A 72,089-nucleotide genomic window follows, 5' to 3' on the forward strand; every position below is an offset into this window, starting at 1 on the left:
GGGGTCACAAAGAGGGTAAGACAGTAGGGAAACAAGCTTGGGATTTGCAGGAGGGATGTAGGTAAGGCGCATAGCTGCCCATTTCTTCATCAGCAACAGCTGTGCATATGTATGTAATTTGGTGTGACATTTGAAACCTTCCACCCCTGAGAGAGGTGTCAGGACAACAATAATACTTGTTGTACAGCCAATTGTAATTAAGAGATTCCATGTCCAGCAGACATGTGTGCGGAATGGGCAGCTATGTATGGAGCGCAATTTTTTTGTGGGTACAGAGTGCCCTTTTTTTTTTTTTTTTTTTTTTCAGGTGAGAGTGTTATGTCAGGTGAAGGAAGTCGGTACAGCTGGGGAGGAAGGTTGGGTAGGTAAACAGACAAGACAAACAAGATGCATACAGGGGCAGTGTATGACATGTGTGGGGGGTTACATAATTGACGGGGATGGAGGTTTGGATATCCAGAGCCCATGAGCCCACAGATGGCAACAGTGGAACTGATATCCCCACCCATAGGCAGTTGCTACTGTTCCTTCACTGCCCAGGATGGGGCTGTGCTGGGGGCTGTGTAGGCCGGGCAACAGGCATGCCCGTTAGTTGCACCACCAGTGCCTCGAGCTGGTGTAGGGGCTCGAGAACAGAGTCCCGAATCTCCCTACGCACCACAGTCCGGACGCTACGGAGGGTGAGTGGTGGTTCTCTTCCGGCCACACTTGCAGAGGGGGGGTGAGCCCCATCCCCTGCAGCGCTTCCACCCGCAGGTGGCACAGGGCCACCGGAGAAGGGTCCGGACTCGGCACTAGTGCCAGGTGCACTCGCCAGCTGAGGTGGGAGAGGTGGGTCCGCTGGAACCCGACTTCCCTGTCATCCTATGTTTTGCATTATGTCATGACAGTTTGGGTTAGTGACATATAATACCATTCACAATTAGTTGTAACAGCATGCATTAGTATTCCCATTAACCAAACACCCAGATATTCACACGATTGAACAGCGTGCATAACACATGCAAAATTTGAACAGACATACACAGTCCAACAACATGCAGGGTTAATTGATGGCAACAGGCCATCAGGTGTGGATGTATGAACAGGGCAGATGCATCAACAGACATGCAAATATATATGACCCAACAGGACAAACGTCCAGGGGTGTTAATTGTGATTGCACATACCATTTTCACGTGGAATGGGTTATATGTGGTTATAGGGTGGGGTAAAGAAAATAATATTAACACCTTCAAATAACAATACATATGCTGTACATTTCTAATAGCTACAGTTATATACACACTACTGTTCTAACTACAGTTTCCTATATGATAACTATTTCAACTTGGTGATAGGACTGTTACTGCAACATCAATATACATTTTATTGTTCTTCATACACATTCATATCTAGATTTGTTCAGCTACATCATCCTGCTACATTTGCTTTATATAGCTGTAGACAAGTGTGGATGTTTGGTATATCAGACAATCATCATATCTGCATATTGCAGACTGAGAGCAACATATCCAGATTTTGGGATACACATTCCAGATGCAGTAACACTTTGAACAGATTTTGCTGTTTGGTTTTGAATCTCACATGCATTTCATTCGGTCTTGACTGCAGTATACTTTATTCAGGGGTTATTACTACTGTATTGCTGGATTCATGACACTTTCTCACACTCTCTCACTTGCTTTCATTTTACTATTCAGGATGGTACTTACTTCTAGGCTTTATTGACATGTTTTACCTGTAGTTATTACAATCCTTTCCAGCAGTCTCACTTATGTCATGTTTCAGTATTTCAACAGGGATATATTTCACACATGTGATTTCATCATCTTCTGCAGCTATACTTTTCAGCCTGCTGCAGGTTGTGTACTATTTTCTTACAGGTAGGGCATTTTTATTTCAGAATATATGTCAGACAGTTTCATTTTTCGGTTTAACTTTCAGGCTGAAACACACTTTTGTAATCAAGCAATACTTGCAGACACTTTCACACTGTTACTTGCACATTTTATTCCTTACTGACTACACTGCACTCTTTTGCTGACTGTCATACTTTTATATTTCTTTACAGTTACTGGTAGTGGATTACTGACCTGCCTGGTGGCGCAACCGCACCAGCCTATCGCCATAGGGTCTGCGGTTCGCAGAACGGACACCTGCAGCTGTAATATAAATGAAGTAATATTGGAATACACATCTCCATAATATCAGCTAGTTTAATTTCTTACATACATAATTAAATGTAACTTACTCAGTAGTGGGCGTTGGGTGTTTGCCGGGCCCCCTGGATCCAAAGGTTCAGTTGGACCTGCTTGTCTCTTCAGGTCCGCATGGTGGTGACGGACCTGCTCACCAGTCCTTGGAATCCCTGTGGCACTGGTGAGATCATGAGCCAACCGGTCCCACGCCTCAGCCCTGTATGCTCCCCAGAGGACCTGGCCCTGCATGAGTTGGGCCTCATGATTATGGACTAGGAGCCAGACCATGTACCTGGACTCCTCAACACCCCACCTCTGTGCTCGAAAGCAACTACCCTCTCCTACTCCTGTCATTCTGCCTGCAGGTCAGTTCTACAATCGTTTATGCTGTGTATTCCTGCCTATGGGGCTTATATAGTCCGTTTTTCCTGCACATATCTGTGATTGGCCATTTTGGAATTGTATCAACTTCAGTAAACCTGCATTGTCATGCTCCAGTTTGTATTCATTCCTATATATTAGCTATTATTGCATTTAAAGGTACTGCTGTCATGGCTTAGTGGTTCTCTACCTTGACTATGGTGTATAGTATCCTGGGTTCAAACCTTGCCACTGCTTTTTATTTTTCATTACTGTCTAGACATGCTGAGGGGTGTGTCTGTGTAAAGGCAGTTTTGATATGGCTTGCTCAACGTTGCCCGTCGGTTAGCTTGTTTGTGTGGTGCGCAGTTCCACGCAAACAGGGTACGCTGGTTTAAGCCTCATTTGGCTATCAGCATGCATATTACGCTCAGCTCAGTTAGGGGCACATAGATTTAGCGTGTTAAACCACTGCTCAGCTACGGGCACTCATTTTGCACCAGTTAAACCACTGTTCATCTACGGGCAGATGCACTCACCCTGTTAAACTGTAGCTCAGCTATGGGCACATCTGGCATTTTTTATTCTTTTGTTACCTCACATTTCTTCAATATAAATGGGCTATTTCATTACACTTTACATAAATTGTGGTTTTATTTGTACATATTTGTCAGGGACTTGTTTCCTGCTTATTTTGCTAAAAAAAAAAATTGGTGTTGTGGGGGCTCGAACCATGAATGCCTGCTCTTCAGCCAACATCTCTACTGCTACGCTATTGTTTCCTGGTTTATTTTGCATATTTAGTTCTTATATGCTTTCCCACTGACTGCTAACTGTAGCTGCGCTTATGGCACGCCAAGCAAACGAAGCACTCACGGTTAAACATTTTTACAATTTAAAAAAATATATAACATGTTTATTTATATGTTTTCTGTTCATAGTCTGTGGGGGCATGTGTTGTGTTCTGTTTATTCACATTTCCGTGGACTCTGTCGTGGGTGTTTACTTTGGGAACTTTTCCTCTTCTGGGGCGTGTCCGCTTACAGGGCTCGGCCTACAGACACGCCCCCTACTGTCTTACACGGACCGTGTTGGCCTTAAGTGTGATTCAGCATGCTCTCATGAATATGCAGAGCATGCTGACATCACTCCGTTTAACTGCAGCCTCCGTGTATGAGTTATAACTCTTACACGGAGGCTTCGTGAATCCTGCCCTTTATCTTTGTTCTGATATACGAATTTAATACTGGCGGGCCATGCACTACATATATTCCCTTGCCAACTATTCATATGGTACAATTTTTTGTTTTTTCCACATTCTGTACTCCCAGTTTCCATTTTGTAACCTACATATGCTTTTGTGATCACTTTGTTACAAGTTAAGAGTTAGAGAGATGTTTTCATTATGTGCAGAATGAGTAGAACATATGCATGCAGTTTAGAGATACATTTTGCAGTCTGCAGTGTCCATACTGTTACAGTGTAACAAAGCAGTACTGGCCTGCAGTATAATATTCAGATGAGATGCAAAATCTGAAAATGTGAAGGTGCATAATTCAGATACCACTTTGAAGTGTACAAAGCACTTCTTGGACCCTGCATTACTTATCAGGAGATCAGGGCTATATTTCATTGAAGTAGCCCTGATCTAAGTCTCTGTTACCCATTCTATGCTGAAAAGAGCATAAGGTATTTTTTTTTATTTTTACAAAATAAAAAAGGCCCACAGTATTCAATATGAGATTTCAGTAAATAGGGGTTCAAATGTGTGTATTCATCTGTGCGTATATATGTGCAAAGACATATGTACATAGTTACACTTCCTCACTAAGAACTGTACTTTATAAGTATATTTTAAAAAGTCACAAAACTAAATGGTAATGTAGTTGATGTGTTATATGACTGCAGGGTACACTGGAATGATCTCATATAATAATATGGGAAGTTACAGGTTAAATGTAGCAAACAGCTGACACCAGTTCATGCAACAGAAGAAATTAATGAGATGTTAATCAGAGTGGTAAATTAACGTAGTAAGTAAGGTATAGAAAAGCATTTATGATGAAGTGCATCTTGTAATACCACAAAACATTTAGTTTTCCATTTCTGGCTACACAGATTTGAACAAGAAAGCTAACAGAACTATTTCATCACAAACTTGCAAAACTGCATCTATATAAAATGCAGTAATAAACAAAAGAGTATGACATAAAAAGTATACAAAAGCAATATTATACAGCCACTTTCTATGAAAAGCATCATACTGTAGGTATTTTTAAGAATATGTGTGCCAGTTGCATACCAGACGTATATAATAATTCTCTAGGATTTTATTATAAATTGATATTTGTGTTTGGTATTTAGACCATTGTCACCATATTCAGACATAAGCCCTACAACAGGACCAAAAGGGATCACATTCAATATTCAGTCATATACTGTAGGTAATACATCAAGACCAAAGCACATGTGTAAGTTGAAACTAAACATAACACCTCAACTCATTAATGACAGGATGGTCTGCAACAACCTCAGTTAATGCAGCAGGGAACTTCTCCCAAACAGAAGTATCTTAACAGATGGTGTACACCAGACACCATGCAAGGGTCTCAAAGTTGTAGAACAAAGACAAAAGTGCTTGCATTCCAAATTCTGCTATTTACCAGTAACTTTGAAAATACATACATACATATAAATATTTCAGACATGGGCATTAATGCCCTTCTAATCTGCAAATATACCAAAACACTTATTCCAATAATTAGTAAGTATCCAGGGTGTTCTTAAAAATATCTAAACTAATGTAATTTGGTAATCTGTTACATGTATCACTTACTCTCTCAGAGAAATAATTAGTATGCTACCCATCCTCTAAAAACTTATTTTAATTTCTCCAAGTCTTTTGGGTTTCTAACACCATGACAGGAATGCACCCCTTTCCTAAATCAAAGTATGATTAAAGTTCATGAAATTAGTATTGTTTCAGTCTTTGATTTTAGCCAAAAATGTTCTTTTTAGCACCCACAATGTGCCCAGTAATGACTCTTTATGCAATTTGTATGGAATTACATGTATCGGTAACATATCTAAGTATGACTAAATTCTTTTTTATAAGACCCATTGCTCATACTACTATTGTAACTGTCTGGATATCCTTCTTCCACATTGCCTGCATTTCTGCCTGCAAATCCGGGTATTCTATGACTTTGTGTCTCTCTGTATGTAAGACTCTAATCACTGGGTGTATCAGTTTCAGTGATCAATGCTACTTTTGTCTTCTTTACATGGACTACTATATCTGGCTTTCTTGCATCTATTTTTTTGAACTGTTGGTAATGGTTGACCCCATGTGATATAAACTTCATCATTTTCTACAATGCTTTGTGGATCATGATTCCAGTGTTTTTCACCTACTTCAAAATTATGTTTGGACAATCCCAGTGCAACAGTCTTGCCACATTATGTCTTTCAGCATTCAGTCCTTCTTTCATTAGCATATCATAACCAGCAACAAGATGTGCGACTGTTTCCAATTCTGTTTTACAAAACCTACATTTATCTATCTCTTCCACATGCTAAATGACCTTTGTAAACCAATATGCAAGTAGTCCAGTGTCTTAGGGTGCCAATATTAGCTTTTCATCTTTTGGTTTAAATTCACCTCTTCATAACCATTCCTGCATTTGATCCTGATCAACATGAGGTTGTTCCAAGAATTTTCTATACTTGCAACGATATTTATGCATTTCCACACTTCTTGCCTTCTCATATGATCCTTCACTTTATATTCTTTCTTTTGTTTTGTTTTTTTTGGCACATTCAGTTGCTGTCTGATTTTTACCTGATTTCTATTCCTGCTTGATGCCAATATGCTGCTGCCAAAGTAATCAGGGAAGTCATTTTAGACTTATTCTCATAATGTTTCAACATTTTCACTACATTTGGGTCTTAAGAGGTCAGCAGATATGTATGCAGTCCTATGATTGCAGACCTATACATGTAATCAATTTACAGGACTCCCATCCCTCCTTCAGAATGAGGAATATATAGGCATGGCATACAATGATTTTTATAAATCATTTGATGAGCATGAAACATCCTTCTTGTTTTAGTGTCTAACCTATCCAACACCTTTTGGGGCCAGTCAATCACTCCAAAACTGTAAGTAGTGACAGGAAGAGGAAATTGATTTATAGCTTGGACTTTGTTCCTAGATGGCAAGGCTGTTTTCAGTATGAATTTTAGTCTTTGAAAATATTCCTTACTAAGTTTTATTTGCATCTGTTCATGTTTCATTGTTCATCATTCATCAATTCCCAAATATTTATACACTTCCTCTTGCTCGAGTTCTTTTATATCACATTCCTTTTCCAAAATGATATTTTCTTGGTGCTACAGCTTTACTGCTTTACAGGTTGATTTTGCACATTTATCAAAACCGATTGACATTCTTATAATATCTGAAAAAGATTTGATCACTTGTAGTTGTGTTTTCTGTTCCTCATCCAATGAACTATAAAGTTTTAAATCATCTACAAAAAGAAGATGAAAAGTCTTTATACTTTAATGTTTTCTCTGAGCCAACTTATTGCCATGACCTAATCTGTTAAGTAGACAGCTTAATGGGTTAAGGGCAAGACAAAAGAGCAGTGGTGACAAAGTCACCCTGGAATATCCCTCTTTGAATTTTTATCCCTAGAATAGTAATTTCGTCCTTTGTCATGGCTTAACTGCAAAGTGGTTTGCCACTGTTTTATGGTCGCTAAAATATAATCAATCACTGTAGGGTGTATCTTGTACATTTTTAAACACTCTTTAATCCATGAATGTGGGATACTGTCAAATGTGTTTTTGTAGCCTATCCATGCCATACTTAGATTTTATCCCTTTTTACTGTCCTCCATTATCACTTTATTTAACAACAAATGATCATTTGTTCCATATGACTTTTTATTACCCTTTTGTTCTATTGCCATGATCGAGTTTTCTTCTAAGTGACTATTAACTCAGTCGGCATAATTTCCAATGTATAGTTTATATGTCATCTGAAGGCAAGTTATTGTTCTATAGTTTTTAGGATAGCTTGCACGTTCACTCTTAACTAGGAGCATTGTTTCTCCTGTTGTCAATCAGTTTGGTGTCTGTTTGGGGTGTGCATACAAATATTTCTTATTCATGGTTAAATCTTCATGTAAAGATGTTAATACTTGAGCCAGAAGTTAGATATTGCATCTGGGCCTGAGTTTTTTCCAGTTAGGAGTTTTTAGCTTTTTTTCAATCTCTCTGGCCATTACTTGATCCCATTTCATATCCTGTACATTTGAATTTCTTATTCTTTATTTTACTTTTATCCATTTAACATGGTTTGTTCCACAGGATGTTCATAGATATTACTCCAAAATGCATCTATTTCTTCTTTTCTTGGTGGTGTTTCAATTCCTTTTGCCTTTTTTCCCAATTCTAAATAACTCTTTTTTGGGTCTTCAATAAATTGCTTATTCTGCATATCTTCTCAGTTTATCTGCCTATGCTGACATTTTAACTTTATTATTTGTGATAGTACACGATAAATCCTAATCTGTTCTGATACTGTAAATTGTTTTTATCATGTATATCTTTCCTGAGTATTTTTGTTTATCTGTTCACTCTTCCCTACTCTTCTGCAGTGACACCTCTTGTCTTAATTGCTTCATAGTTTTCACTATTTGATACTTCCATGATGGCATTTGATTTCATCTCTTTCCCTTACTGCTCTTTGTTTTTGTAGTAAGACTTTATCTGTTATTAATTTAGCTGCACAGTAATATATCTTATTTACTTCTGTTATATTCCCTGAATCTTTACGAAAAGTCCTAATTACTGGGTTCATTTGTTTTATCAAGCATCTAACTTTTTTGGGTTTTAGTGACTTTCTGTAGTCCATTTCTTTTCTCAGTCTTAATATGTCTGTCCATCTCTATTAAATCAAGCAACTCTTTTCTTAGATCATTCCCCTCTAAACTGAGGGCACATTCTTTGTTCTCCATTTCCTGTGGACATTCAATCAAATGTTCCACAGCATCTTCCTGTGCCACATTCTCTTCAGTTTCATCCTGTATTACCCATTGCTGTTTCATATGGGAACTCACTGGTCTATCACTCCACAACAATGACTGCATTAGAGTTGTCACAGTTTCCTGTTTCTTCCCTTGCTGTGCAACTCCAGCTGAACTTTTGTACTGGTTTCCTATGGTAGGCTCCAAAGTATCTTCATATGGAAACTGATCAGATGTTTCCGACTCCACTGGTTTTCCTTAATTTGGGGACTCATTTCTCTATCCTGTCATGATATTATCAAAGTTAGATTTTTCTACACTAAATGCTTCACTTTGCAGGTAATCCATAACCTCAGGTTCTATTTCCTTAACTTCTGCATTGCTAATTCTCTTTTCTACTTTTCCTCTTTATTTCTTCTTTTTTGTGTTATAAAATTGTCCATATCTGGATGCCAATATCTTTGGTGCTGCTCTTTTTTATTAATTAGTTTTGCATTCTCATTTGCATAAATATAATGCACTGTATTAAATCTCTTTCTGTTTCCCATGTCCATAGTTCTTCAGATGTGTCCTGCTCCTCCTTTTTCTCCTTACCTGGGGGGCTCATTGTTCCATCATGTTGTGATATAACATATGTTAGACTTTCTACACTAAAATCCTTCACTTTGCAGGCATTCCATAACTTCAACTTCTATGTGTTTTTAACTTCTACTTTGCTAATCTTCTGTTCTACATTCCCTCTTTGTGAGCTCATTTTTGTATTGTGAAATTTTCCATATCTGAATGCCTTTGCCTGTATTTTTTTTCAAATATCTTATGGATGCTTTTTTTATATTGATTAATTTAGCTTTCTTCTTTGCATAAATATTGATCCATATCAGACCTCTCTTTCTTTCCCATGTCCATATTTCTTTTTTATTCAAAAATCTAGATTTTGTTCTTTATATTTTTGTACTTCCTCAGACACTTCTTTTTCTAAATGGCCCAAGGATTATTGGTCTATATTACGTTTTTCATAAATCTATTGCATTAATGAACACAAATTTTACTTGAAGTTTCTGACAGTTTTTCTTGTGCGAGTATTTTTCTTTCCTCTAATTTCCCTCCTAATCTTTTTGTATATCTTCTGTCTGGAAACTCTGAGCTCCTTACATAACAGTAACAATACATAATTTCTTTCCTATCCTCAGTAGTCAACTCTATCATTGTTATGGCTCATTTTTGGATTGTCAGTTTTTGAGACATGCTATATAAAACACAGTCTATATCAGTGTTATCTTGGTGAGATTTTGTGAAAAACAAGGCCTGCATCTCGAAGGCAGTCACCAAGACGTGAGGATGTATTCAATTTCAGCAATACTACTCTCATTTGCTTGCTGATTTATTATGTCTCCATTTGGATTATCTTCTACATAAGTTGTCTGATTATTCTGTACTACTTTTTGATAACCCCAAACATTCCCAGAGGTAGTTCTCTCTAAATTCTTTATATACGTGAATAAGATTTCCTTTTAGATATCTATGAGTCACTGTACAAATTCACATATTTTATTCTTTCATAATAACTTAAATTTTCACATCCATGAATGTCCTATGTATATTTTCACTGTAGTCTTTCTGGTTTACTCATGCTTTTTTTGTTATAAGGGTTCTATATTGTTATTCCATATTTCATTTGGGTCTAATGTTACTAACAAACAGTGACTTCATCATTTCTGATTTCCTAGAGTTTACAAATCATTTTATACAACCTATAGTTCTATAAGTATTATTAACTAATTGGTTGATATGATTTGAAAAACTCAAAGTTGGATGTACTCATATTCCCGGGTCCTTAAATGAATCTACATTTTCAATCACTTGTGCTGTATTAAATAGTCACCTTTCAATTTATGTCTCCCAAATTTCATAAGCTTAGTTTTTGATGTATTTATCAGCATATTATTCTCCTGTGCCTAAATGGTCAATTTAGTCAAGTTCTTTTACAGACTTATTGTCAGAAGATTTCTCTATAACACTTGCAATCAGTTTACCCAGTTTCAGGTCATCTAGTATAGACTGTAGAACACCTCGGGTGAAAACATTAGGTCTGAAAGATACAACCTAAACAAGTTAGGGCCTAGGAAAGAGCTCTATGGGACACTCTGACTGTAATCAAGAATTTCACTTGTCCACTTGTCATATGATATCTGTCATGTCCTGTTTGTAAGCCATGCAGCTATCTATTTTATTAAGAGTACATCAATACCTAATACCTAGTTGTTCTAATTTATTGATCAGTGTTTTGTGTATGACCCTGTCAAATGCTGAAGTCAAATCTAAATAAATTGCATCACAGCACAATTTGACATTCATAGCTGTTATTATATTGTTATAGAACATCAAGTACAGGTGGAAACAGATCTGTTTTCAACATATGCATGCTGATATATGTTTTCAAGTCCCTGACTATCTAGTTCTGATAATAACTCATCCAATATTACCTTCTCCACTATTTTTCCACAGTATGAAAATAGACTTGAAGCTTTATATGACTCTGGGTTTGTACTACTTCCCTTCCCCTTAAAGACAGGTTTAATAAATGCACGTTTCCTATCTTAATGAATCTTCCCATATTTAAATTACTTAGTAAATAACAGATAAAATGGTACTGTAAGTTCTTGTTGAAGTGTTCTCAGCTCATTATTTACTAATTCCTTCTCCTTTCTGTGCTTTGTTTGGATTCAGTTTGTGCAGATCTTTTTCAACATAATCTAATTTGATTCCAGTATCTGAGGTTAGCTGGATGGGCAGCTACTGTGATGCAGCAGTTAGTGTTCTTGTCTCACAGCAAGAGGTTCTCCGATTCAATCCTCGGCTGGGATGCCTTCTGTGCGGATTCTACATGTTCTCCCTGTGGTCGCGTGGTTTCCTCCAGATGCTCCGGTTTCCTCTCAAAGACATGCTGTAGGTGGATTGGACACTCTAAATTGGCCCTAGGCATGAGTGTGCATATGTGTGCCTTCCATAGAAGGTTGTGCTCCAATCATGAGTGGACAGGTGATCTGCTGTGGTGATCTCTAACTGGGAAATGGGCACCAATCATGAGCGGATAGGTGATCTGCTGTGGCGACACCTAACCGGGAAAAGCCGAAAGATGAAGAATCTGAGGTTAGCTGGATGTAATTAGGATGACTTATCATTCACTTTGTGGAGCCATACTGTTTTGTATAAGATTTTGTAAATATATCTATAATCCTGTTGTGTCTGAGAATAAATTTTAGAATTTACACACAGTTTATCAATTTGTATGTCTTTACTCCATCCACTTCTTACTCATCTTTAAAATGTTTCCTATTATGTTTAATATCTTTATATAAATTGTCTTCACATTTTTCTTGATCTTGTCTCACACTATGATTAATTTCTTTGTCCAGCTTGTTTATTTCAGTTTTCAAAGTTGTAGCTCAACCTCTCTTCCATTTCTTATATTTTTTGTCTCTTGCCTTAATTGGGTATCTTGTTCTTATGGAAATATAGCCCCCTCACATTGTATGCCTAGCTGCTGATGTTAAACATTTTTTTTTTATTTTTTGTACTCAAACGGTTTCTTTTTCAAAACTTTCTACATTCCATCTACACTTTTCGCACTGAACACATCACTTCAGTTAGTTTTACATAGTATCTGTTTTGCTTCCATATAATCTGTAACTAATCTTCTGTGCATTGGTTTAGATTTCAGTTTGGCAGAAATATCTAGCAACCAATTAACCTTTATAACCCCATGAACACTGCACATCAATGGCGGTAAAACTTGACTTGAAGTAACAGCAGTTTCTTTAGGAACACAAACAATGTCTAGTATGTTCTGTTCCATAGTAGTTTTTTTTTTTTTACAATCTGATTATTGTACTAAACATATGTTGTGAATAATGTTCTTACTAATGTTGCTGAATCAATATAATTTCAGTCTGTTTGTGGTAAATTTAAGTCCCCAGTTAATATTATTCTGCTCCCCTATGTTTCATGCAAGAACTGTTTGAATTCCTCTAGGTCATCGGCACTTGACTTTGGTGGTCTACACAATTTAACAATTGTTATGTTTTCCAGGGTTGTCTTTATTGTCACAATTGCAGAGTCTATAGTATTGGTGTTATCAGTGAACGTTATAACCACAGCTCTCATAACTATCTTTAATCCTTTTTGTAACACCTCCATCTGCTTTTTGTTAGAATATCTCTTACAGTAAAAAGATTTATACCCTGACAGAACTGGTTTCTAATCATTGTCCTTTAACCACGTTTCACAAACAATAACATCAGTCTTGTGGAAATGTAGCGAATTTAGTAGTCATCAGGGTGGCATATGGATGGAAAGTATTATGGCTAAAATGCAGAGTCAATGAATTGATCCCATATTAGACGGTGCATCTGTGAATATTGGTGATGGCAAGGATATAACCTACATTGGACATTTGCTGTATGATCATGATAGCATGACTAAGCAAGATAAAATACGTTTTGCTCGAGGCCCAGGGACAATAGCTCCAGATAATGAGAAAAAATTAATGCAGTAATGCTTGCAATACACAAAGTTGTAAGGAAAGCACTGCAATGAAAGTAGAGACAACATAAAATAGTGGTCTAATACATGAAGTTCTAATGAAACACTTCATTAATAGAAACAACATGGAGTAAATAGTCTAAAGCACAGAGTAATTAGGAATCATGCTATAACTATAAAGATCTTTGGCAATGGTGTTCAATTTTTCTAGCATTAAACTAGTATAGCTTGATTTTTCAGCTGGAAGAAAAAGAGGTAGGGCAGGGCAAACAGGAGGAAATAGAAAGTTGGAAGAGGTGATGGAGACAGATAAGGATTAACAGAATTTAGAAATAATGGAAGAAACAGGAGAACTTTGTGGAAACTAGAAGTGATAGTATAGCTGTACAAGTGTCTTGTGATTAGAGCTTAAGGTGTCTACAAGCCAGGTGTCCTATAGACATGGGAATGGCTTGAAAGTTCTACATTATCCTGGTGAGGTACATTAGCACAGCCAAGAGACAGCCATTTTTTATTTATTTATTTGTATGTGATTCTGAAGCCTGTTGGCTTGTCTGTTATAGTGGAGGTGATAATTTGTTCCAAAGTTGGTGACATAGCTGGAATAGAGAGCATCTCATGTAGCATTTTGTTGTGGCCAGATGAAGTTTTTCTTTTTTTTTTTTTTTTTTTTTTTTGAAGGATGGCAATTATAGTTGCAGATACAATTATAGCTTGGTGTAGATTAGGTGCTGGGGTAGTTCTACCATTCTAGTTTTAAAGCAAGACATCTATGTCCTATATAAGACGTTTTATCAAATTTTGTAACTTTGTTGTAACATACCTCTAACTTTATTTGTTGTGTGGTTTGCAAGTTTGGAAATATAGCTGATGCATATAGGAGTGTGGAAAGGAACTAAAAGTAATAAAAGGACAACAGCCCAAAATCAAGGACATAATTTAACTAGTGCTTTTATAAACATAGAAAGTTGGTAAAATAACAGGGTCTGCATTAGTATGCCTTACCTGAGGGACATGAAGTCTGAAACTCAAATATCTGTCATTATTTAATGACTGCAGTCCTCAACGATTCAAATTGTACATGGAATAGGCAAAATATATGAAGCAAAATCAGAGATATTCTTAAAATTCAGGATCAGTTGAAAGCTATAGTCAATAGTGTTCAGAACAAAGAAATGAACAGGGTCCACTTTGTATCCACCAATAAATTCAGTGTTAGGTACATATATTCTTTATATTCAAAAGGATAGAACTATGACACTCAGTGGTACATTGCAAAATAATATTCCATGCCTCAGCACTCTGACTGCTGTGTGCAGAGTGCAACTTATATGATTCACTCCCCACATATCTGATGTACTATGATGGTCTACCATGGCAAGGAATTTGGTATGCTGCATTCCTTCCTGACACTTTCCTATCATTTTCTTTCCCAGTTTCCCTATTTCATATTATGTCCTTATATTTATTTTGCAATAGCACTCCTACTATACCACTTCCTCTTTTTATTTTATCAAAAAGTTATGTCCAGAACACAAATTCACATTTATTTAAAATATTAAAATACACCATTAAGTGCTTTCGTCATCCAATCATGACTTCATCAGAATAAAAAAAACACTGCAAAGCCAAACTTAAATAGTTATTGATTAATCCATTCAAGTAACACCCCCCAACACACACACAGATTCTACTTACATTTTTAAAAAGTTTAAAAAGACAGGAGTATTTCACTCACATAGAACTTACATACAATAGAAACAATATATTAACCATTTCTGAAAAAAACATACAAGCTAATAAATGTTGTACATCACCTACCCTCCTTATAACACCAACAATAATAGCTATTATATAACTATTATATAACAAAGCAACGTCTTGTTCATATAAAATAAAATAAGGGAAAAAAGCACAGTTCTAACTAACTGGAACAGGCAACCGTCAAATATTGCATTTCATATGTTTCATATTTTTTTCATATTTTATTATTTTTACTATTTTATTTATTATTATTATTATTTTAGTTATCTAATAGTTATTATTGTTGGTGTTATTAGGAGGGTAGATGATGTACAACATTTATTAGCTTGTATGTTTTTTCAAAAATGGTTACTCTATTGTTCCTATTGTATATAAGGAAACTGGTAGTTCTATGTGAGTGAAATACTCCTGTCTTTTTAAAAATGTAAGTGGAATCTGTGTGTGTGTGTGTGTGTGTGTGGGGGGGGGGGGGTACTTGAATGGTTTAAGCCATAAATATTTAAGTTTGGCTTTGCCGTGTTTTTTTTTATTCTGATGAAGTCATGATTGGACGACAAAAGCTCTTAATGGTGTGTTTTAATACTTAAATGTGGCTTTGTGTTCTAGAGAGCCTGTCTCCCTTTATGTTTTTGGAGCTTTAGTTTGTGTTTGTTTCCTGACTTTATCAAAATGTTATAATGAGTGCATGTCAACATATAAAACATCTAAATCAAAGTGTAATGATACATACATGACTATATATAAACAACTAAATATAATATCTATAATCTCTCTTTTTTTTTAATTTTTGGTACTTACGTATTATCGCAACCAGATTTATAAAGTGTGATAATTTGTCTATTTTCAGCAGAAACACATTGCCTAACCTAAAAAGGGGTCTGTAAAGATGTCGCTGGTGGGAATGAGGCAGGCAGAGCAGAAATGTTGTAAGTTTGTACTTCTGGTTGATGCGGCTCATTTCTTCCGCAACTCTGCAGTGGTCCACATCCTTGCAATTCCTGCATTCTTCATTACCCTGTTAGCTATGGGAAATTGACTCAGGAAATGCACACTGAGGTTTTCGGGGACAGTAGTCAGCAAAAGCAAAGGTGACTGTAAGGAGCAGTGATTAACGGCTCATTGCTTGCTCGGGCAGTGATGGCTTTCTCCACAGTGGCAGACTGTTTTAAAAAGGTCGCATTCTTGCTTATGGATCATGACCGTTTCCAATGCACAGGATTGCATGTATACTAACACTTTGAAATAAATGGGTTTGATTGCTTTTTAAGGACAGAACAGCTGTTTTCAAGTCCTTTTGTCATACACAGATAGTAAATACAGTTACAGAGAAAAGAGGCAGGGACTGTTGTCAGTAAAACTCCTCCAACAGAACCACACTTTTAAATCAGTACTTCCGAGTCACAACTGCATTAACGTGCCTTCTGAGAGTCTGACCTGTAAACAGGGGTAGGTAACAAGTCAGATACTTGCAAAAGGACCTTTCTAAAGAAGGGGTCAGTTTATGTTAATGAGCCATGGTCCTGACTCCTTGTCTGAATGGAAACGTGGTGATTTTGCATGACTTGTCACATTAATGACTACAGACAGGCAAGCAGCAGTCAGGTGTGTAGGTTGGCCGGGGACATTACCAGGCAAGAGGAATTCTGCTGTTATTCCACTTCCTCTGTGCAAAATTTTCTGACACTATAATACATATTTTACACACCCCTTGATAGGTGAACATACATGCTCGTTCTTGCAAACGTTTAAATTACTGCTCTTCGCAAATCTGGTTGCGATAATACATAAGTACCAAATATTTTTATTAAAACTTTTTTTCTAAATAATGAACATAAATATTACATCTCTCTTCTTTTTCACACCAGTCAAGAATCTTCCTTTTCATAGATTTAGCCTGCTACTCCAGACTATATTGCAACTTCTATCAGCTCAGTCTCTGTACTTTGTTGAACCATATATACACATATCCATGATATAGCCTTAAAAGCTTGTCAGGTCAAATACCAGGGAAAACATCCAATGCTAATCACAAAGAAAACTACAGGTTATGGATAAGCTTCCACAAAAATGTAACAGCATGATAAAAGCAGGAAAAATTATAATGGACATTTTTAATTCAACTTGTTTTATTATCAAAATGTTTTATATTTTCTGTGTGAACCATTATTTAGGTATGGTCACATTATAAATTTTACAAGAGTTAGTTATTTGATGAGAGCTGTAAAGAATCATTGGATGGTGTAAACTATACAATGCGTTATAAATCCATTTAAACAAGTGCTAATTATTGTGTCTTAATGACTATTTAAATTTATATTGTTTTTCTTTTCCTGCTTGCTGTTTTTACTGTGGTGATTTTAGAGGCTGTTGCATTTTATAGAAGATTTTCTGTACTTGTAGTTTTCTTCTGCTATATCCTCACTCACAACATAATATTATTATTCATGTATATCTTTTCACAAAACAAAACATTCCCCAGGATTCACGAATCCTCCGTGTAAGATTAAATTAGTCTTACACGGAAACGCCAGTCTAAGAGTAAGATGGCAGCGAGCCGTGCATATTAATGAGGGAACGCTGCCTCAACTCTAAGGCTAACACGGAGCATGCACGAGTGCAGGGGGCATGTCGGACTGCCGAGCAGTCCAAAAATCCATGCCCCTGCAAGTCTCTCAATTGGGAAATGTCAACTGACATGAGCGAGTCCGCTCAAATGTGTACATACCCAACACTACACTCCCCGCATTCTAAACCCCTGTACAATTATAAAATGTAAAACTTTTATTTTTGTTTTTTATTATTCCTGATATAGCTGCCCGTATTTGTGTGTGTTTGCGCGGGTTTGCCCATTGCTTAGCTACAGTTAGCAGTTTAGACATCGAAGAGGATAATAAGAAACTTATATGCAAATTAAGCAAAAGAGCAATAGCATAGTGGTAGAGCCTTCGCACAAAGAGGAGGCATTCCAGGTTCAAGTCCCACCACTCCCCTTTCTATTTTCTGTTGGAAATCTGTATATAAAAATAATTCCTGACATTTATCATTTAAGTTTTAGTGAAAAGCATTGAAATGGCCTTTGTAGTAGTGAACGATTTATATATATATATATATATATATATATATATATATATATATATGTGAAGCACTGCTAAGCAAAGTTTACCAGTATTAAACATATTTAAGTATAATTGCTCATAGCTTAGTACTGCTTTAACTAGCTCAATAGCTTTGAGCGGAGCTGCGCATCATGCAAACTAGCGCAAACAGAACATCTTTGCGCATAGCTGTGCAACGCACTAACTAGCGCAACGTCGGGCAATGTCGGGCAACGTCGGGCAATGTCGGGCAACATAGAGCACCATAGAGCAACATAGAGCAACGTTGGGCAAAGTTAAGCAAAGTCGGCTAAACACAACCACACCTCCTAGCCGGTCTGGCCAGTAGTAAAATAAAAAGCAATGACAGGCCTCAAACCTGGGATACTGTGCACCACAATCACAGTACTGAACCACTAAGCCATGACAGCTTTTCATAAGCATGCACTTTCAACACACACATACATATCAATGGACGTTTACCCATTGCTAAGCAGGTGTGCCTTCAGCTGAGTTTTTTCAAAACTGGCCATTCACAAATAAGTGCAGGAAATGATGCATATTTAAGCTCCATAGGCTGGAATACTTGCCATAACTGGTTGTAGCTCCCATCTGCAGGCAGCAATGGCCCGTGCTGGAGAGAGCTCTCATTTTCGAGCGCAACATTGAGGCATTGAGGAGTCAAAAGTAATGGTTTGGCTCCTTGTCCATAATCATGAGGATAGACTCTTGTGGGGCCAGTACCAGGGCACCCAATACAAAGTGGAAGCCTGGGACCATCTAGCTCATGAAATCACCAGTGCCACAGGTGTCCCTCGGACTGGTGAGCAGGTCAAACACCACCACACAGTCCTGAAGAGACACAAGGTGGGTCAACTGGACCAGTGGATCCAGGAGGCCCATGAGATGCAAAATGCACCACTACTGAGTAAGTAGCCATGGAATTAAGTATGTAAGAATTGCTATTCTAGTCTATACTATGGATAGGTATGTCTCAATATCACTTCATTGACTTCACAGCTGCAGGTGTCCGTGCTGCGAATCAGCAAGCCTATGCAGATAGGCTGCTAAGGCTGCACCACCAGGCAGGTTAGTAATTATCCAGCTTGTACTGTTATGTAAAATAAATGAGAGAGCCTGAAAAAAGTGTTTTAACACAATATAATAATTCTCTAATAATTATTCTGCATGTACTGGTATATAAAATAAATGAGAGAGCCTCTAGAAAAGTGTTATAAGTCTTTAATAAAGGTATAATTCCTGGATTGTGTCTGTCATTTTCTTTGATATGTTGTTGTACTCTTGCATTATAGAAATAGTACTGTTGTATTAAGCGCTGTTAACACACAGTTGGGTAGGCCCATATAGAGTGGACGAAGGGAGTGCCAGTAGCTTTTAAGCATATTTACAGTCCTCAACTGTTGGTTCATGCCCAGCATGATCAGGTTAATCTGGCACATGAGTAGCTTGGTATTGTGTTCCCCAGAAATGTCATTGTGTTGGCAGAAATGTAGGGAGCTGTTAACATATAACTGATAATTTCACATAAACATATCTAGATAAGTATAGGAATGTAGATGTGTCAGTGTATCATCTCAGCAGTAGTGTGTCTGAGCAACTCACAAAATATGTAGCAGTAACATCTGCATCCCGGACAGTTTGTATGTCAGATACAGCCCATGTATGTAAAGATCTAGCAAAACCCATTTTCCAATTTAAGGACAATGGGTAGTGTAATAATACATGTAGGGGACATAACTGCAGTTAATAAGAATGTAGTGTAAACTAGAAGGATATATAAGTTGTTAATGGAGCTATCGTTTTCCACCCTACTGTATGTGCATAAAAAATGCAATTCCACACCTTAATGGGTATGTCTAATCTCAAAACATTTGTTGGGACATATGTCCTATTGGTTTATAAATATCTGCATTTATTTCAGTGCATGTGCCCTGTCCAAATACCACAATATTGGTGGCCTGCTGCCATCAATTAAACCTGCATGCTGTTGTAATGTCCACTGTTGTTCTATATATGCATGTGTCATGCTTGCTGTTCAACTGTTGGAACTCTGGTGTGTTGGGTTAATAGGAATACTTTTGCATGCTGTTATAACTAATTGGGAATGATGTTGACTGTTACTAACCTATATTTTCATTAAATCCTCCTAAACATAGAACGTATGGGAAGGCCGGTCCCAGCAGACCCACCTATCCCACCTCAGCTGGCGAGGGCACCTGGCACCAGCAGGTCTGGTGCCCAGCCTGGAACCTCCTCCTCCATTGGCCCTGTGCCACCTTCATGTGGAAGCACTGCAGGGGATGGGGCTCACCCCCCCCATGCAAGCGTGGGCAGAGGAGGGCCGCCTATCACCCTCTGAATGGCCTGGGCTGTGGTGCGTAGGGAGATCGAGCATTCTGTCGCTGATCCTCTATGCCAGCTTGAGGCACATGTGGCGTGACTCAGGGGTGAGCCTGCCCCTCCTATGCAGCCCTCAGCACAGCCACCCTCTTGGCTGTGAAGGTGCAGTGGTGACTGCCCATGGGCGGGGATCTCAGTTCCACTGTTGCCATCTGTGAGCTCATGGGCTTGCGATTTCCAAACATCCTTCCCCGTCAATGGTGTTCACCCACGTGTCATATTCTGCCCCTGTTATGTGTCTTGTTTGTCTTGTCTGTTTACCTCCCCAACCTACCTCCCCAAATATATCTACTTCCCGTACCCCACATTCCACACTCACCTGAAAAAAAAAAAAAAAAAAAAAAAAAAAAGGGCAATCTGCTCCCAAAAAATAATTACGCCCCCATACATAGCTGCCCATTTTGCACACATGTCCGCTGAACACAAACTGATATTTAATTGGCAGCACAACATACTTTGTTGTCCTCACCCCTCTCTCAGGGGTGAAAGGTTTCATATTTCCCTCCAAATTTATTGCATATGGGCAGCTATGGACCTTCCCTACACCCATCCTGCACATCCCGAGCTGTTTTTCCTACTGTCTTTCTCTCTTTGTGCCCCTTTTTCACCACTTTCCTATCTCCCCATTTGATTCCTATCTCAGAGACTTCCCATACTCTGAAACAAACTACCTATCTATAGCAAACAAAGCTCCTCAGTAGCACTCTTCATGAATAATCTTGATGATTGGATGGGAGATAGGTAATATACCCTGGGGATCACCTCTGTGGCTCTGCTTGACAGGGGCACAGGAAATTAATTTCCTTGGGTGGCAAAGGCCAGGGTACCATTTGGCTAGGCTTATACAGGCCCTAGGGCCAATAGCCTAGTATCTACCTATGAATCTATACACACCCACATGTACTTGTTGCAGTACATGCTATGTGAGGTTAACTGAGTGTGATGGTCAATGTACTGGTGAATGTGTCAAAGTTGTGTATATGTGGCATAGCCTAGTGGGAAACTGTTTCTGACATGGTATTTTGTGTCCTAACTTTGATCCCAGCAAAAGATGTGTATGATATTTCTAGGCAGAAAAAGCAGTATGGCATACAGTCTGACGTAGTCCCTTGGTGTTGACTGGGGTGTGTCATTGGAGGCTAAAGCAGTACATGTATGCCTATTGATTGGTACTGCTGGTGAATTCAACTCTTGTATGAACAGTAGTACTACCTGAAGCTGTAGGCCTAAACAGCACAGTATGGTGTATGTCCACATTGCTTGGAACCACTGTTTTGTGTGTTCCCTGTAGTCCTCACAGATTACATACCTCAGGCTTAAGATTTTGTAAGTACTGACACACAGTACTGTATGGTACACACGTAAAGCTAATCTGGGTTGCCATACCTTTGTGTCTTGCAAGTATGTCTGATGTGTGTGTGGGTATGCCTGTAACATGCCCTCTGTCATATGTGTGTTACAGGATATAAGTGCGTATCTAGCAACATGTATAGTCTAGTACAGCAGTATGCCACCCATATTCACGAATGTGCACATATATTAGGCAGGGGTTTGCCATCAACAAGTAGTGTGGTATAATGGTAATAATGTAACTGGACTATACAATAATTGCGATGGAGGACCTATTACGTTATGCATTAGCTTGATCTACACCTTCTGTGGCTAGGTGGTGCATTGTGTTGCATACAGTGAGCCATGTACTGTTGTGTAGTCTTACATAGTGATTTCACTTTGTTGCTGCGCAGAACATGGTGTAATATACAGAGTGTGCCAGGCACTGTCAGGCAGTTGTGGGGTGAGTACTGATATGTGGTATTCAAAGTGTGTATCCTCTGACAGCTAATAGGTTGCTATATAAGCAGTTCAGTGATATCTGTTCTGTATAATGTTAAGTGTGCCATATGACTTGCTCAGACATATTGTTTCATTGTCTTCCAGAGATCATAGTCCACTGTCGCAAACCGAGCTATAGTAGTGCTGAGGATGACATCATTACAGGCAGTCTGATCCAGCACTACAGAGTGCTATTCTCAAGAACCAGCCAGGACCAGCATGAGCGGACTTCACTGTGGCAAGATGTTGTCCGTAGGGTAAATGATATAGGCATGCATAACTGGACGTATGAGCAGGTACGCCATCACTGCAGTGATTTACTTAGACATGTCCAGCAACGTGTGCCTGATGTCCGTAGACAACAGCTTGCTACAGGTGGTGGGTTTACCATCCATCCCCCCTCACCAGAGTGGAGAAGCTGCTCCTGAGCCTGGTGGCTCCTGGCCAACACCAACAGCAGCAGACATGTATCGTCATGGAGGTTGGAGCCACCCAGCAAGTTCACATGGAGCGTGCAGGTAACATGGCATATCTGTAGACTACTGTTACCTCTATTGGTAGATCATGCATATGTGAGATGTGTACTGTGTAGTTAGATGTGGAGCCTGGTGTTGTGCAATACTGATCATTTGGAACATAATCAGTAGGCCTGTGAATGTAAACAGTTGTACTACTGTAAGATTGCAAACCCACAGTAGCAATGCCACAGTTGTTGCCACTGACAAACTGTCTCATATCCTTGTAGGTCCCTCTGGTGTGACAGCAAGGCAGCAGACCCATGCTGCTGAGTGTGTTCTACATTTATTGTTGCAAATAAAATGTGCATGTCATAGGTAAGGTGTAGGCCATGTACACATGTAACACACCTACTCATAATGCATGCTGTGCATGTTTGCTGTGAGACTATGCACATCTCAGTAATGTGATTAGCTGCCTCAAACACATGCAATATACAGAGTATCCCAAACAAATGTGGCTACACTGTAGTGGCCATTGGATAGGCAGATTCGATACACATGCACACAACATACACAACTATGTCATACACAGAACATGTTAATATGCTACACACGGCGTATTCACACACCGTCTGTAAAGTCACACTCCAGTATCCCAAATGTCATCCACACAGCACACATAATATACCTGAGGAGTAGAGGCCTATCATAGGGAGGTGAGACACTCTTCCACACACAACACATTCATGTTTGGCAACGCTCCTTATTGGGCACCTTACAAACCCATGTAACATCTGGCCGTTAAATGGTGGATGTAGCCATGGTACTGCAGTTCAGGTACAGCATGATAGGTGCTGGTCTGGCACACATTAGTAGCCTTGAGTGACCACATGATGCTGCATGATGATGGATTATGGTACTACACCCCATCCAGTTATAGTAACCACAGAACTACACATAGCTTTCATTGCTATACAACTCAATGTTGTGTGTGTGCAAACATATGCACCTATACACATATGCATAGCAATCACCATTTGCACAAACTGACACATATATGTCTTGTAATGCTATTGAGTGTCTAGGTCACATGACAAACATTGGGTATGTGTGATGTTAAATGTTGCAGTTGTGTTGTAGCATGCCATGTCATGGCTGGCACTGGCATGTCCACAATATGTTCTAAACTCACCATAACTACTGTACATTGGCTATGTGGACCAGTGGTATTCCAGCATGTATACATGCACCACTGATCCTGTGTGTAAACACAACATGCATGGGCTAAACCTGTATCCACAATTATCTGCTAAAGACACAGATCAGAAATGGATATATATGTGACACACAGATACACATCCAGCCATGGTATGTATACCTGTGAGTGATTGTGCACAGGACAGTAAAGAGCTTTTAATATTTGCACAGCAATATTGTGTCCATGTATACATTGCATTCCAGGGTGAGGCCAATCAACGAACAACAACACACATGCATCAAAGCCATGTATACTGTTAGTAGCAAGGACTGTCTACACTTGCACTGCATGCTGTTGAGCAACACACGTCCTGCATGCTGACATGTGTGATATGACTGTTTGGCTTGTGATACTGTACCCCACCATCAACTGCTATTGAGTATGTTCTGGATTGCTGGTGGTGTGTGTGTGTGTGTGTGTGTGTGTGTGTGTGTGTGTGTGTGTGTGTGTGTGTGTGTGTGTGTGTGTGTGTGCTTTAGTGAGGAGTGTATTTGTGTGCATGTGTGCATGTGTTCTGACATCATGTACAGGTCGTAAACTGTGTTTCCTCTCTTCCTCTCACAGGTGCTGAGGTTGGGCTGGTTCACTGCAGCAGGGAACCTGATGTCACTGACACAAATAGTGATAATGAGGATAGGTGTGTTGAGGCACAGGCATGTTTGCCAGGGTCTGTTGTTGGGCCACCAATCGACAGTACTCAAGAGTCCACTCCATCCATGCACACAGTCATACTGCCAATACATCCATCACCAATACCCTTAGCTGAGGGACAGTGTACAGTCGGCAATGGCCAGGACAGTGTGGTATCTATGGCACATGCATCCAGACACAGCAGCCATAGCCAGATGTCTGGAACGGTACCACATAGGCAGATGTCCAGGGGTTCTCATCGGAGCACTGCTGGTCATCATGCCCCTGGCAAACGTGCCACAGGTCTTACAACCTCACGCATGCTCCAGGCTGTTATGGAGGCACAGGCACATATGGAACAGTACACTAGACAGGGACTAAGGGCACAGAGGGCACATAACACCAATGTAATTGACAGTATCCATGACCTAGTAGGTGCCATCTGTAATTACACTGTGGTGACTAATAGACGTTGGGGTGAGACAGATGTCCTCTGCAATGTCATGTCCATGTGGCAGGACAGTGTGGGACAGTTGAGATGTGGACGTATGCCAGCAACATCAGCAGCTGGCAGTCGCTGTGGACGTCCATCAAGTCACAGCCGCTCCCATAGTGCCAGTACCAGCCTCAGCAATGTTGGGGGTTGGCTGTCCATAGACCGTCCTAGAAGACCATGTGCACATGGCTCTGGCCAGTCCCAGCAGGGACCTGGATCCAGTGTACATATATCTACCTCTGAGGATAGTACCTAGACTGGCTTAGTACCTGATACTGTCTGTAGCACCCCTGCCAGGCACAAGTACCGTATCCATGGCCAGAGACGGTGATCTGTAAAGCCTGGCAGGTACAGTCTATGGCTGTCCCACAAATCCCTGTATAGGGCAGCCACATGGTGGAACTGTGTGCATGCAGACACACACACATAAACCAGACACCTAGGGCTAACACATACTCGCACACATTACATCCACATTGGCCCATACCAGTACTCTTGGCCCTCACACACACACACACACACACACACACACACACACACACACACACACACACACACACACACACACACATTGATTGTATGGCTCAATGTAGGCCTCTGGCAAACAAACACACCCTGTGCATATGATGAAACCTGAGCCACCTCCTGTCATCTGGAACATTGATGCAGGAACAGGCTAACATGGTGCTGATGCACAGAGTGACTTTATAGCAGTATAGCAATGTTAGCATGTTGTCAGCAGTAAAGTGTAATGATATCCTTGAAGGTGTAGCTGAGCAGGCATGATGCATTAAAGCTATGATTGTCAATGTAGTATTGTTTACACCAGTGTTAATTCCAATAGTGTATTGTCCACCCACGTGCCACTTGGCTGATGTGTGCAGTATTGGCAGTATGTGTTAGAAAGTGGACAGTACATGTGGGAAGTGTGCAGCACAGATTTGCAGGTGTACATTTGTGAACATGGTGGAGGTGCACTGTCTGCATGTATGTGCATAGTGGACACATGGGCAGGGTGACATGCCCTGTATTACACAGTGTTAACACTCCATAGTTTCTATTGGTGGCCAGTATGCACTATACTACACACATTTTGGAACTTGAGTACACATGTGTGTATAGCATGGTTTGACACTGTGCTGTGGGTGATTCTGTTACTATCTGTCATTGGTTTGCATTCTGATAGTATACATAACCTCAACAGCCTGACCATAAACAATCATTAGATGATGTCTTGACAACTGACACACAGATGTAGGACACACAGTAACATTTGGATCCTTCGCATACTATACTATGCCAGTAACCAGTGGTATTCACCTGCACCCATTCCTGGGACCACTCCTGTTTGGCATATAGCTCTCTTAGGTACAAGCAAATACAGTAGGGATATGTCCGTCCATGTCTGGAAATGCATACTGTAGGCTATAATGCATTCTCCAGATGACACACACATCCTCTACAAGGGTATCATACAAACAGATACCTGTTGTCAAACCCATGCTGTAAAGCTATAAGCCAACTAAAGCATAGTCATCCACTTTTACAACACATAGTATCCCCACAGTACCACATAGGTAGTAGCCCCCAACATGTTGAACAGGTACCAATGTGTACATACAGTCAAGTGTTACATCGTCTCTCCTTTGGTAATCACATTTCCAAAGGTATTTTGAAATCCCTCGGTGGCTCACATAAGCAATAAGGGGTCTGCATGCATATCCACAAAGGTTGTTGTACACCTATATTGAATAGCCATCATTGACAGACTTTGCTGTGTTTGAACAGGTCTGAAATATACCTCAGGCATAAACCCTCACTCACACTATTCCATGGAAACTGTAATGTGTGTGTGTGACACGGATGACCTAGGCCAGGGATACTGCAGTGGCTTGGCTTGTCACAAGCATACAGATGTGACCTAAGTTCTGGAAAGAGGCAGCACACTCTGGCAAAGATAACAGATGTGCTCATGGAGAAAGTTCCCCCTATGAAATAACTGAGGTCACATGTACGTATATGTATTTGCCACACAGCTACCCAACATGTTCAGTGCACATTCTGTTGTCATTGTGATGTCATACAGTAGTAAAAGCAAAACTCACAACACATTAACCAACAGTGTCACACACATAGAGAACACACACACTCGCCAAGTGCAGGATTCAAACCCCCTATCTACCTACATTACGATACTAAAGCAGTACTCATTAACACGATGTGCTATGCACATCACTGGGTGCTTTCTTTTCCACAGGCATATTTGTAGGATGGTGACATCAGACTTGACAAAGATGAGTATACCACTTTTAAGGTGTTTCAGTAGTCTTCAAAAAGGTTGCTTTTCTCCTAGGAGACACACACACACACACACACACATGTAGTTGGCAAGTGCAGGATTCAAACCCCTATCTAACTACTTTATGATACTAGAGAAGTACACATTTATACAACACACTATACACATGATACTAGAGAAGTACACATTTATACAACACACTATACACATTAGTGGGAGTTCTTTTTTCCACAGGTATATTTGTAGGATAGTGACATCATCAGACTTAACAAAGATAAGTATGCCACTTTTAAGGTGGTTTAGTAGTCTCCAAAAAGGTTGTTCTTCTCCAAGGAGATACACACACACTCTCATACAGTTGTCAAGTGCAGGATTCAAATCCCTACTTAACTACTTTATGATACTACTGCAGCATGCATTTACATGATGCGCTATACACATTAGTGGGAGTTCTTCTTTCCACAGGTATATTTGTAGGATGGTGACATCATCAGACTAGACAAAGTGGGTTACATTAGGTGACATTAGGTGGGCTACATAGAAGGAATTTCTAAACACTTTGGAAATGTGATCAAAGGAGAGTTTACTATCTACCTGGGTCCTCAAGGCCATAATTACATTCTCCGTACATACTGGATTACCACCTATGTGGTAATTTGTGTGCACTTTGTTTTATCCAAAGGGGATAACTATGCATTCTTTGGCATTCTGCTTGAGGGCATTGTTTTGACACCAGGTATGTGTCTCTGTAAGACCCTTCTGGAGGCTGTCTGCGTCAGCCATAGAGTCGATTATGGACCACAGTTAGCAGTCATCTGCAAACTTGTTCAGCCATACTCCTCCCATGCTTGCCTGTACCTCTGAGCAGTATCTACTGAACAGGTGGGGTCCCAGGACCAAGACCTGTGGGATGCCATTTGTGACTGGTTTAGAGTCAGACATGGCACCCAACTCTGAACATGTGTGTTTGATCTGTGAGCCAGTTGGCCACCCATCCTGTGTCATAGCTGTTAATGTTCAAGCTGGTAAGCTTGTCCATGATGCCAGAGTGGGGAATGGTGTTGAAAGGCCTTAGTGAGGTCCAGGTGGGCTGTGTGGACTACTTTCACCTCCATCTATGTCCTTGGTAACTGTTTCAAAGAAGTCAACTAGGTTAAGGAGGCAGGATCTGCCTTTAACAAAGCCAAGTTGGGTAGAGTCCAGTGTCTGGAGGACCCCAATGTCTCTGTTTATGGGTTCCATGATAATTTGCTCCATAGCTTTGCAGACCAGGCTGAGTAGGCCTATAGGGCAATAGTTTCCAGGTTCTGTTGTGGCACCCCCTTTGTGGAGCTGGATGACTGTTGCTGTATGCCATTCTTTGGGTACATAGCCTGTGGTAAGGTTGAGTCTGGACAGTGAATGTAGGTGTTGGTGTAGTTCCTTTTGGGGCTGGTGTAAGACGCAGCCTGGGACACCATCCAGTCCCACTGATGCTGTGTTCTTAGCTTTGGAGAGGGCTGTTTTTACCTGCATGTCCATGAAGTCTGGGGCTCTGCATTCTTCTGGGATGGACACAGGCCCTTTTGGGGGTGATGGGGGGGAGTTTGCACTTAACTTGTCCGCCAGGATGTGGGCAATGTCTGTTGGTTCAGTGTATTTTTTTCCATTTTGCAGTAGCTGACAGCATATTTGAGAGTTACCACCTAAATGTTTGGTATAGCTAATGAAGGCTTTGTGGTTGTTATTCTTACATTCCTTGGCAATTTGTCTTTAGAAACTGGCCTTGGATTATTTTATGAGTGATAATTGTTTCTTCCTATTAATGATCAGTGATGCCTTTCCTTTTGTGAAGTTTGCTCTATCATGTGTTTGTTTCCTCCTTCTGTTGCATAGCTTATTTATGGGCAACGACCACCAAATTGGTTTCTTATTTTTGGAGGAGTGCATCTTGGTTTTATTTGGGATGTCTTGATCCATGCATCCCTGTAGATGCTCATAGAATGCACTTGTAAATGATATTGGTAGATTGTATAGCATTATCCTATAGCAAGGGGGCTTTCGAACTTTCCACTTTCGTCTTGGGAAGTGTGCAGTTTGCTTTTGAAAATGTCTTCACAGTGGTTTCCTTGACTGGGGGGGGGTGGATGTCCAGTGTAATTACTTTATGATCTGATATTACCAGCAAGGGGTTTATCTCTGTTGTGGAACACTGGTACCCCATGTTGGTGATGATCAGGTCCAGTATGTTGTCACCTCTAGTGGGCATGGTAACCAGCTGTTCCAGGGCGTCTGAGTTTTTAAACTCTAGGAAACATTGGGCAAAGGACGTTGTACACGAGTAATTCTCCCACTCAATGTTTGGGTAGTTGTAATCTCCTCATATAATGGTGTTTGGTAGGACCTTTATATTTTCCACTGCTCTCAGGAATACTGAGTGAGGTTCCTGAGACAAGGTAGGCGATCTGTAGCAGGCTATAATCTGATAAGCAGCTTTGCCCAATATTAGTTGCACTTGCATGGTCTCCAAGGCCTCATGCTGTGCCACTAACCTGAAGGTGTGGGTATCCATAAGGTAAATGGATACACCCCTTCCTTTTGTATTTCACTCTGGGTTTTGGGGCTGAAAATCTGAGGGATTGTGAGTGTTTTATGTGGAGCATGTCCAACAGCTCTGTGTTTGACATAGCTTTGTATGTTAGGCAGAGATCACCTCTGAGTAGGCGATATGCGAGAGAGTACAGCTGGAGCATTTTGAGATGGTCTGTGTATGGCATGTATTTCAGGCCACTAATGCTCTTTGTGAGGTATTTCTGCAGGCTTTTCAGTTGTTGTAGATGTCTTGTGAGGTACATAGCAAAAGGGGCGTTGTACTCTATTATGGATCTAGTGAGTGATGAGGAGAGGGGAACAATGTCCTCTTCTATTCTGCATGAGACACCTTCTTTAATGAAATGTGCCATGTAGAAGGATTTCCTGACTACTGTGGGGGATGTGATTATCACAGGTGTGTCCACTGTCCACCTGTGACCCAAGGTCTCTTATCACACTTTCAGTGTTAAGTATACTACCGCCTATGTTGCAGTTCATGGCTACAGAGTTTTTACCAAAGGGTATGACAATGCACTTTTTGGCATTGAGCTTGAGGCCATGGCTTTGACACCAGACATCTGTCTCAGTGAGGCCCTTTTGTAGGATGTCCACATCTGTAGTATTTACAATTATGGCTCCTAGTTTGCAGTCATCTGGAAACTTCATTAGCCACAGACCTTCCATGTTAAAGTTTACTTCAGGGAAGTAGATACTGAACAGGACAAGATCCAGGACTGGACCCTATGGTACTGCACTCGTCACTGGTCCAAAGTCATACTTGGAGTCTGCTACTTTCACAGTGTGTGTTCTGTCAGTGAGCCAGTTGGCAACCCATCTTGTGACATAGCAATTTATACCTAGTTTAGTGGGATTATCTATAATTCCCGAGTGAGGGATGGTGCTGAAAGCCATGGCAAGATCTACATAGGCTGTGAGAACCACCTTACCCTTGTCTACTGTTCTGGTGACTGCTTCAGTGATGTCTATCAGGTTTAGGAGACATGATCTGCATTTTACAAACCCAACATGGTTGTGGTCCAGAGTTTGGAGATTTCCAATGTCTTTTTTTATAAGTTGTATGATGATACATTCCATGGCCTTGCGGAGCAGGCTTATCAGGCGAATGGGGTGCTAGTTCCTGGGGTCCGTGGTGTCTCCACCCTTGTGTAGTGGGATAACAGTCACTGTGCACCATTCAGCAGGCACAAAGCCTGAGGTGTGGCTATGACTGAACATGGTATGTCGGTGTGGTGCCTGTTCGTTCTGTAGTTTGTGTAGAACACAGCCTGGGAAGTTATCTGGTCCCATGGATGCTGTGTTCCTGGCTTTGGAGAGTGTTTACCTGTGCAGCTGTGATGACAGCAACTTTGCAGTCTTCCGTTATAGAGATGTGCTCTTTCATGGGTGAGAGGGGGGTAAAGTTAGCACTGATCCTATCTGCCAGGATGTTGGCAATATCAGTTGGGTCTGTATATTTAGTGCCATTGAGCTGTAACTCAGAGCAGATCTGAGTGTTGCCATTGAGATTCTTGACATAGCTATAGGAATGCTTTGTGGTTGTCTTTAGAATCTGTGTTGATTTTGTTTTCATAACTAGCTTTGGAGGATTTTATCAGGGATCACAGCTTCATACTGATGTTGACCATGGAGCTCCTTCACTCATGGGATTTTACCCTCCTTTGCAGCAGTTTCTTCCTTCTGTTGTGCAGTTTATGGCAGGGGAACACCAGATTGGCTTCCTTTTCTTGGAGGATCACATCTTGGTTCTGTTTGGGATAGCATGATGCATGCAGTCATGTAAGTGCTTATAAAATGCAATTGGGAAGGATTCAGTAGTCGTAACTACTGTCCATCTGCATGGGTGTCCTGCAGTTCATCACTTCTGTCTTAAAAAGCATGTAGTTGGCTTTGGAGACATGTTTTAACATGGTTTGCTTAATGGGGGTGTGGGTCCAGAATGTGGATATGTAGGGTAATTAGCTTATGGTCAGATGGGACCAATGAGGTGCTGACTTCAGGTGTGGAACACCAGTCATGCAGGACAAACCAAACCCCGTAACCAACACAAATAACCACAAAGTGAGCTAAATGCTACTCATTGCCAGAAGTCTCAGCCTCCAGATGCACACATTTGAGGCACTTATTATGGAGAATATTGATACTGTGCAGTAACAGAAACCTAGTTCAAGGCTCCAGACAGCACACCAGCACTACCAGGATACTACTCATTCCATACCTTCCACCATCAGAACCTGAATCATAGCACATACGGTGAGGATGTATCCATATTCATCAAGGATACCTACACCTCTCTCTACATGCTCTCTACAGGATATGTACCCATAGAATGTTGCACAGCAATATTCTTCACACTCCACAGGGGTGGGGCCACAAAACCCCCTTGGCATTCATGCTCTATGAGCCTGACGAGTGTGTTCTGCAAGGCAATGGAGCCAATCATAATGGAAGTCAACAATACAGAGATTGGGAACCTTCACACAGTTTAGCCCACCCAGTTTGGCTTCGTGAAATGCAGACCACACCTCCTAAACTGGGAGGATTTCTTTGACAGTTACCCAGGCTACAGATGATTGAAATGAGCTCAACACAGCCTACCTCTACCTCGCTAAGGCCTTTGACACCATTCCCCAGTCAGGTATCATAGATGAACTCACCAATCTGGCCATGTATCCATACATCACAAGATGGATTGAAAACTGGCTCACAGATTGATCCCACACATTAAGAGTTGCTGGCTACATGTCAGACTCTACACCGGTAATGACTGGTGTCCCCCAGGGTTCAGTCCTGGGGTCCTTCTTGTTTTGTATAGACTTCTCAAATGTACATGCCAACACAGGAGGGTTGTGGTTGACTAAGTTTGCTGGGAACTGTAAAGTGTTTGCCATAATAGATTCCCCGGAAGACAGACATTCTCCAGAAGGGAGAGAATCATGGCCTCAAGCTCACTGTGGAGGAATGCATAGTGATCCTCTTTGTTAAAAACAAAATACCCACAAACTACCACATAGGTGTTACGCCCTTAAAAATGACAAGGTGATAAGGGATATGGGGACACACATAGATAATCATCTGTCCTTTGACAACCATGTTGCCAAAGTGATTGGGAGATCCTATGTGGCCCACCTAATCAACAAAGGGTTTGCATCAGGATCCAAAGAGGTAGTGTTGGCACTCTACTCTTACGTCATCAGACCCATCATTGATTACAGTGCACCATTTGGATGCACTCGACTTAACATATCCAGCAGCTGTAGAGACCACATAGGTACCTCACCAAGAGGATTACTGGCCTCAAATAGTTGTGTTATGCAGCACAACTGGTAAAACTAAATCTGTTCTTTGTTGCGTACAGCCTACTCAGAGACACACTCTGCCTAACATACAGAGCCATGTCCAACACATAACTGTTGAACATACTCCATCTATAGATAACATTGAGTCACCCTACACATTCCAGGGATATGAACCTCATCAGAACGATGAATACAACATGCTGGTGAGATGGAGTACCATCCCAGACACTTACCTTACTGTGGAACAGAGTCGCAATGTACATGAGACAGAACCGCTCGCTGACACTCTTCAATTGGAACCTTGTTGAGTGGATGGGAAACAGACATTTCATGCCAGGCATCACATCAGCAGCCCCACTAGAAAGGGGCTTAGGGTACAAAGTATTAGAACTAGGCCTTGGGAGACTACCCAATGGTGTGGTGAAAGCTGCACAACTTGCATAGGCTGATAAATGCCTTCGTGGAGATAGGTTCTGTGACAGGTACATGTCTACAGATAGTAGATGTGTACTTCATTGTACAGTCATGTTGTACAGCAGGCACATGGACCACATACACTGTAATGCTTACAGATACTGATGGCTGTTATGTACAGTGGGAGAGATGTGCACCTCATGTCTTTCATGCCATTGGGATGTGTGCTGGGTGGGACATTCCTGGAAGGATCCCTGTCATGGTCACCCTCTTACACACATCTCTGCCCATCCATCTTTGGCTTATATATATATATATATATATATATATATATATATATATATATATATATATATATATATATATATATATATATATATATAGGTACATAGGTATGTAATAGGCTATCTGCCTGAAGGCATATATTAGTATGGCCAGAGTGTGCAGCTATCACCACCCATGGAGTTAGTTCCCTAGGCCTCTGTGTAGTAGAGCTGATGAAGTGATCCATGGTGTGACAGTTCAGTTTCACATACACTGATCAAGGCTCCTCTGGAAGAGTGTCAGTGAGGGACTTGGCTTAATGTCAGTTGGGAGCCTGTTCCAAAGCAAGGGAAGTCTGTGAGTTAGTAATGTATCCCTCCAACATGTTCTATTTAATGTTGTGATGATGATATCCCTAGAGCATGTGGTACAGTGAGCTTGGGTTTACTTCAGATAGAGCATGTACGTCAGTTCTGCATTGGACATGGACCTTTCTTTTGGGCAGAGATCTCCTGAGTAGACAGTATGCAACAGAGTGCAGATTGAGTTAAATTCAGTCTTGTTGCATGGGGCAACTGTTTGAGGCCAGAAAACCTCTTGTTGAGGTACTTCAGTGGTCTTTCCAGCTGCTGAAGGTGCCTAGTCAGATTCATCGTAACTGTGATGTGGTACTCTCTGATGGGTCTGATGACTGATGAGTAGATGGAACCTCCTTTGACCTACATGCAAAGACCTTGGCAGTTTGTGGGAACACATAGCATGATTTTCTGACCACTTTGTGAATGTGTTTCTGGAAGTAGAGATGACTATCCACATGTGTCCATAGATCCCTTATTATCACCTCCATATTTAGGGTGTTGGCACCTATGTGGTATTTGTATGACTGTAGCTCGAGGCCATCATTTTGACATCACATCTGTCTGACTGCGACCCTTTTTAAGGATGTCTCTGTTGTCCCAAACATCGATTATGACAACTTTTTTGCAGCCATCCACAAACTTTGCTAAACATAGCCCTCATGTGTTTGACTGTATTTCTGAAATGTATACACCAGACAGGAGGGGTCCCAGGACTGAGCCATGGGGGACATCAGTTGTTACCAGCTTGAACAGGAGACCACAATTCTTACCTTGTGGGATCTATCTGTGCCCCAGTTGGCAATCCATCAGATGACATACATATTTATGCACAGGTTGTTGATTTTGTGGATATGACATGTGTCTGTGATGTTGGAAAAGGGCTTTTCAAGGTCTATGTAGGACGTGTGTAGCTCATTTCATTGATGTATGTCCTGGGTGACTGCCTTGAAAGCAGTCTAGCAGGTTTGGGAACCGTGATCTGCCCCTGACCAAGCCAAAATTGGTAGGGTTGGGTGTTTGAAGGCACCCAATAGCTCTGTTTATGAGTTCCATCATGATGGACTCCATGGCCTTGCAGATCAGGCTTAATAGGCTTATAAGACAATAGTTCCCATGGTCTGTTGTGCACCAACACTTGTGGAGTGTGCTAAATGTTGTCGTAACACAATCAACAGTTTCATATCATGTAAATATGGTGAGTCTCAACAGACTGTTCAGGTGCAGGGTCTGTTTGTTTTGGAATTCATATATGACACAGCTAGGGAAACCATGTCATCTCACAGACACCGTGTTTTTAGGTTTGGAAAGTGCTGTTTAACCATTGTATATGTGATTTCTGGGTTTTCACAATCTCCCAGTATGATAATGGGCTCTTTTGTCAGTGAGAGGGGGGTAAATATGTATGAACCTGTCTGACAAGATGTTGGCAATGTCAGTCATGTACATGTATTCCTTTACAGTTTGCACTGACTCAGAACATATATGAGTTTACATTGATGATATTTATGACATAGCGAAAGAAAGCTTCATGGTTCTCTATGGACTCTTTGACAATATTTTTGCCAGAACATGGATTGGATAATGTTAGGAGTGCTCATTGTTTATTGATGATACTGATTGGAGATTTATTGATCTTCTTTATATGAGTTTACATTGATGATATTTATGACATAGTGAAAGAAAGCTTCATGGTTCTCTATGGACTGACAATATTTTTGCCAGAACATGGATTGGATAATGTTAGGAGTGCTCATTGTTTATTGATGATACTGATCGGAGATTTATTGATCTTCTTGAATTTTCACTTTCTTTGAGCAACTTAAGTACTTGTAGTACATAGTTTGATTATGACAGGAGTCCAATATATTATATGGGTCTGTTTTCATATAACTGTGTGCGCAAGGCAGGATTGGTGAATAGTGACAAGTTTCTGGGGTAAGAACTGCAACTGCCAGATGTGTGGCCTACTGCCGTACTCAGACATGGCCTAAGTGTGTGAGCATGCCCATTATGACCTTTCAGTATGTTGTTGACTGACATTTGCTTTGTTTATTTAAGTGTGTGAGCACACCCAGTATGACCTTTCAGTATGTTGCTGACTGAAATTTGCTAAATTGGTTTAAGTGTGTGAGCATGCCCAGTATGGACATATATACTATATGTGTGTGAAAAATCAAGTTGGTTTTTACTTCAGGGCTCACCTTTGTGTTGTACATCGAAAGGAAGCACGCTTTGCATAAACTCATCAACATTTCTACATACAGGGGGGACAGCTATTTGTACATTTCTACCAAGGTGGCACAACTGATTCTTACTGTGGGTATACATAGGATGAGAGGCCTGCACTGCTATGTCAGGTACTCCATTTCAGTCTGTATTGTTGCCTATCGTACTGGCTTGAGGCATACTACTGTACTACAGATCTTAGCTTCCAATTTCACGTATATTAGTTTGTGACTTCATAGCTACTCAACCCACATCACACTGCCTGGCCTGCTGTTATCTGTCTGCATAGGCCTGGGGGGAAGTTCAGAGGGCATGATACAGCATTTGTTTGCATTAGTCTACAATTGTCCTGCTGTGTCTGTGCCAGTGAAATGCTGTCATGGCTTAGAGGTTCAGTACTGTGACTATAGTGCACAGTATCCTGAGTTCGAGCCCTGTCACTGCTTTTTATTTTCCTGCTGGGCAGATCTGACTGGTTAAGGAACAGTAAAGCAGGTGTGAGCGTGTTTATCCAACTTTGCCTGACTTTGCCCAACTTTGCCCAACATTGCGCTAGTTTGCGCGGTGCGCTGCTCCGGGCAATTGTGCTTAAATATGCTAAACAGTGGTAAAATGTGCTTAGCACTGCTTTATATTGCTTAAAATAGGGCAATCATGCCTCAGGTGGTGCTGCAGGGCTGCTGATGTTGGATGAACATAGTACACTCCCTATACATGTTTGAAAACAGGTAGTGTCAAGTTAGGCATCCCTTTTATTGTATGTGTGAGTCAGAGAGAGGTGTCATTTCCAGGGTTCCTACTGAGTCAGTGTATGTGTTATATGTGTTGCCTCTTTGCCAAGGCCAAGGCATACTGGGCACGCCTCCTTCTACCTACTGGGGCAGGCTCAGGTTGTTCCTCCTCTGAGTCACGCTGTGCCTGTGCAGGCCTTGGCAAAGGTGGCGGGCTGTTTTGCCCTGCCGCATGCTGTTCCTGCTGCAGCTGTTTTCGTAGGATCATATTGTGTAGCATGGCACATACCATGACAATTTGGGTACATGTAGTTGGTGAGTACTGCAAGGCTCCACCAGATGTATCCAGGCACTGGAACCATGACTTCAGCATCCCAAAGACACGCTCAATTATGTTTCTTGTTTGTGCATGTGCCTCATTATGGAGTTCTTGTTCGGGTGTGTGTGCATTTCTGATGGGTGTCATCAGTCATGGCTCCAGTGTGTATCCAGCATCCCCCACTAGGTGACCATCAGGGATGTCCCCATTGGCAAATCTCTGGTACAGCTGCGTCAGATGCCAGATGTGGGAATCGTGATAGCTTCCAGGGCAGCCAGCACACACATTCATTATTATGCCCTGGGCATCGCACATAACCTGGCAGTTGATGGAGGGGAAGCCCTTGCGGTTGATGTAGACCCTACCCCACTCAGCGGGTGGTGCTTTGATGTGTATGTGTGTGCAGTCTATTGCACCCACTACCTCAGGGTATTCTGCTGTTTGGTGAAAAAGATGCATATTGCTGGCCAATGCCTCACAGGAATTGGGGAAATATACATCCTCACCGACATGGCCTGAAATGGCATCCAGGAACTGGTGCAGTACCCTGGATGCTGATGCCTGTGAAACCCCCATCATATCACCAGTTGGTCTCTGGAAAGTACCTGTAGCTAGTATTCATAGGCCAGCACATACCTTGGTATCCACTGGGATGGGTTCCCCTCTGTTGGTTCTGTGTGTGAGGTGTGGCCGGCATAGCTCAACAATTTGCTGCAGGAGGTCTCTGTCCACTCTATAGTGCTCCACTATCTCCAGCTCATGTAGCCCCTGGTAGGTTACCCTGGGTCTGCACACTCTTCTCCATCTCCTCACTGTGGGTTGCTCAGCAGCATTCGCAATATCACCACCCTCAGCATGTTGCACATGTTGGCTTATGATAGCAAAAGAAGCCCCTAACATTTTGTCTGACTTAAGCTTTTTAAGTTTTCACTATTTGTATACTGCAGTGTTGCAGAGTTCTTGAGAAAAAACATGGGGGATTGGTGTTGCAGAGTTTAAAGTGCTGGGCTGGGCTAGTCTACTGCCTGTGTAATTGGCTGATTCTGATATATTTCATCTGGCAGCTCTGCTAGTTCTCCTTGGTTAACTTCCTACTACTTCTTTTCCTTCCTTTTCCCTTTCTGTTTCCACAGGGGCAGCGCCGCACAAACAAGAGCAAACACGCACACACGCATGTACACAGGCTTACACAGGCTTAGACAGGTGCACACATGTACACACAGGCTTACACAGGCTTAAAGGCATGCACACGCGTGCAGACTGTGTAAGCACGTTTGCAAGAAATTTCAGATATATCCACGGTGTACACCTTTGGTTTCTGGGTTTCAGCTAGGACAACTGTAGACATGCCTTTTGCAATCCTGAGCAACTCATGGCAAGCACAAGCCACTCTGCTCCAATAAGCTTACAGTCTTTCAGACATACCCCCTCATGATGTCACCTATCTTCTACTCTACTACTCCCCTACTCCTACACTTACGCTGTAGGGACATAGCTCATACCAGGGAAAATTGGGATTCACTATCCTTATCCTCATTTGCATAGGATTGCCTACTAATGCTTGGTCACATCTCTCAAACTGAGCTTCTTCCCTTAGCAACCACTGCTCAGTAGCCATGTTGTCTTCAGCCTGCCGTTCACCTGCATGGCAGAATAATCTTTTTATTAAACATGCCTATTTTTGGATATTTTTTAATTATTTTCTATTTTTTAAAGCGCTGCACGTTTGCGTGGTGCTGCGCTATGCTTAAACATCGGGGATTGGGGAAAAAATAAAAAATAATTTTTATTAATTTTCAACCTATAAAAATGCCAATGGCCTTATATTTGGCCATTGGCATGCTTCCTCAACTGGATGCATCCTTTATTTGGAGCTGTCATAGCCCGTTTAGCTATTTGCAGAGCGGTACTCCGTTACCAACGGAGTACATTTCTGCAAATAACACTACTCTTCCAAGGACAGGTTATTGTTTCCTGGATCGCAAATTTACCTCATTTGCATAGCTTTCAGCAGCAAATGAGGTTATTTGCATAACATAACACTGTCCGTGCAAGAGTAGTTTTAGAAGCTCTCATGCACGCCCCTGCCGGCTGTTGCTGGATCGCTCGGCAGACATATTGGCTGTCTGCCGTCTTACACTACTCTTAGACTCCATGCAAGCCTTCTTAAATCTGGCCCATGGTATGTTATGCTACTGCTTCACTTATTCCCAGTGTGTTAACTCCTCCAACTCCCTTTCACCTCTAAGCAGCATTATCCATTTTAAAACCAAATAGCCTGTTTTTAATAAATTGGTTATTACCTTAATTTAAGTATTCTCTGGTTTCTCTACACCATTTTTCACAAAATCATAATTCATATTACTTTAACACTTTTTCCCCCTTAAGTTATTGCTGTATCATATGTAATATAATACATATTATTTCTCCTTAGACCCTTATGTTTTTCCTCGTGTGCACCTTTCTTCTATATAGTATCTGTCACACTGTCATCTTTATTTTGCCTCATTTCCTTTTACCACTTATTAAAAATCTCATCTAAGCTGATTAGATTTATTCTTTTAATTCTTATACAAGATTTATATACACTACTAAATGTCACTTCACTTACAGTATTATCTGTCTCCTGGCATTACAGTATGTCTTTTTGTAGTAACCACTTGCATCTACTCATTCTTGTTCCTTTCTTTCCCCACTTTTTTCTTTGACATTTACTAGACCTTGTAGACATTTATCTATTCTCTTAATAGCTTAGTTTCTGCCTCTTTACTATCTCTTTGCATATTGCTATATATTTCAGCCATACAGAATTTTTATTGTTAATATTCTGGTTAGAAAACGGTGACAGTTCTGTATTTATTTTAATTTCATATGTCTGTGTTTTATTAACAAGGCAGTCTCTTTTTTTCATTTGCAATAAAAAGGGTGTATTTCCATTTCTGTGCTTCACTGACGGTTAAGGCTAATTTGTGAACACTCCCATTATACAACTATGTAAAAGAACAAACAATGAACAAGTAGCTTTGGTTTTAACATGTCAGCCATATTATGAAATACACACAGCACTTTCACACATCTGAAGTGGTGTAAAAGGAATAGAAATACATGTAGTTTTGTGCAGTAAAATTTGTATATACATAAAGTCTTAAACTGTATTGTTCATTTTTGGCAGGGGACTATGGGTGTAAGCCTACAAGTACCTCTTGAGAACTTCCATGGTAACCTGTATTGAGCTAAGCTGAATGCTGCTGACCTACTTCTTACTTAAACTGTTTTAAGGCTCTTTTATTCAGTGTAAAAGGTGTCGTTATATGGGAATCCTGTTTTAGCAATTATAAGATTGTAATCTGGGAGGATAGGAAAGTTGGGAATGGAAGAGGGAAAAGACAAGAGGAACATAACATTATTTTGTTTATTTACCAGGAAAGTTCGACTTGGAACAAAGCCAATTTTCAGCAGAGGCCCAGGGAGAAATGCTCCAGACACATGTCTTTATAACATGGGAGGAAACCCACACAAATTCAGGGAGGACATGCAGACTCTGCATAGAAGGCATCCCAGCCAAGAATTGAACTGGAGAATCTCTTGCTGTGAGGTGACAATGCTACCACTGTGCCACTGCACCATCCAAGGAATGCATTGAGAGGATTGTTCTACATGGAACAGAAGAGGAAGGGCACTGCATATTTTTTGGGGAGGAATACCCCTGATTCTCTAGTTTAGGTGAGGAGTAAGGGTGGGTGGTGGAGGAGGGAGTGTTAAGGAAGGGTTATGGAAGGGTTAAGGAATGTTTTATGACAAAAGTACATAGAGCAAACAAAGACAGGAACATTGTGGTGGGTTGAATTTGAGGGGGGGCATGATATACAGATGACAGATAGACAGAAAGGGATGTTAAGGATCTCTGGGAGATGCCATCATCCTGGTCTACAGGACTTCAATTATCATTACCCTGAGGGACCTGGTGGGGGACCCCAATGGTGTGCAGGTGGAGCACTCTGATGGCTTGCTGAATGGTGCATCAAGTGTTGTACCCACTGGAGGAGAGACTGAATCAGTTGCAACCACCTCTTTATGGCCCTCTCAACCACTATCTCAACTATATCCTGAAGCCCATAGTCACTGTTGTACCAGGCTACCTCATGCCAGAAAGGCACACTGGGGTGGAACCACCATCTCCATCCTGTGAAGATGTAGCCAGGCAGACAGTAGGAGGTGGAGATCTTTCCTCCACTTGAGAGACTTGTGACTGAGTGGACCAGCAGGAAAAAAAATCTGACAAAAAAATAACATAAATGGGAGAGAAAAACATAGAAAAACAAAACTCATATAGAAAAATTAAGCATTTCATTACTATATCTGAAATTGTTATTAAGCACCGATATGTATTTTGCAGGTACTTGTGGAATAATTGAATCCTGACAATTACTTGATGTTAATTGTTATTACTGCTTCTTGTGAGATGTTACTGAATACTTATTTTATATTCAGAAATGGCATATCATAATGAGTTTGAAATGAAGTATTGCAGCAGTGAATACTAAGAACTATTGTTTCAGTGATACTTAATGTCTCACTACTATAGTAGTCATAATTCACATTGTATCCTTTCTGCCAATTCACTGGTTCAGCATGATACATTTAAATAAATGTACTAATCACGGAGAAGGTGACTATGATAACCTAACACATTGAAATGTGCAATTGCATTAATGATGCCATAATTTAAATGTTAGATACCGTTCCACTGCATTATTTTCTTTTAGGTTCATACTAAGCTAACTGCTCTTGCCAACCATTATAATCCTAGCCAACTATCCCTTATAAGACTCAAACCCTGCACCCTGTGTTTGTAAGGCAAACACCTTATCCATTACGCCACCATCTCACCCATCTTCACTGTTTGTGATTCTTATTCTTACAAGGTCATTTGACAGGGTGCCTAGAGAGGAGTTGTAGTATTGTATGAGGAAGTTGGGAGTGTCAGAGAAGTATGTAAGAGTGGTACAGGATATGTACGAGGGTAGTGTGACAGAGGTGAGGTCTGCCATGGGAGTGATGGATGTGTTTAAGGTGGAGGTGGGATTACATCGAGGATCAGCTCTGAGCCCTTTCTTATTTGCAATGGTAATGGACAGGTTGGCAGATGAAATCAGACAGGAGTCCCCGTGGACTATGTTTGCAGATGACACTGTGATCTGTAGTGAGAGTATGGAACAGGTGGTGGAGATATGATCTAGAGAGAAAAGGAATGAAGGTCAGCAGGACTTAGACAGAATATATGTGTGTGAATGAGAGGGAGGCTAGAGGAACGGTGAGGATGCAGGGAGTAGAGGTGGTGAAGGTGGATGAGTTTAAATACTTGGGATCAACAGTTCAGAGTAATGGTGAGTGTGAAAGAGAGGTGAAGAAAAGAGTACAGGCAGGATGGAGTGGGTGGAGAAGAGTGTCAGGAATGAGTTTGACAGACGAGTACCAGTAAGAGTGAAAGGGAATATCTGCAAGAGGGTAGTGAGACCAGCTATGTTATATGGGTTGGAGACAGTGTCATTTACAAAAAGGCAGGAGTCATAGCTTGATGCGGCAGAGTTGAAGATGTTAAGATTTGCACTGGGTGTGATGAGGATGGACAGGATTAGGAATAAGTATATTAGAGGGTCAGCTCAGGTTGGAAGGTTTGGAGACAAAGCCAGAGAGACAGGATTACATTGGTTTGGACATGTGCTGAGGAGGGATGCAGAGTATATTGGGAAAAAGATGCTAAGGATGAAGCTGCCAGGTAACAGGAAAAGAGGAAGGCCTAAGATAAGGTTTATGGATGGGGTGAGAGAGTACATGTGGGTGGTTGGTGTGACAAAGCAAGATGCAGAGGACAGGAAGAAATAGAAACAGTTGATCCGCTCTGGCGACCCCTAACAGGAGCAGCCAAAAGCAGAAGATTCTTACAAGGTCATTGTATCACCTAGGCCAGTCTCTGTGGTGAGCACTCTATGGTAATTAATTTCCTCAGGGGCTGTTAAAATATTGAAAAAAACCTCAGAGAAGTGAAGTTTGGAACCGACGAATTTGTCACAGGACAACCTTGGTATGAATAGAGTGGGGGGGGGGATGTAGGAAGATAGGTATGTTAGGTAGTGAGAGTAGGTAGTGGATAGGAAAGAGTTAATTATGTTAGGAGCTGGGAGAAGAAGTTTTAGGGGTTTTGTAGGGGAAACTGGTATGAGTAAGCACATTTTGGTGTGGTCTTGTTGAAGCAGGATCACGTGCTGATGACCTGAAGCGTTAGTAAGGTAGGCCTTTGGTAGTGCTAATCAGTGAGGTGAGTAGAGTATGGGTTTTATATACATATATATATATATATATATCTATATATATATATATATATATATATATATATATATATATATATATATATATATATATATATATATATATACATATATATATATATATATATATATATATATATATATATATATATATATATATATTTTTTTTTGGAGGGGTTATGGTGGGTGATATAAAGGGCATATGGCAGTATTGTGTAGATATGTAGTACAGACATGCATATAGTATAGACATATTTAGGTATTTATGTCCATGGTGATTTAGTGGTTATTTCTCTCATTAGATAGAGGTGGGCCAGTATGCGTTTCTTCATCTTATTGGGTTCCCTGGTGGTTTAGTGGCTTATTCATCATGTTTTTCTTTATATTTTGGTGTGTTAAGTGCTTCCATGGTGGTCTAGTGGTTTTTGCATAGTTGCGGCAGGTTTTAATGTTTTTTTCCTGGTTTCCCTGGTGTCTAGTGATGGCTTTTCAAGGTTCTCTGGTGTCTAGTGATGGCTTTTTGAGGTTTGTGTACATGGTTCAGTTCACTAGTTTCCAATGGTGGCTTTGTGAGGTTTGTGTGGATGGTTTTGGTTCCCTGATGGTTAGTGGTGGCTTTCAGAGGTTTTTGGATGGTTCTGTTTTTTTCTTTGTCCCTGGTGGTGTAGTGGTTATTCGTAGGCTAGTACTGTCTTGCGGACGGGTGCGCATGCACAGTAGCTCTACTGTGGTCTCTTATTAAAAAAAGAAAAAAGCCTTTGAGTGCAGCAGGTAAGTGCCGATGGTGGGGGTTGGGGATGGTAATGATGGTTTCTGTCTCTGGTGGCTGCGGTGTCTGTGTGCGGTTTGTCTGGATGGTTTTTGTTGGTGGTTAGTGTTGGCTTTGTAGGGTTTGAATGGATGGTTTCTGTTCCCTGGTCATTAGTGGTGGTTTTGAGAGGTTGTGTGAATGGTTTTGGTTCGCTGGGGTCTAGTGACGGCTTTGTGAGGTTTGTGTGGACGGTTTTGATTTTCCCTGGTGTCTAGTGATGGCTTTGTGAAGTTCCCTGGTGTCTAGTGATGGCTTTGTGAGGTTTGTGTGCATGGTTCAGTTTCCTGGTGTCTAATGGCAGCTTTGTGAGGTTTGTATGGATGGTTTCACTTCCCTGGTGGTTAGTGTCAGCTTTCAGAGGTTTTCGGATGGTTCTATTGCATTTTTCTTTACCTGATGGCTAGTAGCGGCTTTGGGAGGTTTGTGTAATGGTTTTTGTGCCCTGGTGGCTAGTGGTATGTCTGCAGGTCTTGGGGGAGTGTTCCCGGCTCTTTTGGATGTTTTCTCCCTGGTGGTTAGTGGTTTCTGGGCTGCAGGTAAGCAGTGCGGCTTTCTGCATTTGAGCAGATAGTGCGCGCATGCGAAATAGCGTCGGCAATCATGGATTGCCTTTATTAAATAAAAAAAAAAAAAGAAAGCAGCAGAAGAATATACATGTGTAATAGCTAGTCTGTATGGGCAGGCAGGAAGATAAGGCTAGGTTCTTTAGGTAAGTAGGGTTTGGGGTGTATTATAGTTAATATTTAGTATATATATAAAAAAAAAATATATATATATATATATATATATATATATATATATATATATATGTTAGATGCATGGGATTGCAGTGACATGCAGAGATGCATGGTTCAAGTCCAAGACAGTCAATTTTTTTTTTCCGTAGGCTGACTTACAGAAGGTAGGTAGGGGATTAAGTAGTTGAGGGTAATGGTTTAGGAGAGGTGATAGGCATAAGGATTTTAGGAATTGTGTGCTATTTGTTTGCGGGTATGGGTTGGTGCTAGCATGCACTTCTTTAAAAAGTTGTTTTAACAATTTTTCTTTTGTTTCTTTAAAGAGTTGTTTTAACAACAATTTCTCTTTTGTTTCTTTAGGTGATCATGGCTGAAGGGTTGAGACAGAGGTGGGCCAGTATTGTGGTGCAGGCTGAGGACCTCTTCAAGGACATTTCTACTGAAGTTCCATCAACTAGTACTCAGGATTCGAAATCTCGGTGGAAGAGGAAGACGGTGGCTACAACCTGGGGGTCGAGGGCGAAGAAAGCCAGACAGTCAGCATTGGAGGATGTTGTAACTGAGGTTGGGATGCCATTGCTCGCCCCTTCATCTTCCACAGGTAATTTTTTATCAGGTCTGATGGGGAGTGAGGATATAGCGGCAGCAAGGGGAGGGGCATCAGGGTGCAATGAAGGGATCCAAGGTGAGCTAGTGGGTAGGGGTTAAGAGGCATTGGTTGATTGTGAAGGGGTTTTTGATAATAGTCTTATTGCTTGATCCGGATTTGGGGTCTGACTTGGAAGTTGTGGGGTTTGATTTTGTGTCATGGCCGGGGGATTGCTTGGCGACGCAGGCCTTACGTCAGGAAGGGGCTCCCATTGTTTTCACTCCCGACATATCTTTGGTGGTGAAGGAGAAGATTTGGAAAGGGGAATTTGTTGATATTTTTGAACTGTTTGATGCTGATAGGGTGCATCCATTGACAGAGGTAGAGTCAGCTAATGGGAAGGTCCTTTTGGTGGCACTAGCAGCCATAGGTCACAGAAGGCTAGGTACGTTTACGCCCAGGTCATGGGATAACTAGGTCCATGGCTTTATATACTACATGGCGGTTTGGTTGGAGAGAAATATTTCCCTGGCTCTTCCTCTTCTGGCCTATTTTTTGATTATCAGAGAAGCAGAGGTTGCAGCCAGGCTGTGCATGGTTTTGGTATGATCAGAAGTTTCATAAGTGGAAAGCAGTGGATAAATCCATGCTGTGGGAGGCTAGACACCCGGACATTTGGCTTTTTACCATGATGGACATGGGTGCAGGGAGTAATATATTGGCTCAGTTATTGGAGGTGGGGTGCTGGGATATGTTAGGTTTTTAATGCAGGGAAGTGTTCTTGGGTAGGTTGTAAGTTTTCCCATATTTGCTCTGAGTGCATGGGAGCTCATGCTGTTACATTATGTGGGGGGCCCTGCTGGAGGGCAGACATCTTATTCTGCGGGTCCTAGAAGTTGGGTTGGTACTCACCTGGCATGGGCAGGTGGGCGAAGCCAGGGTATCTTTCTGGGGCAAAGGGGGGGGTCTTTTTGTGGTGTTAGGGGGTGACTGGGGGACTCATTCCCCTATTAAGGTCCAGGTTTTGGAGTTGTCACGTATTCATCATTGGATGATGCTGTCCGAATTATCAGGAATTTTGAGGATCCTTGGTTAGTTAAAGTAGATATTGAGTCAACGTTTCATTTGTTGCCAGTGCCAGAGGATGATAGGTCTTTGTTGAGCATGGTGGTTGGGGAAAAGTTTTATTTTGACACTGCTATACCTATGGGATGTGCAGTGGTGTGTTCCATGTTTGAAAAGTTTAGTTCAGCACTCCATTGGATTTGGCAGCAGAGGTTGGAGGATCAGCAGGCAGTTCACTATGTAGATGATTTTTTTGTTGGTGGGAATGGCGGGAAAAGGTGCAGGCAGCTTTATGTGAGTTTGTGGGGATATGTAAGTTCCTCGAAGTTTCTTTGGCCAAGCACAAGTTAGAGAGTCCTGCAAAGGTGTTGGATTTTTTTGGGCTTAACAGTAGATGCAGGACAAGGCCTGTTTTGTTTACCGTGGGACATTTTGGTTTGGCTGCAGGAGAAAATCTGTTTGGTGAAGTCCAAGTCCAAGGTTCGGATGTGAGAGGTTATGGAATTGTTGGGCTTGAAGAATTTCACTTGTAGGGCTGTGCATCCAGTGCGCACATTTTGCCAGTCTGTAACATTTCTGTTGAAAGGATGGAGGAGTAAGCACCACAGAGTGTGGGTCACTAAGCTATTGTGAAAGGATTTAGAGTTGTAGATGACATTTTTGGAACTGTTTAATTGGATTTCATTCTGGCAGTCGGATTGTTAGAGCAATGGGAGATACAGTTGTTTACTGATGTAGTGGGGGTCTGGGCATGGAAGCTTACTTTGCGGGGCAAGGGTTTTTGGCCCATTGGCCAGAGCATTGGTCAGAAGAGTGGAAACAGGATGTCGCCTTTTTGGAACTGATGCCTATTTGGGTGGCTTCGGTGATTTGTCAGGATCATTTAAAAGGTAGGAGGGTTTTTTTATTGGGACAATGCTGCAATGGTGAGGGTGTTGCAGGTTAAGATGGCTAAATCTCCTTGTTTGTTACTTGTTCTCAGTAAACTGGTATTGTAGAGTTTGATGATTAATGTTTCCTTCACAACATTGCATGTGACTGGGGCTAAGAATGAGATAGCTGATGGCTTATCTCGTTTTCAGTTTTGCAGGTTTTGGCAGGTGGCCCCAACAGCAGCATTGCATCCAGCAATCATTCCAGAGGACATTTTGCAGATTCGTCCATAGTAATTGGCAGGTTGGTGCAGCAGTCTTGGGCAGTGTCTATAAGAAGGGCTTACGATAGGGCTTTATTTCATTTTGACCAGTTCTTGAGGCAGTTACAAGATGAGGAGTGTCAGTGGTCAGAGGTTTTGTTGTTGAGTTAATTGGCCATGTTGAGGGAACAGGGCAGGGTGGTTAGGACAGTTAGGTGTTGTGGGCAGCCATTGCTGCTTTTACTTGTTTGGCTGGATTGCAGGATTGAACTAGGTCCTGGGTAGTGAGATGAGTATTAAAGGGCTAGGGCAGAGTTGAATGTGGGGTTATACATAGGAGATAGCCGGTGACGAAGGAGATCTTAAGCAGGATGCTACAAGGTTTAGGTAAGGTGTGTGGATCCTTGGAGGAGTATGTGGTGTGGAGCATGGTCTGTGTGTGGATGTATTGTGGGGCATTTAGAGTGTCTGAGTTATTGGGTTCATTACTATGGGAGGATGTGTTGATGTTGCCTAGGGTGGTGCACATTCAGCTGTGGTCTTTAAAGATGGATCAGGAGGAACGTGGGGCTCTGATAGTGTTGGAAGCGACTGAGGTAAGTTGGAGATGTTCTGTGTTGTGGGGGAGGAGATTTTGGGTGGTTCAGAGTGGTAGAGTGCAAGGTTTGGCTTTTACTTCATTAGGAGATAACGGCTTGATGGGTGAGCAACTGAATTTGATTATGAGGAGGGCTCTTTATAGTGTTGGTTTAGAAGGGGATAAGTTCTCTTCTCCATCTTTTAGGATGGGTAGGGCATTGGACTTAGTGAATGAAGGAAGTTCTATAGAAGTCATTAAGAGGATGGGAAGGTGGTCTTCCAATGCCTTTTTGTCTTGGGCAGCTAGGCCTGCAGTGATTAGATGCAACAGAAGGAATTTGGGGCTGGACCATTTTGGATGGAAGGTCATCTGGCATGGTGTTAGAGGATTGATGTGGAGCAGGATATTGCAGGTATTTATTGGGTTACAGAGTCAATGGGGGTTGCCAAAGTTGTTGATTCATTTAGGGGTGAATGATTTAGGTAAGGTTCCGAAAAGGCAGTTGGTACATCAAATTTGTGAGGGTGTGTTAGCATTGAGGAGGCGGTATCCGTCGTTGGTTTTGATATGGTCTGAGATTATTCCCCAGGAGGAATGTTAATTTTATGTTGGTGAAATGCTGGAAGGACATTGGGGTGCATACGATACGGCATGTGGAGTTTGAAAGCAGGGACGCTGTATGGTATAGGTCAGATGGAGTTCATCTCAATGAATTCGGGCTTGATTTATTTAATCTTAACTTGGGCTCAAAGGTGTAGGATCTACTGAAAAGTGGTATGGCCTGAGGGGGAACAGCCCTTTGGGCTGCTAGGCAGAGAAGAGGGTCAGGCTTAACCCTCTTCTGTCCACCTCAGTAGGATATTTGGCATTGATGGTGGATGATTTGGAATGGAATTATGGAATTGGTGATATTAAGGTGAGCGGGGATGCTGCCTTCATGATTACTTTGATAAGTGAGCAAGTAGGGGATGCTGCTTATCCAAGGTTGAGCAGATGTGCTGCCCTTATGTTTACTATCCTATTTGTTGCAATGTTGAATTTGTGTGGCTCAATAAAAGTTTGATGTTTGTTATTCATTTTCATTGCAACAAAGGTTGTCAAACATCTTTGGTTGTATGTGTTGATTTATTGGGACCGTGACAAGTGAAGTTTGTAACAGACAAATTTGGTATGAATAGAGGAAGATAGGTATGTTAGGTAGTGAGGGTAGGGAGTGGGTAGGAAAGAGTTAATTAAGTTGGGAGCTGGGAGTGGAAGCGAGGTAAGGCATAGGGTGGGTCTTAGGGGGGTTTGTACGGGAAACTGGTATGAGTAAGCACATTTTAGTGTGGTCTTGTTGCCCACCCGGCCCACTAATTTGGTGTGGCTTGAGGTGTGGAGAAGAGGGTCAGGATTGACCCTCTTCTGTCCCACTCAGTAGGATATTTGTAATTGATGGTGGATGACTTGGAATGGAATTATGGAACTGGTGATATTAAGGTGAGCGGGGATGCTGCCTTCATAATTACTTTGATAAGTGAGCAAGTGGTGGACACTTTTTAACCAAGAGTGAGCAGGTGCACTGCCCTTATGTTTACTATCTTATTTGTTGCAATGTTGAATTTGTGTGGCTCAAAATTTTGATGTTTCTTATTCATTTTCATTACAATACAGGTCAAATGACTTTGGTTGTCTGTGTTGATTTATTAGGAACGTGACAAAGGAAGTTTCTTCTCATCCATTGTGTGTGTGTGTGTGTGTGTGTGTGTGTGTGTGTGTGTGTGTGTGTGTGTGTGTGTGTGTGTGTGTTCAGGCTAAAAGTAGTGCAATATTTCAGACTTCTGTTTATCTTTAAGCTTAAGATATGTAATCACTCCCAACCCTTCAATCCTTCATTTTTAAGACAGTCCATTGTGTTGTTCTGAAGAAATGTAGCATATTATTCTGTAAATGTATGAGTTGGTAAAGTAGTTATTGTAAACCCTATGGCTGTAAAGTTGAAATAGTATTCATCTTGGAAAAACTATTGTATTCTATGCTATTGTTGCAAGAAGGGTATGGCATTGAAGGTTTAGTAAATTGTTATGGGGAATATTGAATATTCTTGAGTTTATACTATGTATATATTCCAAAAATTTTTCAAAGTTAGAAATAGAGATTCACTTGCTATAACACCACACAATCTATGCTAATAAAAATGAAACATTTTCTCAAATTCAGAAGGTCTATTTTTGCAATCTCTAAAGATAATAGTTGCAAATACTAAAAACACCATTCCAAACTATATACATCTGAGTTTATTCAAGATATATATATATATATATATATATATATATATATATATATATATGTATTTATATATACATATTTATATAAATATACTTATATATATATAAATATATATATATATATAAAAAAAAAAAAAATATATATATATATATATATATATATATATATATATGTATAAATATAATATATAAATATATAATATATATAAATATATAATGTATATATACATATATATATTCACTATAGAATCCCGAAATACTGAAATCTCAAAATTTCAGTATTTCAAAATTCTATAGTCAAAACCTTTAAATACCGAAACCCCATAACGTCGAACTTTAAAACTGCGAACCTACAGTGCAAATACACCACACACATACACCCACTCTCCCCCCACCCACTCTCCCCCACAATCAAACAATCCTACACTACAGACAAGCAGGGGGGCAAGCCCCCATGCACCCCCCATGTTGGGGGCTGCACCCCACACACCCACCCTACTTATATATACTAACTCTGAGATCGCACAATCACAAACAGAGAGGTAACTCACACACACATTTCACAGCCACTTGCACACACACATGACAGCCAAAGCACACACTAACATACACAAAAGCCCCTAAAAAAACACAGTCATATGTACTTACCTACATATATTTAAAAAACAAGACTATATTGCTCATGTAAAATAAATAATGTATTCACCCTATATATATATAATTATTATGCATTAGTCTATACAATAGCAGGGAACAGTTTTTAAGTTGAATGGTTATTTATTCATGTACACTTATAAGATATTGATATTGGTATGCATTTTTAACATTTTTAACATTTTTCTATAAGAGCTAGACATTATGACGTTTATTATGCATCAATAGTGTTGTGTGAGCAAGACTGTACTTTGTAACAAAGTCAGATTGATTTTAATAATATATATGTATTTACTGTCATTATATATGAGCAATATAGTCTTGTTTTTTAAATATATGTGTGACAAATGCATTCTTATAAAGTTCTTAGGAAGTTCTTAAAAAGTTCTTAAAAAGTTTTTAATTAATCAATTAATATTGGCGCCAAAATGACCTATATGTGATATATAAGGAGCACTGTAATGTCAGTTTGTACGTTCTGAGGAAGTCTGCATAAGCAGATGAAAGCGCTTAACGTTTATTTATCTGTCATGATTGTAGTCTAATAAAGTTCTGTGTGTCTGAGCCGAGGTATTCATTGTATTTTTGCCATACTGAGAGCTTCGTGTTGGAACTACATTTTTAGTTTGATACTATTTTGTACTTACCTACACTTACTCCTATGCATTCACACACCACAACACCAGAATCTCCGAACTTCGGTATTTTGAATTTCACGCTTCTGGTGTTTCGGAATTTCAAGGCTTTGGTATTATAATTTCAAAATACTGAAATTCTGTATTTCAGTATTTAAATATTTTAAAGGGAACCCATATATATATATATATATATATATATATATATATATATATATATATATATATAGATATATATATATATATAGTCCATAATCCCTCCACAGGGGAAGGTTTTTAGCAAATGGTCTACCTACAGACCATTATAAGTATGAACAAGACCATAACTGATGTAAATAGTCAGCTTCATCCACTGATCACGTCCAGCAACTCATATCCATTTCTCCACCTCAGTTATATATGTCCATGGGGTGCGGTGTTAGAGGTGGATCATTTAAAGGTGAGTGAAGGCGAGGTTGGGTGAAAATTCAAAGAACTTCCCTGAAGACATAGATATACCCCATTGATCCTCCTCCAAAGAAGACCCTGTCATATCTTCCCAATTTTTTAATGATGCCGAGACAGAGCTGGGATTCAAAATTAGAACTTCATATCATAACACCAAAGATTTATGAGGAACTCTACCTTTCTTAAAAAAGGACTTCCAGCCTTTTAACTGTCCTGGTCCCCTTTTTGACTTCTCAGGACTGCCTAACTGGAGATATTGCCAACGTTTTACTACCAAAAGGGTGGTTGAAGCACTTTTCAAATGGTATGATTTGGCCAAAAACATATGACACCAGATCACGCCAATACAAGAAATCATTAGCAATCTAGGGGTATAAATAGGGCAGTAATCAACCTGAACTCTGGAAGAAGACCATATTCTATCCCTTATGCATAGAGTTACTTTATAAGGATACACCTTCCTCAGCAAACAGTCTTATCCTGTAGCCCTCTTGTATCCCATATCTTGTTTTGGTCATGACATTGAATACACTGTATCACACCCATCCCTTCAAATTCTGTTAGAAGCCATACCAGGCAGATCTTGTCTTCAAGAATTGATCAATGTAGCCCTAGCATAGGACATAAAGTTTGGAAGCCAAGCTCCTCCCACCCTTTGGTACTGGAAAGAATCTCCTCCTGTAGCTCTCAGGGTGGTGACCCTATCAAAGGGAGGGAGCTACCGATTTTTGACCTTGAGCTAGGAGTGAAGAAAAAGCCCCCTAAGGTAGGAGTTGCACTAAAAGAATTAAATGTATGCAGACAGCACATTTTGACTACTGCAATCTTCGAAAAAAGATTCGGAGATTAGACCATCTTGACAGTGCTTCTCTTAAATCCCTCAATGAAGATGTGTTAAAACTTAATAGCTAGGAGTGATCATAGTGAAGATGTATCCCCATATATTTTATAGAGAAAGAGTTAGGGATAGCAGCCCTATTCTGCCTTACCAGCTGATTACTAGCACTTTCATTCAAGAGAAATAAAGCTTTCCTAAGTTTATATCCAAACTTAAAAATTCCCTGAATGTCTGCAAAGCAGATAAAACATGCATAAGGTTAAACCTAGGATAGTCAACCATATCACTCCATTATTAGCAAACCAAGAAGAATTAACAGAGTTAATTGAATTGTTCCAAATGCCCCAATGCCCCAATGCAAATGGTTGTGCCATAAACAACAAGTAAGGGATTAAAATGAACAGCAATGAGGAGAGGGGGCAGCCTTTTTGCACTCCTCTCTGTCACTAGCATGGGAGAAAAATGTATCTTTGAATGGCCTCCTGGGCCAATGGTTCAGTACACAACTGATATTGTCTTAAGGCGGCAACTCTTGTGTATGGAGAGCTTCCCATAGAAAAAAACAGGCCAAGGAATTAAACACCTTGTGAAGATCTAGAAACAAAGCTGCAATGGAAAGATATTAGAATTTGGATCTAGCCAACAGTTTAATGTTTAACCATAGATTATTAAATCCACATCTCTATCCATCTTTGTTTCACAAAGCCCTGTTGCATGGGATGGATCCATTTGGCAATAGTCCATCCAGGTGCAGCACCAAAATCAATGAGTACATTTTTGTCTTATCTTGTAAAATTGAGGTGGTACAGAAATCAGATGGGGATGGGGGTGTATTGTTACATTTTAGTAAGAGCATTACAGTAGTTTGCCTAGATGTTTGAGGAAGCGTACCCCTCTTTTCTCCTTCAGAAAATAACAATAAAAGAGCCTTGCTTAAAATATTTCTTAAGGTTTCTAAAAAAGACCAGTGGAAGCCATTTGGGTCCTGGCACCTTCCCCTTGCAAAGCTTTTGGATGGCCTTCTGTGCTTCAACAATTGGGATAAGTCGGTAAAGAACCTGCTCTTCTTCACTTATTTGTAGCATCTTTCCTGTTGTAGAAAAGTGTTTTGTAAAGCTGATTCTTGCATACTTAGTATACAGCAAAGCTTCTGGAAATAACTTTTCGCACAGTTGTTAATTTCTTGTGTTTCTCATGCCACTTACCATTATCAGCTGTCGTAAATGTAATAAATATTTTTCTCCTTCTTCCAACTAGTTATCTGGCTAAAAGTTTCAAGGACAGAATCTCTTTGGCCCAGTAATACCACTAACATCTTTCCCATCTATTATGAATGCAACTCATTTGAATTTCCCTAAACTCTTTCCTAAGCTGTTGAATTTGTGCACTTGACATGTTTTACCATCCCCCACTCTGTAATATCTTTCCAATCTATTGATCTCCACATCCAACTAAGTTATTGTGCCTTGTCCTACAGATCTTGTATTTCATAACCCCAGTGACTAGCTTCAGATTAAACTTTTAAAACTAGCACATTTTACAAATATCTCTTCTGTCCCACCCTAACTAGCATCCCAAATTTTGAAATTATGTAGAATTGATTTGTATTGGGATTATTGCAACAACAGGCAGGCAAATCTCTAAGGCTGATATTGATAGTCATGTTTAAAAGCCAAAATGCTGAACCTTACATAATTGTGATCCACTAGGGCAGCAGTACCATGGCTGACCACAGTAACTGCCTTCATCTGGTCCCATCAATAAATAAGCTAAATAATAAGCAGTACCAGTGTGATGAGCTATGAAGGTATATCCCTTCCCCTCCGGGTACAATGTGTCGACCAGCTGTAATTTTTTCAATACAATTCTTAAAGCCCTGGATTGTCTATTTTTTCTTTAGGTATTTCAGTGATAATTGATTAATGGCAGGATTCACAGGCACATTAAGATCTTTCCCAACAACTTCAGTTAGAGTCAGTCTCCTCATGTCTAACAAGGCCATAGAAAATGATGACATAATGTGAGGGCCATCCTCATTAGGGCCATAAAAACAACCTAAAACAACCATATTTTCCTTCATTCTAACACTGACTGCAATCCATCTTACTCCTGCTCCTTTTATAATGTCTAAGATCAACCAATTCAACTGCCTATCCTCTAAATTAGAATCCCCTTTCTCTTCTTTGGAGCAGCAGTTCAAAAGACCCCATCCTTTCTGTTTTCTTAAAGAAAGGTCAGGGGAAGTAGATTTTAATTTTTTTAATTGTAAAAATAGTAAGTCAGCCTTAATCTCTTCTCATAAACATAAACATGTCTGTTGTTTAGTGGTTGAAGAGAGGCCCCTTACATACCATGAGATACCTTAATCCCCCTGGACCTAACCATATCCCTTAGAAATACCATGTCTATAACAAAGTCCAAACAGCTTTGAATGCTTTACAAAAGGACTCAATAAGGGACAGGAGCAGATGAAAAAGGCAAATGCATACAGGAAAACTGAGCAACCTGAGGATATAAACCCAGGAGCCTGCTGACTTAACCTAGGCAGTTCCTTAAACAGTAATGGTTAAATTAACATATGCTCTATTTAGAAAGATAATGAATATCATATGAGTTATGCACTTAAGGACACATATGCACACTACATAAGGCAATTTCAAATATCCACTCATTTAAACTTTTAACTGTTAATTATAAAAACATCTAACCCCCTTGACAAAGATGGATGGATGACAGCTGTTGGACCTGAAATGGCCATGTGAGGGCCAGGGTAAGAGTATACCAAACTAAAGAGAAGTAATGTAAACTTAACAGTACCTTCAGAAAACTGTAGTTCCATTGGCCACTTTTGCCACTGTTGTCTGTGTACTCTGAGACCTTTCCGGTTGATCCAGTTCAACCACAGTGGTATCCAGTGTAACAAAACTATTCTTCTCCCTCTCTGCTCTTCCTCAAAGACAGAGATGGGAGTAAATATGTTCTTTAAATTGGCAATTTCAGAGAAACAGAAAATCTAACTGAAGATCTCAATCCACCCCCATCCCCACCAAAGCTGACTTATCTAGAGATATGAGTCATTATTTCTTCCCCAGTATATATTTGCCAGGAGATGTTTGGGAGGAATTAGATGAATGCTTGCTATCCTTTCCCTTACAGCCCATCTACATGGCACTATTATGGTGATCCACCAAAGGGTGCTGTGCTGTTGAACTAATGAAGGCTTCAACCTCTAAAGGAAGATCAAAGGCTGTGGTATGTCTTATATGATTCAATAGCAAAGTGTCAGCAAATTAGTAAGATGCCCAACTGTTTCAGGCTCCTTATGTATGGCTTTCCTTTTCAGATAAAGTGCATTGCTGTAGTGCAGGAAGACCCTGACAGGTGTGCCTATTATGGTAAAATTATTTCCCATTTGCTTGCTTGGCTTTAATACAAACTCTTTGGTGTTGTAATCCAGGAAACAAATAATAAAGTGCCTTGGCAAATTATAATTTGTGTTTCTTCTATTAATCCTAAGAGCCCTTTCAATTTTAATGGCTATTATGTCTTCATTAATACAGAAAGTTCCTATTTAATAAAAGTCATGGGATCTGCTTCTTGTTTCCCCTCAGGTAGACTTATAAAGTGCAAATTGTTTCACTGGCTCCAGTACACCAAGTTGTCCAACTTATTTTCTAAACTGAAAGAATGAAGTTGCAGGTCAGTAATTTGTGTGGCTTGCAGCACGGTTACCTCCTTCTGTGTGGTCACCTCAGCTTATTGCATTCCAAGAACTTTAAAAAGAGCTTTTAGCTGCTGTTCTTTTTCACACTGGTATCCTTGAGTTCTGCAGTATCATTAAGAACTGCCTGGACTGGGGTATGCAATCTGAGGGACCCATTTGTATATTCTGCTTACTTGTCCGCCATACTGATTACTCACATGCACCAGGACAAGAAGAATGAAGATATCCTCTTCTGATTGTCCTAGTGCATATCCAGCAGAGAAAACAGAGCTGCAGGATAACTATTTCACTTCCTCGCTATTTTCTTTAAAAGTAGTACATACAATGCTGAAGGGGACCAACAAAGACAAAAAATGGCTCTGGGCACAAGCTCAACATTTTCTTAGTGCTTTCATGTGCACCTCTCCCAGTATTACTTTGAAATATTTGAAGACATCCCTGTAGTAGAGATATGGAGGACACACACAAGTTTATTGATGAAAATCTGAGGGAATACTTACTTTGAAAAGTTGTGTGACATGATACAGCTTCTCTGTAGTATATTGTGTGCAGCATGAATAAGGGAAATTGATATCACAACAACCTGTTAGGGGGAGAACTGGCCACAGAAAAGCTTATGAATGCATACACAAGGTATAGCATGCTGGAATTCAGCTGAAGTGTAAAATTCAGTCTTCCATGTGCATGTGCAGAGCACAGCTCTCCCACAGCAATCCAAATACATTTACTTCTATAAGAACAATTGCACATTTGCTCTATGATGTGATTAGTAGGGTTCGGCAGGAATGAGACTCATTTGCAAGACAATTTTTAAAAGCAGCCCTAAATTATGCCAATCTGTTTTATTCTTGCATTTTAAGCATCTCTGAACTCCATGCTTCCACAAAAGTTAATGAAGTGTGTGAATGAACTAAAAATGTTTATCAAAAGCAGGGATATCCATCAGTTAGGAAAAGGTAGTTATCAATGTAATTTAATATAACATGTGTGATATTACCTGTTTTAATGTTAAGATGAGACATTTTATAATATTTGCCTGGTTAATGAAATGCTTGGGAATGTGTAATATATTATTTTTCAGTACATATGTCAACTGACTTATTGCACAAAAGGAATACGGGCAATGGGTATAGCCCTGAACCACATTACAGGACATTTTCATTAACCTTCAGAGTGACATACATGAGCAATAATTTAATAAACACTGTAATGCAGCCTTACAACAAATATGTACAGTCATACATTTCAGTAATGCAGCATATGAATACGTAACACAGACAGTATTTCCACAAGAAGTCAAACACACAACTCAGAATTAATACTGCACCATGTTTCTCATACATTTTTATGCACTGGTATGCATGATCCAGAATTAGTTAAAATATCATCCATGTGAGGTAGGAGTAATTTTGGCCCAACATGTATTTGCATTTCACAAAATGTTGCAGCAGGAAGGTACATGAGACAGAAGAGATGATTTCAGTCCTGAGGAAGATCACATCCTCTTGGATGCTCTGAGTACATTTGGAGAAATGCATTTCGGAAAGGTAAGGCCAAAAAAGCCAGCTAGAGTAAGGTGTGGAATTAAGTAATTGCAGAAATCAGTGCTGCATAAGGAAGTTACTGTACCTTGGCATTGTGCAGGAAAACAATGAATAACGTGATGGAAAGTGCCAGAACCAAAGCCTGACAGAATGTGATTGCCTGTAGCAGCACTGGTGGTCATCCTTTCACACTCCAATCTTTAACACCTGATGAGGAGTGCCTTCTCCTTATTCAGGGTGATAACTTCGATGCAGATGAGGATACTTCTGAAATCATCAGAGGTGGTGTTGACACCAGTGCTTTCAGATACCTACAAAACCACATTTGGGCAGTGTGGAAGGTAAGAATGTAACTGATTTTACTACATTATTCAGATATGTATTTAGCATGACACCTGTGTACATATATGACCCTTACATGGTTCATCATCAATGTCAGGTGCAGCACAAAGACTACAGACATCCCATGGTAAGTATGGTCATCATATCTTTATGTAAAAATCAATCCACTTGTCAAAAGTCACATTAAGCACATCTTGGCAAATGCCTTCACATGGTCAGCATCAGAAATAACTCTATTTTCTGTTTCAGCACAGCAGACTTATTTGACAGTAGAATGGCTGTTGATGATGAAGCCATAACTCTTAAATTCATGACACAGTCTGGACAGTGACATACAGTCACAAAGTGCATGTGCTGTGCATATACATATCAAGAAAGTGAGACATAAAATACAAATACAAATAGGCAGGCAAATACACATGCTTATGTGAGTACACACACACACACACACACACACACACACACACACACACACACACACACACACACACACACACACACACACACACACACTACAGAACTCTCAACTTTTTTAAGAATTCTGGATAAAGCCAACTATAATGAAGGGAGGGATAAAATCAAGAACAATTTTTTAATATTACTCAAAATCACTTAAACATTTAATACGACGACATACATTTTCTGAGCAATAAGTACTGACTGCAAACATTAATTTAACAGAAAATCAAACATTTTATAAGGGACAGAGTCAAAATATGAGCGAAAATAAAGAAAATTCTGCAAAATCAGAGAGAGGGCTGAGAGCTACTAAGCCACAGAAATACTAATCAATACAAAGAAAAAAAAAGGCATTGATAAGTTGTCCAGCCCTGACTTGATCTTAGTGAGAAATCACACTTTCACCTATTAACTCCTAGCTATGTGAAACATCTTCAGGCAGATTTAACTTGTCACTTTATAGACAGACTCTGTCAGAGAAACCTGTATTCCCTTCTTGCACTTTTAGTCTAGGGTAAATAATGCACTGTTGTTTTTAGTTACTAAGCTAACCTCTACATGCATTGACTTCATCCGTCATCCTCCCCAAAACATTTCTCTGTAGAAAATAATGGAATGTTGCAGCTAAAGGAAAGCCAGAACGATGAAGAGTGAATACATTCAAACCTGTGAATAATGACTCAACACTTTTTTTAACACCTTTATTGAATTATCACTTCCTTGCTGTGTCTAATTATGGTGGCTGCCAGAAAAACAATTATAGAAAATGGAAATCAGAATCTAAACCAACTATATTAGAATTAGTGAATATAGTAATAGAGATAAAACACTGTAATTGAGGTCTTTAGAAAAGGGTAGGAGCAAACTACTTAGGAAAAAATGGAATTGTGGGAATAACACATACAGGGGAGGAATGAGGTTTAAAAGAAGGTAGGACTTAAATGAGCTGTGCAATGTTTGAAAATTATTGGGTAGATTATAAGTGATGTATAATGTTTGCAACTGGGAATGTACCACTATGATTTGTGATGTAAAATGCTTTCAACTAGGATTGTGTCAATATGGTTCATTTTCATTCATATAAATGCATAATTGCTTATGTCATAAGTGATAGTTAATAAAGATGTTTCTTGTTTTAAAAAAAGGAGCAGGGATTGAATAATTTAGGTAATGTTGCTTAGGTTGTATGATGTATAGCAATATATGTGAAGCATGACTCAACAGTTTGACCATCAAAGCGATCCAAGAACCTGTACTAGTGAAACTGCAGACAGCAGAAAAGTTTTCACATGAAGAACATTGGTGCAGTTCTGGAATTTAAGCTGTGAATCAGAGTGCTACTCTTAAAACTGAGCAGTTAATAGGTATGTTTGGACTCCCAACAGATGCTATTCAGTAGTAGTCTAGCCTCAAAGCAGGCTTTGCACCAGATAAATGGAAGACAGCATCAGTCATCTCCTTGCACAAAGGTGGGGATTCAAAGGACCTGGGTAATTATATACCTATAAGCCTTACCAGTATTTTTTGTAAGGCTATGCAGAGGATCATTATGGAACTTATAAGGAGGGATAAGGGTAATCTACAGACTGTCAATCCAACCCAGTTCTGAATCCTCATGGGCAGGTCCTGTCTACTTAATCTGGTTAACTTCTTTGAAAAAGTCACTGAATCAATGGATGAGGACAAATCAATGCGTACTGCATATCTGGACCTTGCAAAGGTGTTCAACAAAATCCCACACTTAAAGACATCATAGATAGATCTTGCCAGTTAAATTGTAACCCCAGAGCAACTCAGTAAATACTAAATTGTCTCACAACTAGAAAAAGGAATTAAAAGTGGCTGGCTCCTCCTCTTCCAAAAAACCTGTTACTAATATGTAAAATGTAAAGTTTCAGTCCTTTGGCCACATTTTTCTGGCTTTTATGTCTTGGAGATTAAAGCTAATAATTATGCTTTGTGTCTTATCAAGTTTGCAGATGACTGCAAACTTGGTGCCATGATAAGCTCCTGAGAGGTCACCAGGATGCTAGAAGAGGCCATGAGCCAAACAAATAGTTGGTGTGAAATGCAAAGACTAAAACTAAATGTTAAGAAATACCTAATCATATCCTTTGGCAAGCATGACTTTCATATAATTATCACATTAACAGAACCTCCCTAAAAATTGATCCCAAAGACATCCAGGAACCTATGTTTAGTTATTTTATTTTTATTTATTTTTATTTTACATTTATTGACCGGGATAGTCCAACTGGATACATGTCCATTTTCAGCAGAGGCCCAGGGAGAAAAGTTCCAAAGGAAGTTATACAGGCAAGATGGACATAGTACACACTGAAGAACAATTACAAGCAATTTAAACACAGTCTATTAGCCACTCGGAATGTAGGTTAAATAATCTAACATTCTTATCATCTGGTAAGCTAAATTACAGTACAGTACAGTAGATATACATCAACAATATAATAACGGTACCCCAGTTTTACCAAATATTTAGTCAGGCTTATCGCAAGGGCATAGCCATTGATACTTGAAGTACTGCTTGAGGGGCTTTCTTGAATTGAGATAGGGTAGTGTATATTGTAATGTCAGCAGGTAGCGAGTTCCAGGTTTTACCTACAGAGCTGGCAAACATGGAGTCACCGGCGGAGTTGTTGGATTTGGTGGTTTGTACTGCAGGTCTATTGGATGAGCGAAGTGTTCTGAGGTTAGAGTGGGGACAGATGATGTTTTAGAAAGCAGGTGTATTGTCAGGTTTGTTAAGTACTTTATGAGCCACAATAAGTTGGTTATACTGAATCTGCCTACATAGCTCTAGCCAACCTAGATTTCTTAGGTTTATGCAGTAATGTGTTCTGTAGGGCAGGCCAGTGACAAATCTAGCTATGCTATTGTAACAGACAGAGAGTCTGTTAAGTTCAGTTTTATTTAGGTTGGCAAGCATAGGGGAAGAATAGAAGAGGGTGGAGAGCAGATGGGAGCAGGTGATGGCAGTCCTAGCAGGTGGGATAAGGAATGGTTTTATTCTATATAGTGAGCCCAGTTTTTTATTAATGGATTTTATCGTTTTATTAACGTGAGCATCAAATTTGAGGTTGTTGTCAATAATTACCCCAAGGAGTTTCGTGTGCACATCTGGGAAGATTATGGTGCCAGTGTTAGACTTAATGGAGAAATATATCTTCAGGGATTTTTGGGTGGGGGAGAAAAGTAGTAGCTTTGTTTTGTTGGGATTTAGAATAAGACATTGGTCGGCAAGCCAATTGTCAACTAGGTTGAAAGTACACTGAGTACATGACTGCAGCTCAGCCTGGGTGGTACCAGTGCTGATCAATGTGGAGTCGTCTGCATACTGAATGCAGTTAGCATTTGGGATGACAGTGTGGAGATCATTAATAAATATGGAAAACAGTAGTGGTCCCAGAATAGACCCCTGGGGACACCTAGCGTGTCGAGTAAGAGGTAGGATAGATGGTTCTGCCATATTAAAGCTTGTTCTCTCTTGTGGAGATAGGATTTGGAACCATTGAATGGAGTGATGACCTAGGGACATTTTTTTCAAGGTGTGGATAAGTAGATGGTGGTTAACCATATCAAAAGCTTTAGATAGATCCAAAAAAAGGGCTGAGGATAGATTGTTTTTGTTCCTGTTATGGTTTATAGCATTAGAGAAGGTAAGGAGGGCTGTGGTGGTACTATGATATGGTCTGAAGCCATGGTGAGATTTAGCCAGTAGGTTGTTTTGGGTTAGGAAGTACAGAAGTTGGTTGTGGATGCACATTTCCATTATTTTTGCCATGGGTGACAAATGGCTATGGGTCTATAGTGAGATAATTCGGTAGAGCTACCACCTTTATGGAGAGGTATGACACAAGATATTTTCCAGACAGAGAGGACTTTGGCTTCAGATATGGATTGATTAATTAGAACGGAAATGGGGAATGCTATAGAATCTGTGGCTTTTTGTAAATATTCAGCAGGGAGAAGGTCAGCGACTAGGGTGGTAAGTTTATTTAACATTTGTTAACCAGGAAAGTCTGACTTGGAACAAAGCCAATTTTCAGCAGAGGCCCTGGGAGAAAGGCTCCAGATGCAGGTCTTTGTAACGTGGGATGTAACCGGAGCACCCGGAGAAAATCCACAAACACAGGGAGGACATGCAGACTCCACACAGAAGGCATCCCAGCTGAGAATCGAACCAGAGAACCTCTTGCTGTGATGTGACAATGCTACCGCTGCACCACTGTGCCATTTAAGATTTTTGATCAGATTACAAATCAAAGATGTGGAGACAGGTTGGAAGCTAAAGTAGGACTGGGTTCTGAGACTGGTATCCTGAGTGTTAGTAGAGTTCAAGGGTAGCTGACTAGCTAGTGCTTGGATAGTTTCTGTAAAGAAACTATTAAAGGTGTTAGCAACATCCTCTGGTAGTTTATCAGTACAGGCTGAAGGGGTTGGAGTTGTGGTTTGTCCTGGGTGTAGTAGTTTGCTTATGCCTGCCCAGAATTTTTGAGGAGTATTTTGGTTGTCTTGCTGGAGATTAAAGTAATAGTTTTTTTTATCCAGTAAGATAGATCTTTTAGTCTCATTTCTTAACTGCCGAAATTTCATTTGATCTATAGGAGTTTGTGGCGTGCCAGGTAGTTTGTGCTTTATTCCTGATTATAATTTTGATTTGTTTTCTTTAGATAGCCATGGGGCAACTTTAGTCTTAATCCTAGTGGAGCGAGCAGGTGCATAAGAATCAAGGATGGAGAGGAATTTATTGTTAAAGTAGGCAATCACTTTGTCAAGGGGCAGGTGTTTTAGGGGAGACCAGTTGCATGATTTAAGTTCATCCCAAAATTTTTTGAGGTTAAAGTTTTTGTTATTTCTTACGGTTCTATAGGTGGGCTGGTGGAGGTTATAGTATTCGTGTTTACAAATACAGGTGAGAAAGTGATCACTGAGGTCATCAGGGATGGCCTCTGAAGTATACATTTGGGGCTGGCTATTGATTAATATCCAGTCTAGTGAACTTTCTTTTTTATTACGTTTACCCAGTCTGGTGGGGTGGATATGACCTATGTGAACCCATACAGGTTTACATGGGTGGTAGGAGAGTGTGAGGAGCAGGTGTTCCAGTCGATGTTAACATCTCTGAGTATTATGGTTTCCTGCGGGTAGTTATCAGATAACCAATGGAGAGTATCTTCTAGTGTGTTATTATTATTCTCCTGGGGGAATGTTCAAACATACAATATTTATGCATTTGTTTTTGTTAATATGGAACTTGGTGGAAAGTATTTCAGCTTTATTGATCTGGGGTAGTTGAATGGGGTCTAAGGTAACACTTAGCATGGATTTGAATAGTACAGCTACACCCCCTTCCTAGTTATACGGTCATGTATAAGTATATCATACCCAGGTGGTAAAATTTCATTATCCAAGGTTACTGGTTTTAGCCAGGTTTCAGTTAGGCATAGAATATCAGGGGATTGAATTTGTAGAAGGGCATGTAGGTTATGTACCTTATTATTTAAGCTCCTAATATTTAAGTGGCAAACCAGGAGGGAGTTAGGGGACCTTATTGTGGATGGTGTTTTGGTAGGGTTGTTTTCGTTAGAGGTTATGCTATCTGAGGTAGAAGGGCCAGGGTTTGTGTGAATGTCTCCGTCCATAGTGAGGTTATTGCGTAGGTTTATGATTAGCTTCAGGAATTTGTATACAAGTCTTTGGTACTGTTTAGACTTTGAGCTGATGTATTTAGGTCAGATAGGTTGATGCATTGTTGTAGATATAAAGTTGGGTATGGGAGTTCCTATTGCGTGGGCTGTCATATTTTATATTAGTTTACAATAAACTTTCCTTTGATCACAGCATTTCCTCGACAGTAAGGAAGCTTTTCTTCATTCCTCAGCTTATATCTAAATGTAATACTTCTAGGTCCAGGGATATAATTGTTACACTCTACCCAGCTCTTATTAGTCACTGAGTATAATGCCTCTTTTGGTAAGTACCTGTCCAAACACTTGTCACAATGGCAGTGGCCACAATGCTTTCTCACAGAAAACAAAATCAAGGATCTAAGTAATAAAAACAATATAGACCTACTTAAAACCTTGCCTCTTTTCTTGGTATCATGCAAGCTGTTGAGAGGTGATCTTTACATTGCATGTAGTGCTGCAGCAGACCCAATTATCACACATATTACACATTCAAATGTTCAGTGATATGACACACACCTGCTCATTGATCTCAATCTCTTTTGCAAAATCAACAGAACATGCTAGAGGGATAGGTGTGTATCAAAGAGAATAATGTTTCTATGGAAACATCTTCCAGTCCACATAAAGCAAAGTACTTCTCTTACTCTGTTCAAAAATATTTTGGATGAATGGATGGATAACAGGATATCAATGAATGAATGCAGCTCTTTATATGAAGATTCAAAGGATTTGCCATCAAAATTAAAATCATGCAATAAAAAATATTAACCAAAAAAAGAAAACATCCTCTCACTCTTAGCCAGACCATTTTCACTTAATAAATTAATCCATGTCACAATACATCTGTCATGCAGAAGGGCCAAATTATAAGGGCTAATAATTAGCGCAGGGATGCAAGGTGGGGCTTCCTAAGATCCTCATGGATCAGTAGCCTAGTAAATGCCTATGAACATATTAACCTATGAGCCACGTTACCTGGGTTAATTTTAAAACTGTATCTACCTATACTCCTTTCTTCATATTTAGGAACATATAGGATGATTTTCATAGTCACTTGCACAAATCCGATGGTGTAATCCTGATGCTTATGAGTGAGTGAAGCAAAGGTGTGATTCATAGAGGCCATTTACCCTAATTCATAATACCTAACAATAATGAGATGTAAATGAGAAGAGAAGTATTCTAATGATGTAGCCTTGCAATTCATCATTCAACATCCTGCAGTATGCACATCCATTGTTAAATGCAGTGCTTTACCTATGAAACTGGAGTTGCAGTCTGCAAAATATTTTTTTCAGATATGCACTACTACTTCCGTGACTTAACATGAATTACTTCTTCCAGCAAACTCTTCATTAGTTTGTATTAAGTATGCACAACCACTAAAATGACACAATAAATCATTTTACCCATTGATCACTTCAGCAGTCTGACCATATATGCATAAGTATTTCCCTGGTACAGAAATGAACTATCTGTTCCAGCAATCCCTTCAGTAACATTTCCTAGTATGTGCAAACTCTGAAATGAAGCATTCGCCCAAGCGACCCCTTCAGTAACATACCTCAGAATGCACAAACACTAAAATAAATATTTCAACCAAGTGATCCCTTCTGTAATATCTCCAGGCATGTATAAGTACTAAAGTAAATATTTCACTCAAGCAGCCCCTTCAATAACATGCCAATAAATTAAGTGAATATATTATGTATGTATATATGTATAGGTATGCATTTTTTAAAAGAGAATAAATATGCATCTAAAAACACATGTTCTGGTAAGATGGAGAAGGAATGCTCTTCACGTCAACAATAACGTGACAAGTCTTATCTGCAAAGCCATGGAGAGGATCATAATGGACCTCATAAATAAAGACATAGGGAATTTGCAGACTTTGGATCCATCCCAGTTTGGCTTTGTCAAAGGCAGATCATGCCTTCTAAACTTGGTTGACTTTTTCGAAACAGTCACCAAAGCCATTGATGAGGAAAAGGCAGTCCATACAGCCTACCTCGATCTGGCGAAGGCCTTTGATACAATACCCCACTCGGGTATCATTGAAAAACTCATCAGCTTAAATGTTAACCCATACATCACAAGATGGGTTGCAAACTGGCTGAGTGACAGAACCCACAGGGTCAGAGTTGCTGGCGCCATGTCAGACTCAAAGCCTGTCACAAGTGGTGTACCACAGGGCTCAGTCCTGGGCCCACTCTTGTTTGGCATCTACCTTTTCGAAGTACAAGCAAACACAGGAGGGTTATGGCTGACAAAGTTTGCAGATGACTGCAAACTGGGCCATAGTAGAAAACACATCTGACACAGATATCCTTCAGAAGGGTCTCACAGAAACGGATAACTGGTGCCAGAGCCATGGCCTAAAGTTAAATGCCAAAAATGCATAGTCATACCCTTCGGGAAAAACAAGGTTACCCCTAGCTACCAAATAGGTGGCAATCCACTGAGTACAGAAGAAGTTATCAGGGACCTGGGGACCCAGGTTGATAGTAGTCTGTCATTCGACACCCATGTAGCTAAAGTAGTTAGGAAGACCTTCTACATTGCCCACCTTATCATGAAGGGATTCTCATCTAGATCAAGGGAGGTCATAGTCTCCCTATACTCATCACTCATCAGACCAATGATTGAGTACAATGCCCCATTCGAATGTATCTGACCCGACACTTGCAGCAGCTGGAGAGGCCACAAAGTTCCTCACCAAAAGGATAAAGGGTCTCAAACATCTGTCCTATGCTGCCCGACTGAAAGAACTCCAGCTCTATTCAGTCGCACCGCTTGCTCAGAGGTGACCTTTGCCTAACATACAAGGCCATGTCAAACCCAGATTTGATGAATATGCTTCAACTCAAAAAATCTAGATCCGTCAGAGCCACAAGGGCGGAGACTTAAACCTCGACACGGCTATTAATAGGACGTGCTGGAGGGATAGATTCATCACCCAAAGACTCCCTATGCTGTGGAATAAAATCCCGGTATATGTGAGGCAGAGCACCTCGCTGGCCTTGTTCAAGAGAAATCTTGACCAATGGATGGGAGATCGCAGATATACCCCAGGGATTACCTCAGTGTCACTGCTCAACAGAGGCACAGCAAAATAATGGGTATAGTTCCCCATACTAAAGGGGTGGCGTAAGCCACAAAACTATGGGCTAGGCTTGTAAATGCCCTCGGGCAGATAGCCTAGTATGAACCTATGAACCTATGAACCTATAAAACAATTGTAAAAACATACATTATAAGATCTCTGAGATTCAGAAAGAAATTCAGTTAGAGGTTGGAGGATGACCTGTGAAGAAACAGACTTTGAACAAAAGATGAGAGAATTTAACAACTTGTTTACATAGAGAGGTTACTGTGAAGTGAAAGTTAATAAAACTGTAGAGCAGATGAAAAAAGTGAAGGAAGGAAATTTTAAACCCATATTATTAGGGGATGAACTTGAAAGGGAACCGACTTGTCAGTGCTTAGTTACTGATGGTCATAAACAAGCTAGAGCCCTGGGGATGGAGACGCACTTTTGTGTAAACAATTTTTCTATTAAAAAAATTCTAAGAAACAATTGAAAACTTCTGAAAAGTAATGCAACCATCTTTATTGTTGTAGGTAAAAGCCCTCACTTTTATAACATCAAGGATAACAGCTTAAAATGTTTAAAATGTTTATTAGAAAGGAATGAACACAATGAGAGAGCAATTCATATAGAAAAATAAAGGAGCATATGTCTGTAGTTGTTGTGGCGCCTGCAGGTTCATTCCTAATAGTCCATATTATTGTGATGAGACAACTGGGAAAACTAATGATGCTAAAAACATTTCAATTGTGGTGGTAAGAATGGTGTTTATGTTGTTGCATGCATCTGCTCTAATGTCTTTTCTGTTGGTAAAACAGGTAGTAAATTTCAGCAAAGGATGCAAAGCCATGTATATGCCTTAAAAATAAAGATAATTTACATTGCATTATACAAACATTTCACATTATGTACAAATTTTAAGAAATTTGTGTTTTATGTGATGGAGAATGTAAGCACTTATGAAAGAGTAGGGGATGTTGAGTTACTGCTTGACAGGAGGGAACTTTTCTGGCAATTTCTGGTAGCTAATATGCCCTCGGCTTGAATAAATTTATTAGCATCAAGCCGGAACTGAAAAATAAGAGACCAAAATAGCAATATTTCCATTCTGTGTTGTGAATATTATCTAGTCTAGTGGATAATATACTAGCCTTATAAGCAGAAGGTCTGATGCTCAACCCTTGACCTTAACTTTAATGTTGCTATTTTATTTTATGGGAATTTTTCAAAGATATATTTTATTGTATTAAGCTATAGGAAGTGGAGTGCTTGTGAGTTAGTGTTTGTACTGATTAGTGTAAAGTGACAATGTAACTTGCAACAAACTTTATTTAAACTTACTTGTGTTTTAAAAGCTTATTATTCTAATGAAGTCCATTGTGAGTGAAAGTATAGAAGTGTAAACTAATAAACCATCATTTTGGAGTTACCTTCTGGACTGGAGTGGACTGTTTGGTTATTTTATATTGAAGTATCTGCAGTCAGTGGGACACCTTTGGAAATGTAGTTTTGTTTTTGTGTGTGTGTTTCTATATAAAAATAAAGATATAGATAAATACGTGTAGAGATGTAGATATTTAGATATAGATATATATATAGATACACACACACACACACACACACACACACACACACACACACACACACACGCACACACGTGCGCGCACATAGGTGCACACACACTCGTGTGCATGTGTGTGTGTGTGTGTGTGTGTGTGTGTGTGTGTGTGTGTGTGTGTGTGTGTGTGTGTGTGTGCGTGCCTTTGTTTATGCATATGCTTTTCAGTGACAGAAATTGTTTTATTCTTCTGCATCTCCTTTCAGATACGCTGTAATGCATTTCATTGCAGGCATTCAATTTTGTTCTACTTTCTGGTCTTTTTCAGTGAGTTATTCTTTTATTGAACCATTTTGCCAGTGATGAACTAACATGCACATTTATGCATAGTTTCACAGGCAGTGACTATGGGCCCAGGCTAACATATATTTTCTTCTGGAGATTTGCATTGGTTTACATAATACAGATTGAGTAAGTACATTTTCTTTCTGCATATTTGCTTGATGGCAGTTTTCTTATTATAGATTTTACTCTTTGCATAACAAGGTCACCACTTCATATATTCTGTCTAAAATGGAGTTTAACTAATGAAAAATTAATTATACAGATATAATAGGGGCAAAGTTGCACCGTGTTCAAGTTTGCTTTGTTTCCTGAAGCAATGACATATAGCAGCTATATGAAGAATGAATTCAGAAATATGAATTAAGGGAAAATCTTACCAGGAAAATGGATAAGAACATGTTAAATCATTTTATTGGTTATTTTGTTTGTTATATTTATCTCTGCAAAATGCTAGACAGTGTGTCTTCTCTTTCATTATGCTGTCCTTAAGACTGAGAATATTAAATGCACAGTCTCTTAAGCTATAACTAACTAGTTATATCTTTATGAGCACCATTACCTTTTTTTACTTTCTTTTGCCTTGAGACATTTATTTGTTAAAGCAAACAATTTACATAAAAAGTGTGCAGTAGAGCAGTGCTGTTAAATTCAATTCACAAATCTTGCACATAAGCCTACAATTAATGTCTTCAAGAATTACAGAGTACAGTAGTAACATGCCCCTGTTGAACATTATACATCTGAATATGTTCTTTATAGCTGTCTCTCACAAACAGCTTCATGATATGGAGGGATTCTTGCAGCAGTTGTAAACCAGTTTTATATTAATCTAGGGATTGCTGTAACTTAATTTCTTGCCATTTTCTGTTCTTTATAGGAACAAAAAGACAATTTACTAAATAACACCTTTTTTGAATGTCGTCATTATAGGCTGCAGTGCAAGAAGTTGATTGAGCATTTGTCATTTTTATTTCTATTTGTTTAGAGAAAAAGAAGAAAAAAGAGGTTTCATGAAACAAGCTTTTAATTCCATAAAAAAGTTGCAACATTGTTATATCTACTATACTTTCCTAGTCTGAATCCCCACACTGTCCATTGGTATCAGAATTATACACCGTGTAGCAAATGAAAAGAAATAAATACATGATTCATATAGTTGTTATCACAATCCTTATCTAAAGAATTCTGCAAACCCAAGCTTAAGACCATGATGTACTATGCTGCCACATATCAAAGCCCTTTTTAGGCCTGTGTACGGCATGTTTTATGTATACTTCGGATGATAGGCAGCGAGACAAAGTTCCATACTCTGAACTCTTGTCATCTTTAATAAATGTCTTGGGCAAGGCTGAAATCATCCCTGAAGGACCTGAAAAAGCACAAGATGATATTTTACTTTCGGCAATGCAGCAAGTCTGCTTTGTGAGTCATACCCTCCATAGCTGTTTTTCTATGCCGTACTAAGACTCCAAGTCCTTTTTAACATGTTCCATATCATAAGCCTCTCCCTCTCCATGGATGACTCAAACAATGTTCAAAAATCTTTTCAGAAGAGTTCAAATGATGTCTACCATAAAAAGTGAATATCCTTATATACACTGAAACATGACATCATGAAATGTTAAGCAGATCAAT

Source organism: Protopterus annectens, chromosome 5.part1 (genome assembly GCF_019279795.1).
Source record: "Protopterus annectens isolate FY-2018-M chromosome 5.part1, PAN1.0, whole genome shotgun sequence".
In the NCBI taxonomy this organism is placed as follows: Eukaryota; Metazoa; Chordata; order Ceratodontiformes; family Protopteridae; genus Protopterus; species Protopterus annectens.